Below are 72089 nucleotides of genomic sequence, written 5' to 3' on the forward strand. Positions count from 1 at the left end.
TAAAAGTGCAGGGGGATCTACCGGGAATCGAACCCGTAGTCCCAAAGTAAACAAACAAGGGGGGGAGCTACCGGAATCCCACATCCGTAGTCCCAATGTAAGTGCGCAATCACAACCAGAAGGCACACGGAAACGAAGTACAAAAGACAGGCAACAGGTAGTACTGGCCTAGCATGCTTCACGTAGTACAGTTAAGGCAACTTAAGCAATTAGGCAAGTTAAATCAACTAATCATGCTTTCCTAATCTAGCACAGGTTATAATTGCAAGTATAATAAAGCAAAATGAAAGGAACTAAATCTCAATATCTTAAGAAAAAAACCGGGTTTCCAACAATTAGCTCAAGTACACGCCCGTCACCTCGCGTACAAGGCACTCAAATCAACAAATAACAAATCCTAAGGGGAAAGGTCCCCCACACAAAGTTAGGCAAGCCACTTACCTCGAACCGGCTCAATATCAATAGAAACCACGCCTTTGCCACGAGTATCCGACTCCAAATGGCCCAAATCTATTCAATTCAATTACATATCGTAAATAATATTGCAAACAACTGATTCCACTATTAAATTTAGAGCTAGGGCGCGAAAATAGGTAAAATAACCAAAATGCCCCTCCAGTCATCGTCTCGGAATCGAATAATTTTTATGCTTTCAGAACCCTCGTACTCTCACGAGTCTAACCATATAAAAATCTCCCAAATCGGAGGTCAAATGACCCCACAAAACCCCATAGTTAGGTCTAAGAAGTTTACCCACTTCCCATTCAAAACACGAAATTAAAGGGTGAATTTACGATTAGATTAATGGATTTTAGTCATAGGAGAGTAGAGAATCGTTACCCGGTGATTGCCCTTGAAAAACCCTTGAAATTGCTCCCAAATCCGAGCTCCAAACCTTGAGTTTTGATAAAAATGGCTAACCCTCGGTTTTGAATTGTTTATAACTGCCCAGGTATTTGTTCATCGCGATCGCGGAACAATGGTCGCGATCGCGTAGAGGAAATTTGAGGCTGCCCAAAAATACACATCGCGATCGCGTGACAAGGGGTACGAACGCGAAGAATAGAGGGTGGGGCTTACGCGATCGCGGGAGGTGAAATGCGAACGCAATGAAGAATACGCTGAGCTTCGCGAACGCGATTCGACAGATGCGAACGCGAAGAAGGATTTCGAGGTGGTCTTCAACAATGCATTGCGATCGCGGGAGAATCTTCGCGATCGCGTAGAAGGATATCAGAAGCAGCAACAACAGCAGTTCAAAATAGGGGGAAAATGTCCCGTTGGGCATCCGAAACACACCCGAGGCCCCCGGGACCTCAACCAAACCTACGGACATATCCCATAACCTCATTCAAACTTGTACCAAACCTTAAACCACCTAAAACAACGCCGGAGCCACGAATTTATCAAGGCTTCAAGCCTAAGAACTTCAAATTCCAACAAAACACGCTTTCGATCAAAAACCTAACCAAACCTCGTCCGATTGACCTGAAATTTTGCACGTACGTCCCAAATGACATGACGGTGCTACAGAACTTCCGGAATTCCATTCCGACCCTCGGATCAAAAATTCACTATCGGACTGGAAACTTCAAAAACTCAAACTTCGGCATTTCAAGCCTAAATGAGCTACGAGGTTCCAAAATATATTCCGAACGCGCTCCCAACCCCGAAATCACCTAACGGAGCTAACGGAACCATCGAATTTCTATTCCGAGGTCGTCTTCACACTGTTCCGATTACGGACCATTTTTCAACACTTAAGCTCTCATTTAGGGACTAAGTGTCACAAAACTTTCCAAAACTCAACACCGAACGTCCCGGCAAACCAAACTAGCAGAAATGAACTTAGGGGAAGCAGTTAATGGGGGATCCGGGCATAAACTCCAAAAACGACCGGCCGGGTCGTTACACTTAATAATTAGGAAACATGATAAGTTTATAACCACATTCAACAACGAAATTCCACTTTAATTGCATCACTCATTATATGCCAAGTTTGTTAATGACTCAATATTTCTAATATTAGGAGATGTAGTTTAAAAAAAATAGAATAATAAAATAAATAAAAAATAAAATATAGTAAGCAATTACATGGAATCACGAGAAGTAAGATAGAGAAATAAAAAATAAAATGATGTACAAAGAAAAATATATTTTAAAATTTCAAAAGAAATTAAAAAGTAAAAATAAAATTAAAAAATTAAAATAATAGAAATAAAAAGTTATAAAGAAAATAAATTAAAATAAAAACAAAAAGGAAAGAAACTAAAAAAGCAACCATGTAATTACCACCAATTCTGACCTCCCCCTTGAGAATTGGAGAGTGTAATTACACCCCTCCAATTACATCCAATTCTATGCTGACCAAGTAATTACTTGGCCAAACAAACATGCCAAACTGTGTAATTACATCCAATTACACCTAATCTATTTCCAAGGTGGCTTTCCAAACAAGCTCTAAGTGTAGTAACAAATTTAATGCATCAGCCCTTTCTTTCTCCTCATAAAAGCTTTAAATAATTACACGATATATTTTTAGGCGTAAAGCAAAAGATTTAAAATGAAAAGAAGAAAAGGCTATTAAGTAGGGGCATTGCCAAATTTATTTTCCAAAAAGAAATAGAAGCATAAGTAAAATGAAGCTTTATTTCTTCAGATCGATTACCCCACGAGCAAGCTTTTCCATTTTTGGCAATTCATTCAGATAATAACAAGAAGCATGCAAACCAAGAAGATTTGGCCATCTTCTTAGAAAAAGATTTTAAACAAAGTTCATAATTGTAATTATTATTACGTCATTATTTTTCGAGTGTGTGAAAGGTTTTGCATTTAAAAAAGAAAAGTTTACCTTTTTTGATTAATTTATCAAGATAATGATCATAGAGATATTTACATTTTACAGCTAATTGGGGAAATCATTTAAAATTAGCAATTAAACCAACAACCTCCACTCTTTCAATCCTAGCTCTATATATTGTTTCGCTTTCTTAGAATCATTTCTTCCATACCCTTTTTTAAGTACTTTTAAATATGAAATCTCTTATACTTTTATAGATTTTTAAATATACAATTTTATTTTTAGACTTTTCTATTTTGCTTTAGCAGAAATTTAAATTGATAATCAATTGAAAAAATGATATTCAAGCGCGGAGGTTATAAATATAACGTATATTCACTTATATCAAACTATGAGCAACATAAATATTTTTAAAACAAGGATAAAAATCTTCTCTTCTATGACGCGTTACAAGGAATGTCAGTGTAATAAACATATTGTCAAAAAACCAATGATTGAAAATAGAAATAGAACACAAAATTAAATGAATACCTCATATATATGTGTTGGTTATTGTAAAGGCAAAATGTGGACAAATCCTCAAACCTAAATGGTTATGTCCGTAATGTACAATATGTGTTGGAGATAAACCCCGCAAAAATAATATTTACGGTAATAAAAACAGAATAATAACGTAGTACCGAGATACGATAATTAACAAGAATAAAAGAGTAACAACGACACCAAATTTTTACGTGGAAACCCCTTTTGAATATGGGAAAAAATCACGGCCCCGAGAGGAGCAACTGATATCACTATAGCAAGGAATTTTACACTTTGTAGGTCCGAGTAAAATACTCCAAAGACCACTAAAACACACAACAGAAATAACCCTCTGATTCCCACCTTACTACAATATCCCTCACTCTCTATTTTTCTCACACACTATTTTCTTATACCCTGTCTGTGATGCCTCACTCTTTCTTTATCTCTTTGTTGGTGTATAGAAATGAGAGTCGAAGCTCTTCTTTTATAGCCGAAGCCTCACTCTCTATAGTATATTTGACAATCTGCACACCATTTCCTTCTTTTTCTTCAATGTTAACAATTCAACAATGTTGGCTGCCAAACCAAAGAAATTCTCAATTCCTTAGGTACATGCCTATTACTTTGGCTTTTGAATGAGATGGACCCCATCAATCTCCCTATTCAGTCTCATTCATCTAAAGGAGGTAGCACTGCATTCTAGTTTGAGTGCAAGCCGACAAGTTCTTTGCATAGCTCGAACTTGTCTCTTGGTCAGCATATCCGAAGGATTCACACTTATATGGATCTTCTTGACCTGTATAGATCCATCCTCTATTCTTTCTGGAATCCAGTGATATCTCACGTCGATATGCTTCGTCCTTGAATAATACATGGTATTTTTCCTCAGGTCTATTGCACTTTGACAGTCACAATAAACGACATGCTCGTTTTGATGTAGTCCAAGCTCTCGAAGGAACCGTTTCAGCCAAACCATCTTCTTTCCAGCTTCAGTAGCGCCAATATACTCTGCTTCAGTTGTAGAGAGAGCAACACACTTCTGCAACTTCGACTGCCATGATATAGCTCCTCCTGAAAATGTGAACAGGTATCCTGTAGTAGATTTACGATTATCAAGATCACCTGCCATATCAGCATCCATGTAACCCTTCAATATTGGATCAGATCCTCCAAAACACAAGCAATCTCCTACAGTACCTCTTAACTACTTGAGTATCCACTTGACTGCTTCATAATGTTCCTTTTCGGGATTTTCAAGGAATTTGCTAACTGTGACGACCCAAAGGGTCATCACCTATTTTCTCACTCATTCTGTGTCTCCGAGGCCTTGAAAACCTCATTTAGGCTTGCCTCAATTTGCTTGCACAGTCCGGGCGCGTAGCCGGAAAGCTTAAATATAAATTCTATGTAAAAATTGATGAATTTTGATATTAATGTGAATAAAGTTGACTTTGGTCAACATTTTAGATAAACGGATCCGGACCCGTGATTGGACGGTCCCGGAGGGTTCGTAGAAAAATATGATACCCGGGCATATGCCCGGAGTCGAAATCCGAGGTCTAGAGCCCGAGAAATGAATTTTTCTGTGAAATTGTTTTTCAGAAATTAATATGGAAATTGGAAAAGGAAATTTGATTAAAACGTGTTGGTATCGGGCCCGTATTTTAGTTCCGGCGCCCGGTACAGGTCTTATATGTGGTTTAAGCGCTTTCTGTGAAATTTGGTTGAAATCGGACGTCAATTGACGTGTTTCGGACCTAAATATCAGAAAATAAAAGTTTATGAAGTTTGATGAAAAAGTGATGATTTTGAGGTTTAATTCATTGATTTTGATGTTAATTTGGTGATTTGATCCCACAGTTAAGTTCGTATGATGTTGTTGAGTTAGTTCATGTGTTTGGTTAGGAGCCCCGAGGGCTCGGGTATGAATCGGATGTGTTCCGGTGTTGTTTTAGCCTTAAGAAAAGTTGCAGAATCTGTTGTCTGCTGGTGTCCAGGTATTTTGTTCTACGCGATCGCATAGCTAAGTCCGCGATCGCATAGTGTAATCTTTAGGGATTCTATTTTGTGCTACGCGATCGCATACTTCCTTCGGCGATCGCGTAGAGTTAAACTTGAGAGGTCCATTTTTGTTCTACGCGATCGCACTGTCTCCTCTGCGATCGCAATGTGTTAGCCCCCCCAGCCTTCCTTTTCTTCTATGCGATCGCATGATATTGTACGCGATCGCAGTGCTCAGCCTCATTTACTCTATGCGATCGCATCCCTTTGTCCGCGATCGCGTAGGCCAAATCCGCCCAGTTATTTTTAAAAGTCCAGAACAGTAGCTATGCGGGATTTTCATAAAATTTCATAACTTCTTCTTCTCCACACCTCTTGGGGCGATTTTTGAAGGGCTTCTTCACCATAATCTCTTAGGTAAGTAATCTTTAACTCATTCTCTTCAAATTCCGTTAACACCCATTAGATTTCTAGGCTTAAAACATGTAATTTAGGGTAGAAATTGGGGAAAATGGGTAGAGTTAGGGCTTTTTGATTTTTCTTGATTTAGACCTCGTTTTGGGGTCGAATTTGAAAAACAAATTATATATTTGGGCTCGTGAGTGAATGGGGGATTTGATTTTGGTCCGAACCTCGAGTTTTGACCAAGCAGGCCCGGGGTCGATTTTTGGAATTTTGGGAAGAAAGCTTAGAAAACCATATTTAGGCATTGGGTTTGATTTGTTTAGCTTATATTAATGTCGTAAAGTCATTATTTCATAGATTTGATTGAGTTGGAGCCGAATTCGATAGGGAAGGCGGTCGTTGTGGATTGATTTAGCTGTGGAAGTTGAGGTAAGTGTTTGCTTTAACCCTAGCTTGAGGGAATAGGAGTTGAGTCTTGTTTGCTATTTGCTAATTGATCGAGTACGATGTATAGGCATGGTGACGAGTATCTATACATTGGTGTCTAGCATGACCGTGAGTCCTTATTTGCGTATGGTTGGTTGTTGTTATGCCTTCCATGTTTAATTGATGATTTCTATATGTGGTAAAGGCTTTGTGATAGAAATTGTGATCTTGCTACTTCGCGGAGCATTGGCTCGGTTGAGAAATGTAGATTGTGACGGTATATGAGATAAGTAACTCCTTGGAGCTTGGCTCTAGTGTTAAAAGTGAATCATAAGGTAAGAAATGAAAGAAAGAGAAAGAGTTATTGGTTATTCCCTTGCCGGGACGTTTCGTTGATTTTGTTGGTTTTTCTCCCTTGCCGGGATATTGAGTTTATTGATGTTGTGCCCTTGCCGGGTTTTAATTGTTTGTTGTGTGCTCCCTTGCCGGTATTTTCATTTTGTTTATTTACTCCCTTGCCCTTATTTGTGACTGTTGTTTGGGTGAGGTAGATTAATATATATATAGATCGGGTTGCACGCCGCAACAATGATAAATGTGGATCGGGTTGCACGCCGCAACAATGCTAAATGATACGGACCGGTTTGCACGCTGCAACAATGCTAAATGATATGGGTCGGGTTGCACGCCGCAACAGTGATATTTGAGGATCGGGTTGCACGCCGCAACAGTGATATTTGAGGGTCGGGTTGCACACCGCAACAATGCTAAATGATACAGACCGGGTTGCAGGCCGCAACGGTAATGATATATATATATATTGGGATCGGGTTGCGCGCCGTAACAATTGCCGATTCAAGTGTGTTTATTTAGGATATTTGTTTCGTTGTTAGCTGTAGATTCTCTTGGCCGCTTCTATCTTTATATTGAGATTTCCGTTGTAACTGTTGTCTCCCCACTACATGTTTCCCCCTTCCTTTAATGACTGTTTACTTCCGATATTTCTTTCTACGGCATGTATATATCTGAATTGCACAGGTTTATGTGATAGTCTGGTCTAGCCTCATCACTACTTCGCCGGGGTTAGGCTAGACACTTGCCAGCACATGGGGTCAGTTGTGCTGATGCTACACTCTGTGCTATTTGCACAGGTCCAGGTTTCGAGCAGCAGCAACAGCATTAGCACGGGAGCAGGCTTTCATTCCATCGAGACACCGAGGTAGCCTTGCAGGCGTCCGCAGGACCGGCGTCTCCTCTATCCTTACATTAGACTGTCATCTCATTGTATTCGAGATAAACAGATTTACGTTTCTTTCAGACTTTGTATTTAGTACTCCTTAGATGTTCGTGAGTATGTGACTCCAGTTCTTGGGTAGAGATACATGTTGGGATTCCGTGTTTTATTCAGCTATCTAATTTGAGACTTCCGCTTATGATTTTTAATTCTGTTGTTTTTATTCTAATGCTGTTAATTATAAAAAGGAACATATGTTTAAATGAAAAGTAATTATGTTTGGCTTGCCTAGCTCCTATTAGTAGGCGCCATCACGACTCCAGAGGGTGGGAAATCCGGGTCGTGACACTAACAACACCAATTGCATGAGCAATATCAGGTCTAGTGCATACCATTGCATACATCAAGCTTCTGGCTGGTGAAGAATAAGGAACTCTAGCCATGTTCCCTTTCTCCTCCACTGTTATAGGACACATATTGTTGCTTAACTTTAGATGACCATCAAGAGGTGTGCTGGCTGGCTTAGCATTCTTCATGTTGAAACGTTCTAGTACACGTTCAATGTACTTTTCTTGAGACAACCACAACTTTCTACTTGTTCGCCCTCGGATATCTTCATACCCAAAATTTGTTGTGCTGGGACCAAGTCCTTCATATCATATGACTTGGACAAATCTCCCTTCAACTTTGTGATCAACTCCTTGTCTTTTCCTACAATTAACATGTTATCCACATACAACAACAAAATAATAAAATTGTTGTCAGAAAATCTTTTGAAGCATATACATGGATCAGAATATGTCTTTATGTAAGTTTGACTTTTCATGAATGTGTCAAACTTCATGTACCTGCCTTGGTGCCTGCTTCAATCCATAAAGACTCTTATTCAATTTGTACACCATGTGTAGATCAGTTACTCCACATCCTTCTAGCTGCTCCATATAAATCTCTTCCTCCAAATCTCCATGAAGAAATGTAGTTTTCACATCCAACTACTACACTTAAAGATCTAGGCTAGCTGTTAAGCTCAAAAAATTTCAAATAGAAGTCATTTTGACAACAGGTGTGAAAATTTCATCAAAATCAATACCTTTCTTCTGTTCTAAGCCTTTAACCACCAATCGAGCTTTGTATCTAACCAGCTTGCCATTTCCGTCTTTCTTGAGTTTAAAGACCCACTTACATTTGAGTGGTCTTTTACCCTTTGGAAGTTCCACCAGCTTGTACGTGCCATTTTTCTGCAGAGATTCCATATCTTCTTGCATGGCTTTCATCCACTGGTTCTTTTCTGTATGGGACAACACCTCCTTAAGACTTTCTGGCTCCTCCTCATCACTGATGAGGACATACTCTGTGGAAGGGTACTTGCATGACTCTACCCTTGGCCTTTCTGATCTCCTCAGTGGTTGAGGTTGTTCTTCTCCCAGAGTGGGGTGCTCCACTTGCTCGACACCATCATCAAGTTGCTCCTCCTACTCAATAACCTCATCAGGTTGCTCCCCCTGCTCGGAAACCTCGTCGGTCGTACTTTATGCACTTGTGGGATAGTTAGAAGAAGAAGGAATGGTAACAAGGTTAGGGATTATACCATTCTTTGTCTTCTCTGACTGATCATCTACAGCTTCAACTTTACTTTCTCGAAAGATTACATCTCTGCTTCTAATGACCTTCTTCTTTACAGGATCCCACAATCTGTACCCGAACTCTTCATCTCCATATCCGATGAATATGCAGGGAACATATTTATCATCCATCTTTGTTCTCTGCTTCTTTGGTACATGTGCAAAAGCTCTGCAATTGAACACCTTTAATGTGAGTAGGACACTTCCTTGGTGGTCCAAACTCTCTCTAGGATTTCAAACTCCAACAGAACTGACGGACTCCTATTGATTAGGTAACAGACTGTCTGAATGACTTAGGCCGTTTAGCCATTCTTAGCATGCTTCTCACTTTCTCGGCAATGGTGCGGTTCATCCTCTCGGCTACGTTATTATGTTGTGGGGTTCCAAGAACTGCTTTTTCATGTCTGCTCCCATGACTTGAACAGTACTCTTCAAATTCCCTTGAAGTGTACTCACCTCCATTGTCACTTCGAAGACGCTTTAGCTTTCGACCCGTCTTCCTTTCCACCTGAGCATGAAACTTCTGGAAAAAACTTGAAACACCTGATCTTTGGTTTTCAAAATATAAACCCATAATTTTCGTAAAGCATCATCAATAAAAGTAGTAAAATATTTGTTACCGCCCATCAATTCAATTTCCATTGGACCACAAACATCAGAATATACCAAATCAAGTATATTCAATTTTCTTTCAGACGATGTCTGAAATAAGACTCTATGTTGCTTACCAAATAAGCAGTAGTCACAAGGTTTTACCATTGTACCTTTGGCATAAGAATTTAGTGATTTTCTGGCAAGAATCTGCAATCCCTTCTCGCTCATATGACCTATTCTTTTGTGCCACAAATCTGCAGAAATATCATCTTGTGTCGCGTTCAATTTACCTTGGCATATTTCTGCATTTGCCCTGTACAACGTGTCATGAGCAACTCCCTTTGCAATCACCAATGATCCCTTGGTGAGTCTCCACTTTTGATTTGCAAAATAGTTCTCGTATCCATCTCGGTCTAAAGCAATTCCCGAGATCAAGTTCATCCGCAAACCAGGTACATGCCGTACGTCCTTTAGAACCAATGTGCATCCGACATTTGTCTTGATACAAATGTCACCGATCCCCGCAATATTTCAGTAACTCATGTTACCCATTCTCACAATTCCAAAATCACCTTCTACATATCTACAAAAAAATTCTCTTACCGGTGTGGCATGGTAAGATGCTGCTATATCAACCACCCATTCCGACTCTAGACCTAACAAGTGCATGCATTCCTCTTCCTCATTTATAAAGAGGACAACATTATTATTATTTTGTACTATGGCGGTTGTGTTGTCGTCATTCTTCTGGCCACTGCTTTCACCTTTGCCCTTCCTTGAATTTGGGCAATCTCTTTTGAAGTGACCTGATTGATCACAATTGTAGCAATTTCTGGCTCTTGATTTGGATCGGTTTTTAGACTTCCCACGAGCTCCGAATCAACCATAGTTGCTCGAACTCCTTTGATAACTCCTGCCCCTACCTTCTGTGACGAGAGCATGTCCTTGATTTTCAGTCTTCTTTCTCATTTTCTCATTGATTAGAGAGCCGACATCTTTCAACTCAATGGTAGTCTTATCGTACAGTATGGTATTTGCCAAATTATCGTACGAAGATGGCAACGAGTTCAATAGCAAGATGGCTTTATCTTCTTCCTCGATTTTCACTCCGAGATTGGCGAGCTGTGTAATTAGTCATCAAACACATTTAAATGTGACAAAAAATTCATACCTTCACCCATGTGTAGGGCGTATAGCTGCTTCTTCAGGTACAATTTATTTGTCAGCATTTTGGATATATATAGGCTTTCCAACCTTGTCCAAATGCCACATGTAGTGTTTTCACCAATGATGTTATTTACCACATCATCTGATAAGTGTCGAAGCCCCCTTTTTCTTTAAAAGGCGAAATCGGATTTACGACATTTGGGAGGACAACTCTCTTCCCTTTTGGGAATTGGGTTTTGGAGTTTGAAGAGTCGCCACCTAATGATTAAGTGCATTAGGACACTAAGAAGGGTTTGAGTTGAATAACCGGAGTTTGGGTAAGGGCTAGAAATTATCTCGAGGGGAAGGTGTTAGGCACCCCTCAAGATCCACTAGTGTGGTTCCCGGCAATGCTACAATTGTGACTTTAAAGCAAATAAGCATACAAGACAATTTCACATAAAGATTGCAAGTAGGTATGTATAACGGTTACTAAACATGCTGAAATTTGAATAGGTGACTTCCTAGTTATTGGCAAGAATGTCTAAATGCAGAAAAATAGGATCAAGTAATGAATACAAATTATCAAACAAGGAAGGGAATGAGCAGAAAATTTTAGAGGAAAGGACAGTGCGAAAATTAAAGGGGGAATTTTAGTGACTAAAACGAAATGCAGAATTCTAAAAATTGACAATCTAAAAATAATTACATAAAGGGAAAAGGGGGTCCTAGGTTTGTAAAATACATGGATCATCCACGCAACACCCGGTAACCAATCGTACACGTGGTGTTATCACGTGATCATCATCTCCATGTCTACCCTTTCCCACCCCGTTAAGGTATTAAAGCGCGGAATAGTATCGTTACTTATTGCATGCTATTATCCTGATCCTATCAGTTCCGGAGGCATTGGAACTACTAGTCCTAAAGGGAAGGGAATTGGGGCTTTTCAAAAGTTCAAGAAAGGATAAAAATCTAGGCGACAATCAAAACATATAGTCAAATAGGGGGAGACAAACAACAATTAGGGCTCAGACAGGCCTCCTCACTTAAATGCAAATACATAGCATGACTTCAGATACTGGTTAGGTCTTTAATTAAACTTAACGAAGGAAGGTTGGATGATATATCACATATTTTCAGATAAGAAGTCCAAATTAGACTTTCCTGCTGGCTGTAATTATTAAAGACTCGTGTAGTTAGTTAATTACCTAGTGGCTTGCCTAGGTGAGATCTGTAATCATGATATCTAACAATGCAGAAGGCGTACTGATTTTAAGGAGGATTATTGATTTTAGAAACAAACAAAAGTTCTGCAGATGTTAAAACGACTTTACCACTGATTCTAGACTTACAAGCGAGATGGACGATTCACATTCAGTTAGTTATTCCTATAGGCATGCTCTTTAAGCGTGATTGATTTTAAAACATTTGTAAGAGTGCAGGATTCCTATAGACAGTGCATTTTATTATTTGGGCCTACAAACCGTTTGCCTAGTGATAAATGATGTGCAGAAGTGCAGAAAACCCTATAGTCATGGTCTCTATATGCAGGCGTGAATAAACTTATGGACATGATTTCTAAATGCAGATGTGAATAAACTTACAGACATGATTTCCAAATGCAGATGTGACTAAACTTATAGACATGATTTCTAAATGTAGATGTGAATAAACTTATAGACATGATTTCTAAATGTATAATGAAATGACCTATAAGCAGGATATCTATATGCAGATACACAAACGAAGATGATGTGATTGCAGGAATAAAACCTAAAGCATGATATCTACCCCACATGCATAACATGAGAGACCCTCCCCATTTTACTATATGCCCCATAGTTATTACAAAGTTATTACAACTTGAATGAATCTAGAAAAAGTAAATTACATCAAAAATTAAAATTCCAACCAAGGAGAGCCTAATTCAGACTCCTGGTCTGATACATGAAATAGACCAACTTCCAAAGAGCAGATTTCCAAAGCCTTTCTCTTATTTGGGATGTGTCAAAGTTCCAAGGAGCTTCACGAACTCCAGGCAATGCTTGCACCCCAAATACCATTACAGAATCATAGTGCAGTGTGGAAGGGCCAGCCCTCAAATGTCCAAGTTCAGAGGGAGCTCAAGGTCCCAAAGCAAGGCTCATAGGAGGGGGCAGAACTTAGAGTCTAGGAGTAAGTGTAAGTGCAATAGGGGGAGATTAGGGAAGGCCATGTCAGGCTGGTGGTCATGCCCAGCAATTGGGATGCTGGCACACCCCTGACCAACCTGTCAGCTTTAAATTGGGGAGTTAAGACCTATTGAAGGTCGGGTTCAGCCCTGGACAGCAATTTGGTGCTGCCAGGTCATGAACTTTAACTCAGCATACATAGGGAATGGGGTACGGGGGTTCATAATAGAAACAGGGTACAAAGAAAGAGCAGGCAAAGGGCATACCCAGCAATGAGACATACTGGCACACTCTCCAGCCTAACTAGAGGCTAGGGGGTCAAAACTCAGTTCATGGACAACAATTCTTGTTGCCATGCCCTAAGTCCCCACTCACAAACACACAGGGGGTAATGGGATAGGGAACAAGTGTTCACAAGAAAGAGAATCAGGCAGTAGCATATAGGCATATTAAGTTAATTGCTAAACTTTACAGAGAAAAGAAAATAGACATGAATACTAGGACTATAAATAAAACACATTGGGATGATGCTGAAAAATTAATTTAGGACATACCAGTTTCACAGAGACAAGTAAAGAGAGAGCAGTAGTCTTGTAAAAAGCCAAGTGCAAACAAGAAGCAAGAATACTCTAAGTATGCCTTCAGAAGAGAATTGTGAAATTGTATAGTATGAAGTATGTTTTTAATCGTGTTCTCGTGTGTGTCTTGTGAAAGAGGGTCGTGTATTTATAGTGTGAAAGTCATGAGAAAATAAGGTAAGAAAATAATAGAAGCCTGATTGTCAATCAATTACATAAGACTCCCCTTAATTAAGGGATTCAGATTCAAACGGTACAAACTAATTAAGGAAAGAAATTAAACAAACCTGTGTGCAAAGTAGCAAATCAGAGGCAAGTACATGGAAGTTATTTAAGGACAGGGTCTTGACAGTACACGGTTTATGCAAATAAGGACAAGAGAATCATTGACAGCCAGTAAATCACAAAGGTCTGAAATTTGGTATGAGTGAACCAAGTCGCAAAAATAATGAAGGGTTTTACCTAAGCCAAATCATCTAGGGAATCAGTAAAAGATGGAAGGAAAATCAATCAAGCTATATTCAAAAGGAGGTTTACGCTAATTGCAAATTTAAAGACCAATTAGAGGGAAATTCATCATATATAAGGAGCATGTGAGTATGAAAGAAGACTGTCGTGTAAATCAGCATAAAAATCCAGTAGCAGAGTTTAGAAGAGTTTATCAAAATTCAGAATCATATGAAACTCCGAAATTATCCGAAAAGAGTTGGGGGTTTTGAAATAAGAATCCTAGTTCAGGCAAATCACAAAAAGAGAGCAAGCAATTGGATCAAAACATGTATAGCAAAGCAACATGCAATCACAGTAGAAGGATTCAAAGCACAAATGGAAAATACTGATAAGAACAACAGGAGAAACAGGCTTAGAAAGAACCCTAAACAAGGCTCAGTAGAAGGCAGACAAAGAACCATAAGAACTTAGCAAGTAGAAAAACAGAAGAATCGCCGGAAAAGATATAGCAGAAAAACATATAGGAAAATACAATATGACCAACATATAAAAATATGATAAAATACAGTAGAAAAATCTACAAGACAATAGTATAGAAACACAGTAAGGGAAGCATGCAAAAGATGATACGAGGACACAGCAGAAGCAAACACAAAGAAGAAAAATCATAAAAAAACTCTTAAACATTTTCCAGAAAATCCTAAATTGGAAAAGAAGGGTTTTGAAAGTAATTTTCAAAGGAAAATTTAGGAAAATCGTTTAAAAGTTCAAGTATAGCATAAATACACAACGGATCTAAAAAGAATCGGAGAAAACCTCGTAGGGTTAGGGTTTCAGAGGAACCCTAGGATGAGAAAGGCTTGGAAAAGGTCCGATCTAAGTCGGATAAGGTCGGAATCAGACTCAGGAGGCTAGGATATGCCGGAGCAAGGCCGGAGATGGTCGGAAACCTTGAATCGGCGGAAGTCTGGGTGAAGGCCTTCGAGGTCTGTCCTCAAACCTTCAAGTATCAAGCACATGAGGGTAATAGGAGGTGAGTATAGGTCGTCCATGGCCTGAGAGGCCATGGATTCCGGTGAGTCGGAGGTTGAAGAGGGTGGAGGCGATTAGGGTTTCAGGAACATTCGAGAGCGTTTGAGAGGGGGGAGGGTATTCAGAGGCGGCTGCCCGGTCGAAATGAGGGAGTTAGGTTAGGGTTGGGGGATTAAAAAAGGTAAGGAGTGATCGTGGCCGTTGATCAGGTTGATCAGGTTGGGGTTAAGTGGGATTGGGCTGGTAATCCGGTTAATTAGGGGGTTAATTTAGGCTATAATTGGAATACCAAATGGCTGTAATTGAAATGAAATGAGGCTAGCTTTTAAATAGCTAGTTTTACCCTTTTTTATTTTTTATAAATAGCAATAATGATTTTAAGATTAAATTAAAAGCACTGAACTACTTAATAATATATAAATATTAATCCAAAAATACTGGAAATAATTTCATAATTGCAAAATGCTGTTAATCGTAAAATAGGCTAAAGTTGCAATTACATGCAATTTTAGCTTTAAAAATACCAAATAAATTTGTAAAAATATGCAAAAATTAGCTTAATTATATTTTGGTGTAAATATGGGAATAAAATAGGTTAATCACAAAAAGGATAATTTTTGGGAATAACTACTGATTTTGTATAGCCAAAATGGGCAATAGATCGATTTTAAAATCTTTAAAAATTAGGAAAAAATACCAAAATTCTTGGGCATGCTTTTATATGCATACACATGCTATTTTGAAAGTATTTTGAGTATAAAAATACATAGAGAAAAATTGGGTATCAACAATAAGTGCAACTTGATTGCACTAGCAACCCTTTCATCCAATCAGCCTAATCCTCGGCTTTCATGGTATCAGGTTTTTTGGCATCAACATCTAGTACCTTGTGTAATCCTTGTTGGATGAGAAGATCCCTCGTCCTTCTTTGCCATGGTGAGAAATTGCTATCTCCGCTGAATTTTGATACCTCGTACTTTACTTCGGATATTTTTTATCGAGTATAGTACTACTGATAGCGAATAGTACTTCTGCGAATGAGCAGAACCTGTGCTCTAATACCAATTTTTGGGAATAAACTCCCACAGAAATAATATTTACGGTAATAAAAGCAGAATAATAACGTAGCACCGAGATACGGTAATTAACAAGAATAAAATGGTGACAACGACACCAAGATTTTTACGTGGAAAACCCTTTTGAATAAAGGAAAAAACCATGGTCCTGAGAGGAGCAACGATATCACTATAGCAAGGAATTTTATACTTTGTAGGTCCGAGTAAAATACTCCAAATACCACTACAACACTCAAAAGATATAACCTTCTTTTGATATTCCAACCTTACTACAATATCACTCACTCTCTATTTTTCTTATAGACTATTTTCTTATATCCTGTCTGTGATGCCTCACTTTTTCTTTCTCTCTTTGTTGGTGTATAGAAATGAGAGCCGAAGCTCTCCTTTTATAGCCGAAGCCTCACTCTATGAAGCCTACTATATTTGACAATTTGCACACACTTTTCCTTTTTTTCTTCAATGTTAACAATTCGACAATATTGACTGCCATACCAAAGAAATTTTCAGCCAAATATTAATCTTAGACACATGCCTATTACTTTGGCTTTTGAATGAGATGGACCCCATCAATATGATTCCATTTATTGAATAGTTGTATTTTTCCATAATAAAAGGCGTTAAGTAATCCAGTCAAAAATTAGTTGCTAACTCCAAGAGTCAGAGAATATGTAATGTGTACTTAGATTTGCCTTGTCTTTCTCTTTAGCTTTGGATCCTTCACTGTTCCTTGTGTTGGACGACAATAGCGATTACCTTATCAGAAATTGATGATCAATTATTGAAGGCTCCATTAGTAGTTAAAATTTAGGGAAAAGGTCCAAAATTATCCTTTTACTATGGTATATTGTTTACTTCTGTCACCCGTTATACTTTTCGTCCAATCTAGCCCCTACTGTTAATCAAGATTTTAAAATTACCTCTAACCCTAACGTCCCTCCAACGTGGCAGCTGACCCCCTCAACTTTTTCCAAGTTAGATGTCATGTCAGCAGGTCCCACTAATTAACCCACCCCTTTTCTTATTAAAATATTATCATCTTCTTCTCCCTCCCCCTCTCTCAGTAAGACATCGAAGAACAACAGTGAAACAGAAGAATTCTCATATCTTTTTGCCTTTGTATTTTTTCTATTATGTACACTTTTTGACGCTGCTACCTACGGCGACAAACGCCGAAGTAACTTCCGGCAAGATACTGGTGGTGGAGTTGCTTCTACCCTTTTTTCTTATTTTTGTACAGATCTATGTATGTGTGTGCGTGTTTTCCCCTGTTTGGTTGTGATAACAGGTGTGGTTAACTCAATTGGAGCAATATCTGCATCATGCCTATCCCTTAACCTAGTAGCAAACGAGTGTGTAACTGTTGGAGGAGGGGGGGGGGGGTTGGTTAGTCTGAGTTTTGGCTTTAGGATTTGAACTATTTGGGTGAGAAACAGTAATAGCCGTTGGGGGGAGTTGCAGAGTAGGTTGGGCTGGAGGTGTTGCATTTTTAACTGGGAGCTTTTGATTTTTCTTCAAATTGGTGTGTGTAATACCTGGGAGGGCTGGTGAGGTGCTGGGGAGGGCTGGCCACCATTGTCGACCACCTGAAGTTCTGGTGAAGAAGTCAAAACTTGATCATCAGATTTTTGAGCTGCTTCTTGTGAATTTGGACTACGATTCGCTTCCTTAGGATCAAGGGAAGCTTGTTAAATGATTTGCTCGCCCAATTGAGCATGGGAATTGACTTTGGCATTTTGTCGAGCACCTGGCATGGTTGACTCTGCAGAATTTGTTTTCTTCAGATTCAAGAAGATTGGACCGTTGTTGTTGTTGTTGTTTGAGGTGTTGGGAGCAATCTCCTCATCAGCAGAAATCATTTCGCATTGGTTTTGGTCGATTTGGACCGCCGGAACTCCATTTCCGGCCACCTAGTGCTCATCGGAGAGTTGCAGAGGTTTGGGGACGACGATTGGCACGGTTGAATGGCCTGAAATTTGGTGGGGAGCTGGTATTTGACTTGGAGAACAATCTCCACGACTTGGAATCTCACAATTTGTCCCAGAATTGCAGATGGTGGAGAATCAGAAACGCTCTCAAAAATATCTCTCTTCTTTGTTCTCTTCTTTTTCTTCTTAGTCTGATTGTACAATGAGGCAATAGTTGTGGCTAATTCCTTTGTACCACTCTTTCTCCGCTGAAGCTTTTGAGGCTTTTCCACCATAGGTGATGGCTACTCGGTTAACGGTGACGATGACGACAATGATGTCGGTGGCGAAGGTTCTTGTTTTTCGTTGAGCACAACTGAAATAGGGCCTGTGGGGTTTTAACTTGGTGGGGTCGAGTGACTTGGAAGCTGGCATGGAAAAATTGAGGGGGTCAGCTGCCACGGTGGAGGGACGTTAGGGTTAGGGGTAATTTTAAAAACTTGATTACGGTAGGGGCTAGATTGGACGAAAAGTATAACGGAGGGGGGGGGGGGAGGACAGAAGTAAACAATATACCATAGTAGAGGGGCAATTTTGGATCTTTTCCCTAAAATTATTGGCATGTCTGATGTTTACAACAAAAATATTAATTTAATACTCCTATAATGAGTGAGAATATATACAAACTAATCATAATTAAGTGAAAAAACATATTATGCATCCATTAGTATAGTTTCAATATTCAGTGCAAATAAGTCTTTACTGCTTTTGTATTGTCTTAATTTTGTCCTTCATCTTCTCGCTATGTCCAACATTTAAAAGGTACCTAAAACTCTTTATTCCCCCCGTTTGATAACTCAAGTTATATATTATTCTTATTTTTTTTAGCATATTTAATAAAAGTGAATACCGAACTTCCTTCGAAAAAATAAAGAAGGAAAATAAATGATTAAGTCACTCTCACATTTGTTACTGCTAACTACTCTTATTAAGTCAATAACTTCTTAGCTCAAATTTTATGTAGGTCAAAAGAAGATAAAATGTGACAAGAGCTATCCTACTTACTCTGAAATAATCTATATATATATATAAAATTGGGACAATAAGAGATGATTTGGCACCTCTCTTTGTCAAGTATTGCCATTTATCTTTTATCTCCTTTTTTTTGGATTTCTTTTGGGCAATTTCCTTCTATTCTTTTCTTTTTTCTCCCCTTAAACGTATTTGTTCCCATTATTCACAAATACTTAATATGTCATAACTAGAAAAACATCAATTTGTGATCGAATTTTCTGACCGAAAATGAAGTAATCACTAATGGGACTGCTTTTTGCGACCGCAGTGGTCGGGAAAAAATTGAATTTTTATTATTACTTATTTTTAGAAAGGAAAATCGACTATTATTCCGACAAAGGCAGTGGGAAAACAGCGCGCCAATTTCCCGCCTTCACTTTTGCGACCGATTCAGTCAGACATTAAAAAGTTAAAAATATCAGGCTACCCACTAAGCGACCGTTTCGGTCGCAAAACTAAAATAAAAATGATAAAAGAATATTAAGTGAATTTGAAACTAAGATGGTCAGTAATATTAATTTAATATTTCACAACAAAACCCTATTTATTACAGCAATGGCACAACTTAACACCTTTCGAACTGAATTCCTCCACCTTTTCTTCTTCTGCTGCATATCCACCAACCCCAATGCCAATAACTATAAGAACCTCTCTCTCTATAGTATATTGCTGTGGCTACTGATGAGGGTAAAGTTGCACTGTGTTATAATGAACGAATCTCACCATTTGAGGATGATTGGAGATGAAATGTAGAACATTTCTAACTGAAGAGAAAGAGAGAGAGAGAAACGTATTTCTTATTTTTTGTTCAATATCTCCTTTTTCTGTATACAAGTGCAGACTATATCAAAATTAATAAAAGAACAAAAAATACCCAATACTATTACAAACAAAATGTATCTAACTATATTTGGGCCTTGCTTAGTTGGGCCTCCGTCTGTGATTGGGCTGCCATAGTAGTGTCCATGTTTTCCACCCCCCCCGCCCCCAAGCTGGAGGTGGAACACTCCCAGCTTGGAGAGAATATTACGATGAGCAGTACCATATAATGCCTTTGTCATAAGATCAGCCAGCTGAGTATTAGAAGAAACAAAATGTAAAGAGATCAATCCATCAGTCAAACAATCACGCACAAAATGGCAATCGACCTCGATGTGTTTTGTGCGCTCGTGAAAAACAGGATTCCTAGCATACTAGGCTGGGATCCGAAATGCATGGCACGATCAATGGAATCAGCCTTTCCACTCAGATAAATCTTGTCCTTTTCTCTCCATTACCGCTCATTCATTTTCAGAGTTTTTCCATCCTCAACATCTTCGAGGTCATTGCATTTCATTCTGTTAAAATCTGTCTGTAAGACGTTTTAGTGTCAGCTGTTCAAAAATAAAAGAAGGATGTCAAAGCTAATTACCAGCTTCCCAGTTGGGTGGCACAACAAGTTGGAGACATGTCAAAGGAAGTAAAACATGAAGGATCAATAAAATCAGTGGAATAATCAGACATTTGCAAGGGAAAGGCGAGGTTCACAGGAAAGGAACAGGAACACCGAACAGTAACATGAAGTAAACATGGGGTCACCGAGATTTAAAGGTTGAAAGTCAAATTGGGGAATCGAGGCAAGTCAAGGTAAATCCANCAATGCCAATAACTATAAGAACCTCTCTCTCTATAGTATATTGCTGTGGCTACTGATGAGGGTAAAGTTGCACTGTGTTATAATGAACGAATCTCACCATTTGAGGATGATTGGAGATGAAATGTAGAACATTTCTAACTGAAGAGAAAGAGAGAGAGAGAAACGTATTTCTTATTTTTTGTTCAATATCTCCTTTTTCTGTATACAAGTGCAGACTATATCAAAATTAATAAAAGAACAAAAAATACCCAATACTATTACAAACAAAATGTATCTAACTATATTTGGGCCTTGCTTAGTTGGGCCTCCGTCTGTGATTGGGCTGCCATAGTAGTGTCCATGTTTTCACCCCCCCCCCCCCCCAAGCTGGAGGGTGGGAACACTCCCAGCTTGGAGAGAATATTACGATGAGCAGTACCATATAATGCCTTTGTCATAAGATCAGCCAGCTGAGTATTAGAAGAAACAAAATGTAAAGAGATCAATCCATCAGTCAAACAATCACGCACAAAATGGCAATCGACCTCGATGTGTTTTGTGCGCTCGTGAAAAACAGGATTCCTAGCAATGTGGAGAGCAGCTTGGCTGTCACAATAGATAGGAATAGGAGCAGCAACTGACAACCCAAGGTCACCCAAAAGTCTACGAAGCCAAGAAAGTTCAACAACTACCATACGAAGAGCCCTGTATTCTGCTTCAGCAGAAGAGAGAGAGATAGTGGGTTGTTTCTTACTTTTTCAAGAAATTGGACTACCACCAAGAGTGATAAAGAAACCAGTGACAGATTTGCGAGAATTAGCACAAGCAGCCCAATCGGAGTCGGAATAAGCCTTGAGAGAATAATCAGGTGACTGAGAAAGGAGAATACCTTGAGCAGGAGCATTCATGATGTATCGGAGGACATGGAGGCCAGCCAACATGTGTGGCACCTGAGGATGCTGTAGGAATTGACTGAGGTGTTGGACAGAAAATAAAATATCTGGCCTGGTATGCTGAAGAAAATTGAGCTTGCCAATGAGTCTCCTATATGTGCCAGCATCAGCAGGGGGTTGATTCATATCAACCAAAAGTTTGGAGGAAGGGTCAAGTGGAGTCACAACAGGACTAAAATGATCACACTTGAACTCAGCAAGGAGATCAAAAGCATACTTTTGTTGGCTCATAACATAACCAGCAGGTTGTTTGGATATTTCCATCCCCAAAATATAGTGGACAAGACCAAGTTCTTTAATTTTAAATTGGTTATCCAAAAACTTCTTCAAATCAGTCAATTCAGAAAGATCATCCCCAGCAAGAAGGATGTCATCAACATAAACAACAAGCACAATAAGGGAACCACCAGAGAACTTGGTGAAGAGGGAATAATCATTCTTGCTAGAGCAATAACCTCTGGACAGCAAAGCCTCAGACAATTTTGAAAACCATTGTCTAGAGGCTTGCTTAAAACCATATAAAGACTTTCTGAGTTTGCAAGCAAGAGAAGAGGTAGAAAAAGAAGAAGTAGAAGAAACAGAAGACACCTCTAGGCCAGGAGGAATCTTCATGTACACCTCTTCATGTAAATCACCATGTAAGAAGGCATTATTTACATCGAGTTGGAAAACTGTCCAATTTCTCTTGATGGCTAAAGATAGTAAACATTTGATGGTGGTCATCTTCACAACGGGAGAAAAGGTTTCAGTATAGTCAATACCCTCCTTTTGAGTGTCCCCCCTGATAACCAATCTTGCCTTATACCTCTCTATGGATCCATCAGACTTTTTTTTTTATTTTGTATACCCATTTACAAGGAATGGCCTTCTTATGTGGTGGAAGTGGGACTATGTCTCATGTGTGATTAGCCTCAAGAGCTTCAAACTCTTTCATCATGGCTTGTTGCCAAGCAGGATGTGAGACTGCTTGTTGATAGTACTGAGGTTCATGTAAAGATAGTGTAGAAGTAGATAAAAGAGGGGCATAATCAGAAGAAGAAGGTAGAGCAGTATTAGATGAGGTAACATAAGAACAAACATAGTCAGAAAGATAAGAATGTGGGTTAACATGTCTGGAGGATTTTCTTATGGGAGGAGAGGGTAAGGATTGGTTCAGGATAGAAGGATGAGGAGGTGAGGGAACATTAGGCATGAGAGGAGAAGTAGGTATAGGAGAATGATATAAAACAGGACTAGGAGGAGTATGACCAGTAGGTAGGGCTGCCTGTGAAGGAAAAGAAGGAGGAGGTGAAGGAGTACCAACAAATATGGGAGGAGTAGGTAGGGAGACTGTAGAAGGAGTAGGAGAATGATAAGGAAAAATTGTTTCATAAAAGTGAACATCTCTAGAGTAAAAGATAGAGTGATTAAGAAGACTTAGAAGTTTATATCCTTTCTTGCCACAAGGATAACCAATAAAAACAGCAGGAATTGATCTAATTTGGAACTTATCTCTTCCAAGTTTGGGTGAAGAAGTATGGCATAGGCATCCAAAAGACCTAAGATGGTCATAGGAAGGAGGATTGCCATGTAATTTTTCAAAGGGAGAAGTGTTTTGCAAAACAGAAGAAGGGAATCTGCTTATTAAGTAAGTGGCAGTCAGAACACATTCACCCCAGTATTTCAAAGGAAGTTTAGATTGGAAAAGTAATGTCACGACCCAAACCCCGATCGTGATGGCGCCCAACACATTGCTAGGCAAGCCCGACCATTTACACAACCTTAGCCAATAAATTTAGATAGATGAATAAATATTCACTATTAAAAATACCAATTTAGTGCGGAATTTCTGAAGTAATTTCTAACATTCGAAAACCCCAAAATGAAAACAAAATACTGATCAACCCACAGAATATGGTGTCACGAACATGAGCCTCTAAAACAGATTATCCACCTATTATAAGTCCGACTAGGAATAAAAATTACGAATAAAATAATAAAGATAGATGGGAGAGATCTGGGCTGCGAACGCCATGCAGCTACCTCGATACTCCCGGATAATGCTGCTCAGCTAACACGAGTCCTCACTCACCCTGTGGTGTACCTGAATCTGCACACAAGGTGCAGGGAGTATTGTGAGTACTTCCAACTCAGAAAGTAATAAATATAAATAAGGTCTGAGGATAAGAAATCCTAAATAAACACAAAGTAAAGCTAATAATACCCTTAAACAACAATACAGTTAGAATAAACATCACAACAGATGAAGAAATAAATAACAATTAAATATGCAATGCAACACATAAACCGGTACCTCCAGTACCCCGCTGCGGCCGTGCAGCCCGCTCAATTTATTTAACGTCGACGGCGCTCACTGGGGGTGTGCAGACTCCGGGAGGGGCCCCTTACGGCCCAAGCGCAATAACAAGCCATCTCGTGGCATCAAACAGGCCCTTGGCCTCATATCAATATCATTATAATACTGCTGCGGCGTGCAGCCCGATCCCATACTCAGTCCAAAAATCACACAATAGTATAAAAATATTCAGCCCAAACTTCATTTAAAAATATTAACTCAATTTCTAATTTAAGAAAAAGGCTGAGATTTCAAACACGGTATTAAGTACCAGGACTGAGTTTAATATTTATAAATATGGTAAGAAACCATTTAAAATAATCCCTGAAGGATTCAAGTAGTTGGCACGAAGCCCAATTATGACAATTAATCCATTTTTATAAGGATATTACAAATCTACAATCAAATAGGTACCAATTTTATTAAGCGGGACGGACCAAGTCACATTCCCTGACGGTGCTCTACCCCACGCCCGTTATCCGGCGTGCAAGTCACCTCACATAGCACTACGATGTGCAAATTCGGGGTTTCAAACCCTCAACACAGCATTTACATTTATTACTAACCTCAAGCCGGCCAAAGTCCTAGCTTGCTATGCCCTTGCCTTTCGAATTCACCTCTTCGCGCGTCGAATTTGACCAAAACCACAACGAATACGTCACAATATGCTAAGGGAATATAACTCAATCGAAAAGACTCGAAAAACATCGAAAATCACGAAGTTGGCAAAACCCGAGCCCCGGGCCCACTTCTCGAAAAATTATAAAATTCACATCACCGGATTCCTTATCTCGCCACGAGTCCATGCATATAAAGAACACCAAAATCGGAGTCCAAATGACCCCTCAAATTCCCATTTTTGTTCTCTTAGGTTTCAAGCCCTAAACCACCATTTTTGACCCTAATTTCTTGAGTTTTCAGTGAAATTTCATGTATTTGCATGATAAAATTGTGTTCTAAGTCCAAGAATGTTTACCTGATCGAAGTCCTTGAATTTCCTCTTCAAAATCGCTCAAGAACACCCCAAGTCCGAAGTCAAAATATGTGTTCTGTAAATATTTCGCGAAGGGAATTAAAACCCTTTCTGACCAGTTATTTCCGCACCTGCGGCTACATAGCCGCATCTGCGACTTCCGCTTTTGCGATGGGGAGCCGCTTCTGCGGTTACTAGACCGCTTCTGTGGTCTCGCATCTGCGATTCCTTTTACGTAGGTGCGGTTTCCTTTAGCCTTCCAAAATTCCGCATCTGCGGTCCTACTGTCGCATCCGCGACTCCGCAGATGCGGTCAGCATCTCCGCACCTGCGATGCCTGTCGCTTCTGTGGTTCTTGACTCGCTTCTGCGGTACCGCTTCTGCGGTCCCATTTTCGCAGGAGCAAAAATACCAGAAGCAGCACAGGTTCTGCAATCTCCTAAGTTCAAAACTTCCCGTTAGCCATCCGAAATCACCCCGAGGCCCTCGGGACCTCAACAAAAAATACAAACATGATGCAATACCTTATTCAAACTTGCTCCAATCATTAAAACACCTCAAACAATACTAAAACCATCATTTCTCATTGAATTCAAGCCTAAGTTCTTCTAAAACTTCCGAAACACGCATTCGATCAGAAACCCAACCAAAACACCTCCGAATGACCTGAAATTTTGCACACACATCCAAAATTACCTAACGAAGCTACAGCAACTCTCGGAATCTCATTCCGACCCCCGGATCAAAATCTCACCTACCAACCGGAATTCGCCAAAATACTAACTTCGCCAATTCAAGCCTAATTATACACCGAACCTCCAAAATAAATTTCGATCGCACTCCTAAGTCACAAATCATCCCCCGAAGCTAACCAAATCATCAGAATTCAAATCCGAACCCTCGAACACAAAAGTCAACATCCGGTTGACTTTTCCAACTTAAGCCTTCTTAAAAGAGACTAAGTGTCTCATTTCTTATCAAAACCATTCCAAACCAACTCTAACACATCAAATACTGATAATGAAACATGAAGAAGCATAACATGGGGGAAACGGGGCGGTAACTCACGTGACGACGGGTTGGGTCGTCACATCCTCCCTAACTTAAACAAACGCTCGTCCTCGAGCGGGTCAAGAAACATACCTGAAGTCTCAAATAGGTGAGGATATCTGCTCCGCATCTCCTGCTCGGTCTCCCAGGTAGCCTCCTCCACGGGCCGACCTCTCCATTGCACTTTCACTGATGCAACGTCCTTTGATCTCAACTTCCGAACCTGGCGATCCAAAATGGTTGCTGGCTCTACCTCATAAGTCAAGTCACCCTCCAGCTGAACTGTACTGAAATCTAAAACGTGGGACGGGTCCCCAATGTACTTCCGGAGCATAGACACATGAAAAACTGGATGCACGCCCGACAAGCTAGGTGGCAAGGCAAGCTCATAAGCCACCTCCCCGATCCTCCTAAGTACCTCAAAAGGCCCAATGAACCGCGGACTCAGCTTCCCTTTCTTCCAAATCTCATAACACCCTTTGTGGGTGAAACCTTCAGCAAGACCTTCTCACCAATCATAAAAGATACATCTCGAACCTTCTTGTCTGCATAGCTCTTCAGTCTCGACTGTGCTGTACGGAGTCTCTCCTGAATCACCTTCACCTTCTCCAATGCATCCTGAACCAAATCTGTCCCCAACAACCTAGCCTCCCCGGGCTCGAACCAACCAACTGGAGATCTACACCGCCTCCCATACAAGGCCTCATACGGTGCCATCTGAATGCAGACTGATAGCTATTGTTGTAGGCAAACTCTGCAAGCGGTAGAAACCGATCCCATGACCCTCCAAAATCAATAAAACAGGCACGTAACATATCCTCCAATATCTGAATGGTGCGCTCGGACTTCCCGTCCGTATGAGGGCGAAAAGCTGTGCTCAACTGCACCTGAGTATCCAACTCTCGCTGAACCGCCTGCCAAAACTGAGAGGTGAACTGAGTGCCCCGATCTGATATGATGGAAACTGGGACACCGTGCAATCGAACTATCTCCCGAATATAAATCTCTGCCAGCCGCTCTGAAGAATAAGTAGTACAAACCGGAATGAAGTGCGCGGACTTGGTCAGCCTGTCTACAATCACCCAAATAGCATCAAATTTCTTCAGAGTACGTGGGAGTCCGGTAACAAAATCCATAGTGATCCTCTCCTACTTCCACTCAGGAATAACCATCTGCTGATGTAAGCCACCCGGTCTCTGATGCTCATATTTCACTTGCTGACAATTAAGACACCAGGCTACATACTCCACAATATCTCTCTTCATCCTCCGCCACCAATAGTGCTGTCTAAGATCCTGATACATCTTCGCGGCACCCGGATGAATGGAATACCGCGAGCTATGGGCCTCCTCCAATATCAACTCCCGAAGCCCATCCACGTTTGGCACGCAAACTCCGGCCCTGCATCCNGATACTCCCGGATAACGCTGCTCAGCTAACACGAGTCCTCACTCACCCTGTGGTGTACCAGAATCTGCACACAAGGTGCAGAGAGTATTGTGAGTACTTCCAACTCAGAAAGTAATAAATATAAATAAAGTCTGAGGATAAGAAATCCTAAATAAACACAAAGTAAAGCTATTAATACCATTAAACAACAATAAGTTGGAATATACATCACAACAGATGAAGAAATAAATAACAGTTAAATATGCAATGCAACACATAAACCGGTACCTCCAGTACCCCGCTGCGGCCGTGCAGCCCGCTCCATTTATTTAACGTCGACGGCGCTCACTGGGGGTGTGCAGACTCCGGGAGGGGCCCCTTATGGCCCAAGTGCAATAATAAGCCATCTCGTAGCATAGAACAGACCCTTGGCCTCATATCAATATCAGTATTAAACCACTGCGGCGCGCAGCCCGATCCCATACTCAGTCCAAAAATCACACAACAGTATAAAAATATTCAGCTTAAACTTCATTAAAAATATTGCTTAAGTTCCAAGTTTTGAGAAAAGGTGGCTGAGCTTGCAAAACAGTATTAAATACTAGGACTGAGTTTAATGTTTATGAATATGGTAAGAAATCATTAAAACAATCCCTGAAGGATTCAAGCAGTTGGCACAAGGCCCAATGATAACAATTTAATCCATTTTTATAAGGATATCACGAAACTACAAACAAATAGGTAGTAATTTTTATTAAGCGGGACGGACCAAGTCACAATCCCCGACGGTGCTCTACCCCACGCCCGTTATCCGGCGTGCAAGTCACCTCACATAGCACTACGTTGTGCAAATTCGGGGTTTCAAACCCTCAACACAACATTTACATTTATTACTAACCTCAAGCCGGCCAAAGTCCTAGCTTGCTATGCCCTTGCCTTTCGAATTCACCTCTTCGCGCGTCGAATCTGACCAAAACCACAACGAATACGTCACAATATGCTAAGGGAATATAACCCAATCGAAAAGACTCGAAAAACATCGAAAATCACGAAGTTGGCAAAACCCGAGCCCCGGGCCCACTTCTCGAAAAATTATAAATTTTACATCACCGGATTCCTTATCTCGCCGCGAGTCTATACATATAAAGAACACCAAAATCGGAGTCCAAATGACCCCTCAAATTCCCATTTTTGTTCTCTTAGGTTTCAAGCCCTAAACCACCATTTTTGACCTTAAATCCTTGAGTTTTCAGTCTAATTTCATGTGTTTGCACCATAAAATCGTGTTTTTGGTTTAGAAATTCTTACCTCAATGAAGTCCCTTGATTCCTCTCCTCCAACTCGCCCAAATTCTCCAAGTCCGAAGTGAAAATATGAAACCCTTTCAAAAATTCGCGAAGGGAAATAAAAACTATTCTGACCAGTTATTTCCGCATCTGCGGCTCCATGGCCGCATCTGCGGCTCCCGCTTTTGCGGTCAATGCACCGCTTCTGCGGACATATCCGCTTCTGCGGTTTAACATCCGCTCCTGCGCCTCCCGCTTCTGCGGACAAATTAACGCATCTGCGGATCCCCATAAGAGCTCAAATACCGCATCTGCGGTCCTCCTGTCGCATCTGCGACTCCGCAGATGCGGTCACCAATTCCGCACCTGCGGTCCCTGCCGCTTCTGCGTCTCTCCTCTCGCTTCTGCGGTACCGCTTCTGCGGTCCCAATTCCGCAGAAGCGAAAATACCAGAAGCAGCACAGGTTCTGCAATCTCTTAAGTTCAAAACTTCCCGTTAGCCATCCGAAATCACCCCGAGGCCCTCGGGACCTCAACCAAAAATACAAGCATGATCCAATACCTTATTCAAACTTGTTCCAATCATTAAAACACCTCAAACAACACTAAAACCATCATTTCTCATCGAATTCAAGCCTAAGTTCTTCTAAAACTTCCGAAACACGCATTCGATCAGAAACCCAACCAAAACACCTCCGAATGACCTAAAATTTTGCACACACATCCAACATCACCTAACGAAGCTACAGCAACTCTCGGAATCTCATTCCGACCCTCGGATCAAAATCTCATCTACCAACCGGAATTCGCCAAAATACTAACTTCGCCAATTCAAGCCTAATTATACACCGAACCTCCAAAATCAATTCCGATCGCACTCCTAAGTCACAAATCATCCCCCGAAGCTATCCAAATCATCGGAATTCAAATCCGAGCCCTATAACACAAAGTCAACATCCGGTTGACTTTTCCAACTTAAGCCTTCTTAAAAGAGACTAAGTGTCTTATTTCTTATCAAAACCATTCCAAACCAACTCTAACACATCAAATACTGATAATGAAACATGAAGAAGCATAACATGGGGGAAACGGGGCGGTAATTCACGTGACGACGGGTCGGGTCGTCACAAGTAATGCCCTTGATACTTCTAGAAGGTGTTTATGTTTCCTCTCAACCACTCCATTTTGTTGTGGAGTGTGAGGAATGGAGGTTTGGTGTAAAATGCCATTATCAGAGAAGAAAGTTTTACATTCAGAACTTCCTCCTAATTCAAAGCATTGTCAGACCGAAAAATTTGAACATTAAAATGGAAGTGAACTTTAACCATGGAAACAAAAGCCTTTAAGACAGGAAGGGCATTACTTTTGCAGGTTAGTAAATGAGTCCAAGTTACTCTAGAAAAATCATCAACTAGAGTAATGAAATATCTGAAACCATTGTAAGTTCTTGTGTGGTATGGCCCCCATATATCAATATGTACTAAATGAAAAGGAACAGTAGAATGAATAGAACTATCATAAAATGGCAACCTTTCTTGTCTAGCCATGGGACATACAGAACAAAGGAATGGTTGTGTAGATGAAAGTTTTCCAGATAAAAAAGAAATAGTTTTCATCTTATTGAAGGGCATGTGACCTAGTCGTTGATGCTAAAAGAGATCATTTTTATTTCCAACATTTGAACCATTACATGGTACAGCAAGTACAGTAGGATTTGTATAAGGATCATGATTAGCATGAGAAGATGTCACATGTTCAGAACAAAGAGAAGTACAAACATGAGCAACATTTGAAGTATGAGGAACATTTAGACTAAGGTAAGGAACAGTAGGACAGACTGAAGTAGATGAGTTTTCTGGGTGCAAGAAGTACAATCCTTTGGCAGCTTTACCAATTTCCAATGGCCTCTTCAGAGAAGGGGCCTGTAGAAAACAAGCAAATTGGTGAGAATTGCAAAACAATCAAGTTGGACAATCAATTTGTGAATAGATATCAAATTTAAATGAAATGAAGGTACAAGAAGTACATTGTGTAGAGTTATGTCATGTCTTAAGCGTAAAGATCCAGTAGATATAACCTTTACTTTGTAACCATTAGGGAGAGTAATCAGGAAAGGAACAGATAAAGGTTTGAGGTTGTGAAGAAAATGTTTGTGTGGTGTCATGTGATTAGTTGCCCCAGAGTCTAGAATCCAAGAATTTACATCTACTTTTGATATTCCACAAACATGAAAATCAGTACTACTAACAACAAAACAGAACACACCTGCAAAGCTAGCAAATGCAGCATTTTCACCAAGAGAAGCATCAGGAGTGAATTCAGGAGCAGAATACCCAGGTGTATGTTGAGGAGGTGTAACATGTGTCTTGTGGAGTAGGCTCAGAAGATGATCATATTGCTCTTTAGTGAAACCATGAGGAGCAGAACTTTGATCAGCATAATCTGGAGTAAATATAGAATTCTGAACACAAGAGGCTGAACCCTTTCTATTCTTGGTGAACTTAAATTCAGGAGGGAAACCATGAAGTTTGTAGCACTTGTCAATAGTGTGACCCTGCTTCTTACAGTACTTACAGAAAACAGAGGATGAGGGTTGCTTCTTTGAATCAAACTGAACCCTTTGAGAGAATGACCTGTTCTTGAAACTCTGTCCAGCAGAAGCAGAAAATGAAGCTGAATCATTTGAGAAATTTGGGATGTGATTTGTGCTTTCCTTCTGATGTCCATCATGCTGGAGCATGGAATATGCTTTGCTTATGGAAGGATAGGGAGACATCATCATAATGTTGGTTTTACATGAAGAATATGTGTCATTTAACCCACTAAGGAACTGAAACAATTGCTGATCTTCTAAGAGTTTAGGTAGAGCCCCACAGGTACATGTTGGACCCACATAAGCAGCATTGAGTTCATCCCATAACCCTTTCATCCTAGTATAGTATGTTGCTATGTTTGAAGATCCTTGGGTAGTAGCACTAATTTCTCTCTGAATCTGAATGTATTTTGACCCATTGGATTGACCAAACCTTTCATTTATGTCTTTCCAAATGTCTTTAGCAGTATTGAATCCTATAAGACTGATTGAAATCTCTCTAGTCAAAGAATTTTTCATCCACGCAATGAGCATGTCATTGCACCTCTCCCAAGCAGAATAATAAGAAGAATTTGGTTCTGGTTGGGGATTTCTTCCTGTTATTACCCCGAGTTTATTTTTGGCAGAAAGAGCAACTAGCATATTCTTTCGCCATACTACAAAACCACGACCATCGAATGGAGGATATACTAGGGGAGTATTAGGGTTATCTGATGGATGAACGTAAAAAGGATGTGAAGGATCAACGGAAAAAATGGTGAAACCTTCGGTGTTCTGAGTAATCGGAACACTAGTAGACGACAAACCAGTGACCGTGATTCAATTCTATAAAACTATGTCTAACTAATTTCACTTCGCACAAATTTCTGAAAAAATCAGAATAGATTCTAGAAACAATTAGAACAGAAGAAATTGTACCGTCCTTTTGCTAAACACATGAGGTCGATCTGGATTTGAATCGTCCTAAGCACACGTACAAGAAGAAGCAGCTTGGACGGAGATGAAATCGAAAAAGCCCTAATTTTCCGGCGAACGAGACATCGTGTAAATCCTCAGAGAAAACTGGTGAGGGTAACATCGATCGAAAGCTGAGATCATGAGGAAGCTAAATCCTTGCTATGATACCATGTTATAATGAACGAATCTCACCATTTGAGGATGATTGGAGATGAAATGTAGAACATTTCTAACTGAAGAGAGAGAGAGAGAGAGAGAGAGAGAGAAACGTATTTCTTATTTTTTGTTCAATATCTCCTTTTTCTGTATACAAGTGCAGACTATATCAAAATTAACAAAAGAACAAAAAATACCCAATACTATTACAAACAAAATGTATCTAACTATATTTGGGCCTTGCTTAGTTGGGCCTCCGTCTGTGATTGGGCTGCCATAGTAGTGTCCATGTTTTCACACTGGGAAGGAGGGATATTGTAATTGCTTGGCGAGGAAATATTCAGACACTGGAGTGGGTTAATGACCTTGAATTTCTACTTATCCCAGGACCTAAAGTATTTGGTGATGGGGGTTTACTTCCTTTGTTTAAGCCATTGGTGCATCATGGCTTCTACAATATTTATACAACAGAAAATCCACGTTCAAAGTTTAATCAGTATAGTGTCCGAGATCAGGTATATTTTGATTTTGTTAACTTAAAATATACGTCTAAGCCACAGTTAGATTGTTCTCATTAACCCTTGAACTGGTATTTTTACGGTACTAGTAGCATGTTACTTGCCTATTTTCTAAATTACTAATATGACTTCTTATGCACGAGTACTTATGTATAGCTATCTTTTCTGTAAGTTAGTGTAAGGATTTTTTTTTACTCTATCACCGTAGAAGTTTCAACTGTTTCTTTTTCATTGACACTTTAGATGATGCTATTTATAAAAAAGAAAAAAAGTCTGTCTCTTTGTTATTGTTTAGCTTACGCTCAACGTCCGACAACTAAATAATTTTTTTAAAGAAGAATAGATAGGTAAAAAAATACTCCATGTTGAAATCAAGAGTTATTCTTTTTTTATCTATAGAAGTTGAAGCCTATTAATTAATGTCAAGCCTAATAACATTTTCCGTGCTTCTTTCTATCTTAATATTGAGTCGGTGAAACTAAAGAGTTAAATTTAAATCTTGTTTATTTCAGGTTCTTGAAGAAGTGAAAAGACTGGTTGAGGAATATAAGAATGAAGAGGTGAGCATAACAGTAACCGGCCATAGCCTAGGTGCATCACTTGCAACCCTAAATGCAGTGGACATAGCTTTCAATGGAATCAACAAAACAAGCAGTGGCAAGGAGTTTCCAGTGACAGGTTTTGTATTCGCAAGTCCTAAAGTTGGGGATCTCAATTTTCATAAGGCCTTTTCCAAACTGAAAAACCTTCATATCTTGAGAATTCATAACTTATTGGATATTGTTCCAAAATACCAACCGCTTGGCTATATAGATGTAGGAGAGGAACTAATAATTGACACCACAAAATCCCCATATTTAAAGCTTCCTGGAGATGTGCTCACTTGGCATAATTTGGAGTGTTATATGCATGGAGTGTTGTATGCATGGAGTTGCAGGGTAAATATAGTATATTTTGTGGTATTGATATATGCTTCATCAGAAAACTGTGAAACATACATTTTAATTTCTTCAAGTATCGCTTTGACTCCATTTTAATTTCAGGAAGCCTATCAGCAACGTTTTGAGGAATGGCGTCAAAGTCAACCCGATTCCGAGGATGGTAGCTCAACCCAAGTGTCACTCAATGATGTAGCTTCAATATGGACGCAGGTGGTTGGTGGCGCAAAGAAAGGTAGAACCTACGGTCTTGGATCACAATATTCTGTAGGTCGTTCTACGACATTGTTGTCCGGTGATGCGAGTTATTCGCAATATCACGAAGAGGTGGAAGAATTACGAAAAGAAGTTGAAGAGTTGAAGGAGGAACGGAAAGAAGATCGCGCAAATTTTAACAAATTGCAGAGTCTAGTGGAGAAATTTATGAGCGGACGTCCATTTGGTCCTTCGAATGGCGAGGATGGCGGGGATAATGAGCTTTAGTTTGTTATGGTTATTGATGTTTGAGACATTATTATTTGTTGTAGTTGGATGTTTAGACTTGGTAATATTTACACTTGACTATGATTGTAATATTTTAGACTAGATTGAATGGTGCCACAATGTTTAACTCTTTTTGGATGTTTTAGTTACAAATATTTATGTTTTGCGTTTTATGGATTTGATTAGTTGCAATGGTGGATTTTTTTTTATGTAAAGTTCCCCAGACAGAGGTCTGGGTGTTGTATTGCAAAAAGAGATCAATAAGGGGGGTTGTACCTTACCTCAGAACCAAATACAACATGGTGATTCCTATCACCCAAAAAGGACAGTAGCTTATTTACGACTCTACTGCCATACCTATATATACATCATATTCAACTGACAAAAAAATTGTTCTTCTCATATTTTGTTCTAATACTAGGCATTTGCCACTTATCCATAATGAAGGCGCCTTTAGCTTCTTTTGGGAGTTGTTCGAAGGCTTGGCAGATCAAATTTGAGCCTGAGAAGGATGCTGTTTTCGCTAACGCATCACCAACCTGGTTGCTTTCTCTATAACAGTGTTGAACTGTTGCATTTGTATGTTGGAGCAGACTTGTAATTCTCTCCACCACTATCTTTAGCTTCATGTTCTTGCTTCCCTCTTGATTGACCATTGTTACAATGATATTTGAGTCAAGTTCGAGAACAAAATTAGTGAAACCTAACTGGTTACACCATTTTCCTCCGAACTCAGCAGCTCGTGCTTCAGCCATCTTATGACTGTCACAGTCAATTGACATTGCGAATGCCATGATACAATTTCCTTCCTCGTCTCTGATGATTCCTCCTATACCAGCTTTTCCGTTTTCCTTGATGTAACTTCCATCTGTGTTAATTTTGACCTTACCATGGGGCGGAGGATGCAACTGAACTTGCTTCCATGTTTGGACAGGTTTCAATCTTTCAATTTTGTAGCAAAGGGAAGGCCAGTGATGTGGGGTGTCTCCATTCGGCATGAACTTGGTTACCATGGATTTGAGATTCCATATCACCTGATGGTTCATGACATTGTGATGAAACTTCCTTTGTGTGCCATATCTACATGAGTTCCTTTGTTTCCAGATTTCCCAGCAAATAAGAGTTGGAGCAGCTTGTAGAACCAAGCCATGAATTTTATTCTTTGTTTTTGCGTCCCACCAATTCTTGAAGATTGCCGCAATAGGAGCATTTGGATGAATAATTCCCAAGGGGTTGCCAATATTCTTCCAAATGTACTTTGCAGCTTCACTTTCCACGAAGACATGTTGCATGGATTCTACCTGTGGGACACTACAGCAAGAACATCTCGAAGCAATATTAGTACAAACTTGCTAATCGTGTTGTCAAAAGGAAGTTTTCTTTTCATAATTCTCCAAGTTAAAAAGGACATTTTGAAAGGGATTGCCTGATGCCAAATATTGTTTAAAAAATTGTTTTTTGGTTTTTTTTGTCTAATTAATTGCCACGCTGACTTATTAGAGAAAATTCCATCCTCCGACAAGACCCAACTAGGGAAATCATCTTCTGCATCATTACTAATATCAATTTTACAAATAAAATCAGAGATGTGAGAAGGAAGAACCTGGTTTAACCTGTTGATGTCCCATTGCCCGTTTGTTACGAATTCCTTTACGTGAGTTTTGGCCGATTTCCTGATACCTTGGACCTGGTGAGCCAGTGGAACTTCTCCCATCCAATTATCCCACCAGAATCTTGAGGAGCCATTTTGAATGCTCCATTTGATGTGAGATTCCACCTTTTGCCTGGTCTTTAGCATGTTTTTCCAACTATGAGAGTCAGCCGAAATCATGGATTTACTTACCGGATGAGATCTTGCGCAGTATTTGGCCCTGAGAAAGGTGGCCCATAGAGAGTTCTGTGTTCTAAACCTCCACCATCTTTTAATATTAAAAGTATCAATAACATCTTGCATCTTCCTGATTCCAATGCCACCTTCATCTTTGGGAAGACACATATTATGCCAAGAACTCCAATGGTACTTGTTTGATCCATCTGTCGACCCCCAAAAGAAGTTTGCAAAATGTTTTTCCATGAGATTAATAGTGCCTTTGGGAGGACTCATGGCAGACAGTGTGTAAGTGGGGAGGGATTGTAGTATATGCTTGATAAGTGTGATTTTTCCCCAGGAGAAAGAATTTTGCTTTGCCATCCATTGATCCTTCTAACAATCTTTGCTAACATTTCATCAAATAGGACAGTATTTTTCCTTCCATGATAGATTGGACAACCCAGATAATTGAAAGGAAACTTTTTATCCATGAACCCTGAAGCTTGCCTAATTCTATTGATCCTGGAAGCCGGGTGTTTGGAGAGGTGATGAAATAACTCTTGTCATTATTGACTTTTTGCCCTGAAGCCTTTTCATACCTCCTAATTTATTTCTTGATAAGCTTGATGGATTTCTTGTTACCCCCGCCGAATATGACTATGTCATCGGCATATGCAAGGTGATTGATTTTTGGTCCCCTGTTATTCATGCTGAAAGGAGTAAAGTTATCACAACCGATGAGATTATTCAAGGACCTGGTTAGCACTTCAGCACTAATAATGAACAAAGAGGGAGACAGAGGATCTCCTTGTTTCAAGCCTTGAGAAGAGGTAAAGAAGCCTTTTCTATTGCCATTAATAATAATAGAGTACCAGACTTCATTAACCAGACCCCAAATGATGTCAATCCATTCCTCAAAGAAGCCAAATTTTCGCAAAACTGACATGATAAAGCTCCATGACATTCTATCATATGCTTTCTCCATGTCCAATTTGATAATAACATTTCCCCCGCAATTTTGATTCTTGATGTTATGATTGATCTCCTGAGCTAGCGAAATGTTTTCTGTAATGGATCTTCCTTTGACAAACCCACTTTGGTTCTCAAAAATGATTTTATGAAGCATAGGATTTAGCCTTCTCGAAAGAATTTTGGATATGATCTTGGCTGTGAAATTGCTTAGACTGATGGGTCTAAGTTCTGAGAAGTTGTTGGGAGATTCTACTTTGGGAAGTAGAACCAGGCAAGTGTGAGAGAAAAACTTGGTTAGTCTCTTTCCATTGAAAATTTCTTGCACAAAGTTAGTGATATCTTCTTTGATTATATCCCAACATTTCTGAAAGAAGGTGCCGTTAAAGCCATCTGGACCAGCTGCACTATTAGCTCCCATTTCGAAAACAACATCCTTGATTTCCTCTGTGTTAGGTATGGAAGTCAGGGCAATGTTGTCTTCTTCAGTAATGGTCCTAGGGATGCATTCTAGTATATCATTATCGATGAATTGATGCTTGATGTTGTATCTCTTGTGGAAGTGTCTAATGGCAGCCTTTGCAATATTATCTTCACCTTCCACCCATCTCTCTTTATGATCTTTGATCTTGTGAATTTGTAGCCTCCTTCTTCTTTCTCTGATTAGGCTATGGAAATACTTGGTATTTGAATCACCTTCTTCAAACCACTTGATATTTGCTTTCTGTTTAAGAATAGAGTCTTGCATGGTCATCCATTTGATGTATTCGGCTTGCCCTCGATTAAGCTCTTCCCTAGATAGGTTAGTATTATTTTGGAGATCAAGTTCCTCAAGGGCATTCATTTTGGCTTCCCAGTGATGAACATGCTCATATACATTTCTAATCTCCTCATTCGACTATTGTGTAAGCCTTTTGCTAAGCTTTTTAAGCTTCTGTTGAACTATCCACAAGGCATTTCCACTAATATAGGATTTCCACACATCTTCTACCAAGTTCATGAAGGAAGGGCTCTGTCCAGAAATCCAAGAATTTGAAGTACTTAATACTACTGTTGTTTGTGTTGTAGCATTTTAGAAGTAGAGGTCTATGATCAGAACCAGTTCTAGGAAGATGCTTGACAACATTGTTCTGCATAATTTGACACCACAAGTCATTAACAAAGACTCTATCAAGCCTCTTCCAGATTCTTCTTCTAGCTTCCCAATTATTGCACCAAGTGAATAGGCCCAACATAACCCAAACCCTTAACTTCACAATTGTCCATACACGAGCTGAAATCCAAACTCTTATACATTCTGTGAGGTCGACCACCTTGTTTCTCTGCCGGATCCATAATAACATTGAATTCACCTCCAATGCACCATGGGCCATCAATCATCATGTGTGTGTTTTCCAAGCTACACCAAAGGTCTTGTCTTTCATTAGCAGTACATTTTGCATATACAGCAGTTAGGAACATACTCTTGGCATCCACCCTATTCTGAATTTTGATAGTAATCTGTTGATCATCCACAGTAATCACACTTGACTGAAAGTTTTCAGACCACATGAGCCAAATTTGCCCATTGGTGTTAGATATACAGTGCTTGAGCCGAAGGAATTTCATGTATTTGTCGATTTTGTTCATACTAACAAAAGGTTCCATGAGAGCTATTAAATAAACTTTGTTGATATTAATAAGTTTTTTCAGTCTAGGCATTGCCTTTTTTGTGTTAACACCTCTAATGTTCCAAAAAATGACACTAATCATGGAATAAAGAGGTAAATTAGTTTGTTCTACCTCCGTGAGGAGGTGTATTGTTCTTTTGTTTTTTCTTCTGTTCCTTCTTTTTGTTCTACTTTTTGCGTCTGTTTACTGGAGAGAATTCTTCTCCATTGTCCTGGTCCTGATCATTTTGCAGTTGGTCTTCTGCTATCTGAATAGTCACAGTGTTTGGTGCGGTGATCTCAAAATGATGTTGTTTCTCTTTTCTCATTGAGACTGAGTCGTTGTTACTTTGTTGTTGTACAAGATTCAGGTCTAGTTCAAGACATATTCCAGGCAAATTTTTGATTTCAGAAGGGATGCTGACTGACTCATTGACATATTCTTGCCATTCCAATTCCTTGGATGTCTTAACCATCGCATTGCTGGTATTCAATCCACTTTTCTCATTGTCAAAAGGGCCTTCCTTCATGATGTCATTGGTGTACCTTTCCTTTCCGGTTTCATCGCTGTTCAGCCCCTCAGTAGATTTAATTTTGCTGCTGCTAACTTGGAGGATCTCTTCATTAGGCACCAAAACAGTCTTGTTCTTTGGGCTACTGAAATTTTTGACATGTTTGAAAGCAACTTTGGACCTCTTTTTCGGAATTTTCTTTTGTCTTCTAACCTTGTTCCACTTTGTAGTTCTACTCTTGATGCTTTGTTGCCTTGGAAATTCATCATCTGTGTCTTGATCTGTGTCTTGATTCTTGACAGTATCAACTAGCACTTGGGCAGTGTTTTGATCAGCCTTGGTGTTAGTATCAGGCTTATTAGGCACCTGTTCCTTCTGAATTCTGTTTTTCCCCTGTTTTATCTGGGACTGCTGTGGTTCAGTGGAACTACCAGCCACCCCTGTTGCACCCTCTTTTGTCTTAATTTCTGAATTCTGTTTTTCCCCTGTTTCAGTTTCTTCTCTTCTTTCTTTGTTCACTTCATCTGCTTGATCTTTCTTTTCCAGCTCTCTTTTCCTCTCTAAAACTCTGCAATTCATCATATTGTGACCAAGTTTTCGACAATGTTTACAATATTTAGGAACCCCTTCATATTCCAGTTTTTGTATGAAACCTTTTTGGGGAGCATTCTCGAATACCTGCCCGACATAAACAGCATCAGGTTGTTGTTCAAGTAAATCAATCTCAATTCGAACCTTCGCCATCCTAGGTCTAGTTTTACCACGCGTAGCTAGGTCCATTTCCAATGGCGTTCCAACGACGCTGACAACTTGCTTAACATATTGCCATGTGTGCATATGAAAGGGAAGACCGGGTAATAACACCCATACCGGTGCTAATGGGAGGTCCTCCTGTGGTTTAAAGTCCGGCGACCACCTCTGAAGCCACATTTGTTGTCCTTCTATTTCAATTACTCGTTTGAACCAGACCACATTAAAATCATCTTCATTTGTAAAATCCAGAAAAACATTAAAGTTGTCATAAACCCCAATTTTCACATTACCTTTGATGGAGATTATCTCTTTGAATTTTGACCTAATCCGGTCAATTTGGGGCCCAGGTTTAAGGAATCTACCAACAATTGTGTGTTTACATTCTTCAGCCATAATTCCATAGTAGTCTGACGCCTTGAATAAGACAGCCGGCATCCCATTGTGCGTCGAATGAGTTGTTGTTACAGAGTTCCTTGCTTGCTGATTTGGGGGTTGAAATTGTTTAGAGGCTGCGATTGTTTCAGCATATAAAATCTTCATGTCATCTGTATCAGTGGTTTGTTTTGTAGGTTGGTTTGTGGTGTTTTGTTCACCCAGACGCGCCGGAGGGGCACCGTCCGGTGGGTTCATTTCAGTGGCGTGTGGGCCAACCCGTTGGGGATTAGCCGTTATCAGACCGTTGCCTTAGAGAGAAGTGAGAGAGAAATTTTTAGAGAGAGACACCTAGGTTTAAATTTTTTTTGGTTTTATCCTCGTTGAGAATTATTTATAATTATTTGTTTGCTCTATTCATTTGTAACTCACTAATATANTGCTCATCAAAGTAATTGTCAAAACATTGATGAAGTAAATTGCAAGAAAATAGGTTTTGGAAAGCCGTTGTTGAATAGATTTAGGAAACAAAGATTTTATTTTTAAGTTTTCAGAAGCGCACCCTAATTAATTACTTGGCGAATAATTAACCCATTATGGAAACAAACAAAAATAAAGGCATAATCCATATATTAGTAGGATTCTAAATTACTTAGGGCATGCATTATATATACAAGTAAGAACGTCTCTAATGATCATATTAAGTAGCTAGAGAAGTTGTCGTCTACTTTTATTAATAGTGTTAAGGTTACGTACTAAAGATCAGAAAACACAATACTCAAAATTATAACCAACAATGAAAAATAAGGAGAGGAAGGGGAAAAACTTCGCTCTGTAAAAGTTGAACAGCCGCGCTGCAGGCTGCGCCGCACCACGCGGCGCGGTAGTGCATTTTAGCTGTAGCTTCATATTTTCAAGTCAGTCACCATTTTACACTGCTGCGCCGCGCCTTGCGGCGCCCCATGCGGCGCGGTAGTGTAATTTTCTCAGAGTGAACTTATTTCGTCCACTATTAACATCCAAACTTGGTACACGACCTCCGAGCACGATCCCGACTTAATGTATTGGGCTTTTACTCAGACTTCAAAGCTCCAAATTGATCAATTTAGCTCCAAATTAACTTTTGAGCTCAGGATCACTTCCTGCAAGGCATAAAACACGTACTAAGTGCAATTCACTATTATTTCAACTCAAATGCACGTAAAAATGCAGTCATTGGAATGTAATACTACGGCTAAAATACGGGTTTCTAGCCTAACATCAACACCCCACACTTAAACCATTGCTCGTCCTCGAGCAATCAAACTTCACTTTATATAGACACGACCTTTTTAAACAACTCTCCTAATTCATTATGCCAAGAACATTTAAAATAGATTAAGCACAAAAGCGTAACATCTTAACCTCAAGATTTGACTCACAAGTACCAAGCATTATCACTCGCCCACTTACTCTAACATAGAGGTCAATGACATTACCTTTCCTTCATGAATCAAGTGCCCGCACACAACCAATGAGAGTAGTCCCACACAATAAAATTTAAGAACATTTAGGAACACAAGATAGAAAGAGTTCACTCACTCTCAGAAATAACATTCATATGCCACAAAAGATGCACGATAGGCTTGCCCGTAGTGTACTACTCTACTAATCGAGCTCATTCAGTCTAGGATCAAGTAGGACTTTATTTGGTTGTAATGTAGGCTACGGGACGGGTATGATACATTTAGATACAAGAGTGACTACCCCTCCCTAAGCACTTTAATACATACACTTTAACATTTAAAATCCCATACTTATGTCAAACTATAACTCCACCTTCACATCAATATATATTAGCCGCCCACTTCTTTAAACACAATTATATCAAGAGTCACCACTATTACAGAATATTTTCACAGCAATACAATTATTATTTTTTTCTTTTCAATTCATGTGACAATTACTTTTTCAAAACAATGCACCTTTCTCCTTATTTCATTAGTTTCACTCAAAAGCTAAAGCAACCACCCCACACTTTAACTTTTACATAGTTCATAATAATTCAAGTGCTCATGAGAGGTTACAATGGTTTAAATAGATGGTTAATTCAAACAAATGGGTAAGGCTTGTATGGTTGCCAAAGAAACAGGATTACAGGCTCAAAGGTTTTTATTTCACGTTTTTTCCCTTTTTGGTTTCGGTTGTTTCCGAGTCATTCTTTGAGAAATCAGCAAAGTCAAAGGTAATTTCTGTACATAAACTCTTTGGTGTTTTTATGGCTAATTCTGGCAAAATATTGTGGCTGACACTTTGGTAGTTGTGCGACATCTTCATTGATGTGATTTCGTCCAAAATGATTTTTTAGTATTTACAGTATGGACCACCTTCTATTCTATAAAATGATTGATAACTGCTAATCTCATATCGAACAAATATATATTTAAAAGCTGGATAACCCTTAAGCCGAACTGTTAAGCGTAAATATCCAAACGTTAGTATAACGACTATTAAAATCGAGTAACTTCGAATAATAAAATAAGCAAATATAGACCTTTTTAAAAGTATGCTTTAGTTGATTGGTTTTGATAAATTTTGCCATAATAAAAAGAAGACAAGAATAACAAGTGACATAACAAAATACAAATATCTGTAGTTATTGGCCAAACACACCATAAAATCATACTTATTGGGAATCCGTAATAAAAAAGATGAAAGAAGCTAGCATTTCAATTTCCCATATATTATGTAAAATAGATTGACTCACGAGTGGTTTTATTCTCGTTGAGAATTATTTATACTTATTTGTTTGCTCTATTCATTTGTAACTCACTAAATATTCATGTTTCTTCGCTACACACACATATATTGACTTTTTTAATTACATAATTAACAATTGAAAATTTTCCCTAAATTATATGAAAAGAATACTCAGGTGCAACTTCTAAAAAATCATTTTGTTTGCAAAATATGCATATTCAAGAAGTTTAATAGGAGTATTTTTAAATTTAGAATTTCAATTTACTCATTTTCGAATTTAGACTGATTTTTATTTTTTAATTTCTAGTGGGGCACAACAGAAGTGTAGTTAGTTACCATGAGAAGTTACGTGCTCATCAAAGTAATTGTCAAAACTTTGATGAAGTAAATTGCAAGAAAATAGGTTTTGAATAGATTTGGGAAACAAAGGTTTTATTTTTAAGTTTTCATAAGTGCACCCTAATTAATTACTTGGCGAATAATTAACCCATTATGGAAACAGACTAAAATGAAGGCATAATCCATATATTATTAGGATTCTAAATTACTTAGGGCATGCATTATATATACAAGTAAGAACGTCTCTAATGATCATATTAAGTCGCTAGAGAAGCTGTCGTCTACTTTTATTAATAGTGTTAGGGTTACGTACTAAAGATCAGAAAGAACGTCTCTATGCATCATTCCTCCTTGATTTATTCTCATTGCTAGGGTTAAGAATAGGTTTATATAGCTAGGGTGAAAATAGACAGAGAAGGAAAAGTTATCAAGAATCAAGAATGTATTGGAAAAAGCTGAAAGCGTTGGGTGCTGGTTCTTATGGAACTGTGTTTCTTGCCGCACCAAAAGATGGTTCGTCTACTTTTGTGGCAGTGAAATCTGCAGAAGTGAAGGATTCGTCTTCGCTTTCAATGGAAGGAAGAATACTGGATGCGCTGAAAGGGTCGCCATACGTAGTTCAGTGCTTTGGAGAAGATGTAAGTGTCGAAAACGGTAAACATACTTATAACCTCTTGCTCGAATATGCCGTTGGTGGCACTTTGCACGATTTGATTAATATCTACTCTAAAGCTAACACGATGGTTGAAGAATCAGAGGTTGCATACTATGCTTTTCAGCTTTTGACTGGGATTTCTCATGTTCATCGTAAGGGTTTCATTCACTGCGATCTGAAACCGAGTAATATACTTGTTTTTCCTACTGTTGATGACGAATATGATAGTATTGTGGATGTGCGCCTGAAGTTGGCTGATTTTGGGGTGTCTTTGAGAACGGTAAAAAACGAAACACATACCTACTGGGATAGAGGCTCCAACAAGTGTTGTCATCATAGAGGGTCTCTGCTTTATGCTTCCCCAGAATCTGTAGCTCATGGGATTCATGGTAAAGCCGTTGATATTTGGGCGCTTGGTTGCATTGTTGTAGAGATGATCACAGGGAGACGGTTATGGTCGTGCCATAAAAATAGTGACGATTTGGACTTCAAGATTACACATGAAGAACCTGTGATTCCGAGTAACGTTTCTAATATATGCAGGGAGTTCCTGGTCAAGTGTTTTGAAAAAGATCATAATTGGAGATAGACTGCAGATATGCTGCTTAATTATCCATTCATTAAGAATGCTATGTCCGGTAAATATCATCCAGAAGATCATGAGCTGATCAGTAATAAAGTTATCATTAACCCTTTTAGTCATTGCGAAAGCTGGGTTTCTAAGCGGCATTTGTTTTCAACGTGCTTTCATTTGCCTTCAAGTGATAACTTGAGATCAAGATATGCTATTTTTCCAGCAGAGAATGCACAATGTCGAATTACAGAAGCTCCTAATTACTCTCTTCCTCTGTGTTAGAAGAAGACCAGCTTGAAGTTGGAATAATCTCAAATCCGTCATGTAGGGAGCTAATATGCAACAGTGTAATTTCTCTTTCATGTAGAAGAACTAAGTAGGACACTGAGCATATGGTACTTGGCTTTTCTATTTTGGCATAAAAATTTGTAAATGTAGTTTTGTTGTTGATCTCATTAAAGCAATTAATGAGAATTATTTTGACGCAGCGTGTAATCCTGTGTTATTTGAACCATCTGTATAATTCATAAACTTCTTCTAAATTTTTTTATTAGTACAAATAATATTAATATGTAANACTCAGTCATGTACCTCACTAGCGTTACCATCATCAACAAATAAGGGAACACATCTCACATCAAGTATCACAGCATATTAGCAAATAATAGAGACTGAGATAAACATGTAAAATAATTTCTATGACTGAGTACAAATATAGTGAGTATGAATAAAGCCTGAACATGATCTCTAACATGAAGGCAAACAAGTTCAACAACAAGTAAACACATAACTACAGATAATAGCCATTAGGCCTCACAGCCTCACGGGACGGACCAAGTCTCAATCCCTCACGTTGCACACCCAGACGCCCGTCACCTAGCGTGGGTATCACCACCAAACAATCACATGATATCAATTTCTCCGGGTTTATACCCTCAAAGCCAGAGTTAAAACTGTTACTTACCTCAACAGCGCAAAATTCTACTCCGTAATGCCCTCGTCCCTCGACTCGGTCTCCAAAAGCTTCGAATCTAACCATAATTAGAATACTACTATCAACATAGTCTAAAGAATTGAATTACACAATAAAAATAACAAAAACATGCCAAAAATCCGAAATCGGCCAAAACTCGGCCCCCGGGCCCATGTCTCGGAATCAGTCAAAAATGGCAGAATAATAATCCTCGTCCTCTCTCGAGTCTATCTATATAAAATTTGTCAAAATCGGACTCCGTTTGGTCCCTCAAATCCTCACTTAAAACTCTCCAATACTCAAACCCTAGCTCCCTCAATTTCACTTTGAAATCATCAATCAAATCCCAAAAACGAAGATGGATTCATAAATTATAATCAAAATCGAGTAGAGAACACTTACCCCAATCCATATGGTGAAAATCGCCTCCAAAATCGCCCAAATCCGAGCTCCCCAACTCAAAATATGACTGAATGAACAAACCCTAGTTTTGTATATTTTTCTACCAGCTATTCTGCCTCGTTTCTCGAGCCAAATCCCGAAACTCGTATTTTATTCCTCCAATGAATTCCTTGTGAAATTCCAGTCAAGTTAGGCTTTTGAATCACTCAATTTGACCTTTTAACGAATGAGATAGGTAGGTTTTAATATTTGCAAATAGTGCAGATTTTTAATTACGCTGCTAGTGGCAATTTCGTAATTAACCTGAAAAATCTGGCAACCTAAATCTTAGTAAAATGACCATAAAATCCTCATACGATGTCCAAATTCGATGATTCTTTTTGCTACAGGTCTGTAATTACAATACGGATCTAATTCTTCAATCAAAAAAGAAATCGGAGCTCATTTGTTCAATATGATATCATTTATGCTTGAAGAAACGGCGTCGAAACATAAGAAAAACGAGCGCAACACAACCCAAACCTATCCGAAACACACCCGAGGCCCTAGGGAGCTCAACCAATAATTCCAACAAGTCATATATCACTACCCGAACTTAGTCAAACCTCCGAAACACCCAAAACAACACCAAAATACCAAATCAACCTCGAATTCAAGCCTAAGAACTTCTAAACTTCCAACTTTCGCCAATTCAAGCCTAATTCTACCACGGACCTCCAAATTATATTCCGGACACACTCCTAAGTCTAAAATCACCCAACGAAGCTAATCGAATCATAAAAATCCAAATCCGAATTCTTTTACTCATAAATCAACTTCCGGTTGACTTTTCTAACTAAGAGACTAAGTGATCATTTCACTCCAAAACTACTCCGAACCCAAACCTACCAACTCGATACAACTCAACACAGCTGAAAAACATATAAATAAGCATAGATGGGGGAAATGTGGCTATAACTCTTAGAACGAAGGACCGGGTCGTTACATCCTCCCCCGCTTAAACAAACATTCGTCCTCGAACCAGTCTAACAACATACCTGGAGTCTCAAATAGGTGAAACCTTCAGCAATACCTTCTCGTCACATTCAAATCATATGAACTCATCTCGCGGTCACATCATACTCACCACATAGCCCTCAATCACGAATTCCACTAATAGGGACACCAACAGACATATAAACAAGTGCTCACACAATGGAAATTTTTGTACTCCAGCTACAGACAAAACCCGACCTCAAGTCCTCCAGACTGGCCCAACATCAACACACAAAATCAATCTCGCACCTCATCTAGGGAATCACAATCCGTCGATGCACAATTGATACCGAGCGCTCATGTGCGCATACGAATGCGTGGAAGGAATTCAAAGAGTTACACTTCAAGCTGAATCAATACCGCACGATAAGAATTCAAGAAGGTGAAGTTTTCCTAAAAGTTCTGCAGCCTCTCGAAGATAAGTACAGACGTCTCCGTACCGATCCGCAAGACTCTACTAAACCCGCTCATGACTCGTGAGACCTATGTAACCTAGGCTCTGATACCAACTTGTCACGACCCAAAATCTAACTGTGGTCGTGATGGCGCCTATCGTGTTATAAGGCAAGCCTATTCCCAAAATATTACTACTAGTTTGATTATAAGAATTTAATAAAATACTTCCAATAATTTAATTCCTGATGAACTAAACCAACTCTAAATATAAATAATATAAAATACGGAAAACGAGTCCCAAACATCGGGGTGTCACTAANTCTGAAACCGAGTAATATACTTGTTTTTCCTACTGTTGATGACGAATATGATAGTATTGTGGATGTGCGCCTGAAGTTGGCTGATTTTGGGGTGTCTTTGAGAACGGTAGAAAACGAAACACATACCTACTGGGATAGAGGCTCCAACAAGTATTGTCATCATAGAGGGACTCTGCTTTATGCTTCCCCAGAATCTGTAGCTCATGGGGTTCATGGTAAAGCCGTTGATATTTGGGCGCTTGGTTGCATTGTTGTAGAGATGATCACAGGGAGACGGTTATGGTCGTGCCATAAAAATAGTGACGATTTGGACTTCAAGATTACACATGAAGAACCTGTGATTCCGAGTAACGTTTCTAATATATGCAGGGAGTTCCTGGTCAAGTGTTTTGAAAAAGATCATAATTGGAGATAGACTGCAGATATGCTGCTTAATTATCCATTCATTAAGAATGCTATGTCCGGTAAATATCATCCAGAAGATCATGAGCTGATCAATAATAAAGTTATCATTAACCCTTTTAGTCATTGCGAAAGCTGGGTTTCTAAGCGGCATTTGTTTTCAACGTGCTTTCATTTGCCTTCAAGTGATAACTTCAGATCAAGATATGCTATTTTTCCAGCAGAGAATGCACAATGTCGAATGCACAATGTCGAACTACTGAGCATATGGTAGTTGGCTTTTCTATTTTAACATAAGAATTTGTAAACGTAGTTTTGTTGTTGATGCTCATTAAAGCAATTAATGTGAAACATTTTGATGTAGCAGTAATGTATTCCTGTGTTATTTGAACCACCTGTAGAAGCCATAAACTTCTTAGTTTTTTTATTTCTTCCGAGTCAGTTGTAATTCATATAATTAGTGCCAAAACTTATATTGTACAATGTTTTCTTCAGTTCTAGCTCTTCTTCTGTTCTCATTGTTTGAATTTCCCTAAGCTTGTTTGGATGGTTGTTAACTATTGTATTATATCATATTATGACTTTAAATACAATGTTTATTTTAATTGTTACTTAATTTTTATCGTATCGTATCGTTAAATCCGTCGTTACGCAATGATGAAAAGTATTACACTTTATGTAATGATATGATCTGTCACGACCCAACATCTAGCCATGGTCGTGATGGCGCCTATCGTGTTACAAGGAAAGCCTATTCCCAAAATTACTACTAATCTGATTATAAGAATTTAATAAAACATTTCCAATAATTTAATTCCTGATAAACTAAACCAGCTCTAAATATAAATAATATAAAATACGGAAACGAGTCTCAAACATCGGGGTGTCGCTAAGTCATGAGCGTCTAAAACTATGAACTAAGGGATATAACTGTCTAACCATCGATACAATCCAAAGAAGAAATACAGAAGGAGTAACAAGGTCCTGCGGACGCTGACAGCTACCTTGCAGTCTCCAATTAAAGCCGGTCTGAACTCAACGAATTCACCTGGATCTGCACATAAAGTGCAGGGTGTAATATGAGTACAACCACCTCAGTAGTAACAGAAATAACTAAGGAACTGAGCAGTAGTGACGAGCTGAGCAAAATAGTCCAATTATTTATTTTTCACAATTTTAAAAATAACAGGAATAAACAGGTAAATTCCATAACTCAGTAAATGCCACAAAGAAATTTAACAGATAAATGCAGCAACAGCAAAAGTAAATGCAACCTCACAACAATGTCACTCCATCACTCAGCACTTGCACTCAGCACTCAACACTCAACACTCAATACACTCAACACTCTGCGCTCACTGGGGTGTGTACAGACTCCGGAAGGGCTCCCAAAGCCCAAGCGCTAAGCACGGACAACTCACGTGCTACCATATCAATACCTGGATCCGCACGGTCAACTCACGTGCTAAGCGGACAACTCACGCGCTATGGTATCAACACCTGGACCCGCACGGTCAACTCACGTGCTACGCGGACAATTCACGCGCTATGGTATTAATATCCTCACAACCAGGCCCTCGGCCTCACTCAGTCATGTACCTCACTAGCCTCTCCATCATCAATAAATAAGGGAACACAACCCACATCAAGTATCACAGCATATTAGCAAATAATAGAGACTGAGGTAAACATGTACAATAATTTCTATGACTGAATACAAACTGAGCATGAATAAAACGTAAACATGATCTCTAACATGAAGGCAAACAAGTTAACAACAAGTAAACACATAACCACAGATAACAACCATTAGGCCTTACGGGACGGACCAAGTCTCAATCTCTCGCGGTGCACACCCACATGCCCGTCACCTAGCGTGGGTATCACCACCAAACAATCACATGATATCAACTTCTCCGGGTTTATACCCTCAAAGCCAGAGTTAAAACTGTTACTTACCTCAACAGCGTAAAATCCTACTCCGGGATGTCCTCGTCCCTGGACTCGGTCTCCAAAAGCTCCGAGTCTAACCAAAATCAGAATAATACTATCAACATAGTCTAAAGAATCGAATTCCACAATAAAAACTACATAAATATGCCAAAAATCCGAAATCGGCCAAAACTCGGCCCCCGGGCCCACGTCTCGGAATCAGTCAAAAATGGCAGAATAATAATCCTCGTCCTCTTCCGAGTCTACCCATATAAAATTCGTCAAAATCGGACTCCGTTTGGTCCCTCAAATCCTCACTTAAAACTCTCCAAAACTCAAACCCTAACTCCCTCAATTTCACTTTGAAATTATCAATCAAATCCCAAAAACGAAGATGGATTCATAAATTATAATCAAAATCAAGTAGAGAACACTTACCCCAATCCATATGGTGAAAATCGCCTGCAAAATCGTCCAAATCCGAGCTTCCCAGCTCAAAATATGACCGAATGAACAAACCCTAGTTTTGTATATTTTTCTACCAGCTATTCTGCCTCGTTTTTCGAGCCAAACGATCCCGAAACTCGTATTTTATTCCTCCAATGGATTCCTTGTGAAATTCTAGTCAAGTTAGGCTTTTGAATCACTCAATTTGATCTTATAACGAATGAGATAGGTAGGTTTTAATATTTGCAAATAGTGCAGATTTTTAATTACGCTGCTAGTGGCAATTTCGTAATTAACCTGAAAAATCTGGCAACCTAAATCTTAGTAAAATGACCATAAAATCCTCATACGATGGCCAAATTCGATGATTCTTTTTTCTACGGGTCCGTAATTACGATACGGATCTAATGCTTCAATCAAAAAAGAAATCGGAGCTCATTTGTTCAATATGATATCATTTATGCTTGAAGAAACGGCGTCGAAACATAAGAAAAACAAGCACAACACAACCCAAACCTATCTGAAACTCACCCGAGGCCCTCGGGACCTCAACCAATAATTCTAACAAGTCATATATCACTACGCAAACTTAGTCGAACCTCCGAAACACCCAAAACAACACCAAATCAACCTCGAATACAAGCCTAAGAACTTCGAAACTTCTAACTTTCGCCAATTCAAGCCTAATTCTACCACGGACCTCCAAATTATAATCTGGACACACTCCTAAGTCTAAAATCACCCGACAAAGCTAATCGAATCATAAAAATCCAAATCCAAATTCTTTTACTCATAAGTCAACTTCCGGTTGACTTTTCTAACTTAGCGTTCTAACTAAGAGACTAAGTGTTCATTTCACTTCAAAACTACTCCGAACCCAAACCTACCAACTCGATACAACTCAACACAGCTGAACAACATATAAATAAGCATAGATGGGGGAAATGTGGCTATAACTCTCAGAACGCACGATCGGGTCGTTACATCATCCCCCTCTTAAACAAACGTTCGTCCTCGAACGAGTCTAAAACATACCTGAAATCACATGATATACCACATAATTCAAACACTCACAACGATGATTTCTAATCATAGCAGCTGCCCAAAAGAACCAAAGGCTGCTAATAAACCTCTTATCAGACAGAGTCTGAACAAGCTATATCAAGTCACAAATCAAACACGCATTAGTCCTTGCTACATCTCAAGTAAACCCTTCTCATCACATTCGATCAATCCGAACACAATCTCACAGTCAAATCATACTCTCCACATAGCCAACAAATTACAAATCCCACTAATAGGGACACCAACGGACTTATAAACACGTGCTCACACAATCGAAATTTTCGTACTCCAGCTACCGACAAAACCCGGCCTCAAGTACCTCAGGCTGGCCCAACATCAACACACAGAAATTATATCTCTCACCTCATCCAGGGAATCATAATCCGTCGATGCACAACTGATACCGAGCGCTCATGTATGCATACGAATACGTGGAAGGAATTCAAACAGTTACACTTCAAGCTGAATCAATACCGCACGATAAGAATTAAAGAAGGTGGAGTTTTCCTAAAAGTTCTGCAGCCTCTCGAAGATAAGTACAGACATCTCCGTACCGATCCGCAAGACTCTACTAAACCCGCTCATGACTCGTGAGACCTATGTAACCTAGGCTCTGATACCAACTTGTCACGACCCAAAATCTAGCCATGGTCGTGATGGCGCCTATCGTGTTATAAGGCAAGCCTATTCCCAAAATTACTACTAATCTGATTATAAGAATTTAATAAAACATTTCCAATACTTTAATTCCTGATAAACTAAACCAGCTCTAAATATAAATAATATAAAATACGGAAACGAGTCCCAAACATCGGGGTGTCGCTAAGTCATGAGCGTCTAAAACTATGAACTAAGAGATATAACTGTCTAACCATCGATACAATCCAAAGAAGAAATACAGAAGGAGTAACAAGGTCCTGCGGACGCTGGCAGCTACCTTGCAGTCTCCAATTAAAGCCAGCTTGAACTCAACGAACTCACCTGGATCTGCACATAAAGTGCAGGGTGTAGTATGAGTACAACCACCTCAGTAGTAACAGAAATAACTAAGGAACTGAGCAGTAGTGATGAGCTGAGCAAAATAGTCCAATTATTTATTTTTCACAATTTTAAAAATAACAGGAATAAACAGGTAAATTCCATAACTCAGTAGATGCCACAAAGAAATTTAACAGATAAATGCAGCAATAGCAAAAGTAAATGCAACCTCACAACAATGTCACTCCATCACTCAGCACTTGCACTCAGCACTCAACACTCAACACGCAATACACTCAACACTCTGCGCTCACTGGGGGTGTGTACAGACTTCGGAGGGGCTCGCAAAGCCCAAGCGCTAAGCACGGACAACTCACGTGCTACCATATCAATACCTGGATCCGCACGGTCAACTCACGTGCTACACGGACAACTCACGCGCTATGGTATCAACACCTGGACCCGCACGGTCAACTCACGTGCTACGCGGACAACTCACACGCTATGGTATTAATATCCTCACAACCAGGCCCTTGGCCTCACTCAGTCATGTACCTCACTAGCCTCTCCATCATCAATAAATAAGGGAACACAGCCCACATGAAGTATCACATCATATTAGCAAATAATAGAGACTGAGGTAAAAATGTACAATAATTTCTATGACTGAGTACAAATAATGTGAGCATGAATAAAACGTAAACATGATCTCTAACATGAAGGCAAACAAGTTAACAACAAGTAAACACATAACCACAGATAACAACCATTAGGCCTTACGGGACGGACCAAGTCTCAATCCCTCGCGGTGCACACCCACACGCCCGTCACCTAGCATGGGTATCACCACCAAACAATCACATGATATCAACTTCTCCGGGTTTATACCCTCAAAGCCAGAGTTAAAACTGTTACTTACCTCAACAGCGTAAAATCCTACTCCGGGATGTCCTCGTCCCTGGACTCGGTCTCCAAAAGCTCCGAGTCTAACCAAAATCAGAATAATACTATCAACATAGTCTAAAGAATCGAATTCCACAATAAAAACTACATAAACATGCCAAAAAACCGAAATCGGCCAAAACTCGGCCCCGGGCCCACGTCTCGGAATCAGTCAAAAATGGCAGAATAATAATCCTCGTCCTCTCCCGAGTCTACCCATATAAAATTCGTCAAAATCGGACTCCGTTTGGTCCCTCAAATCTTCACTTAAAACTCTCCAAAACTCAAACCCTAACTCCCTCAATTTCACTTTGAAATCATCAATCCAATCCCAAAAACGAAGATGGATTCATAAATTATAATCAAAATCGAGTAGAGAACACTTACCCCAATCCATATGGTGAAAATTGCCTCCAAAATCGCCCAAATCCGAGCTTCCCAACTCAAAATATGACCGAATGAACAAACCCAAGTTTTGTATATTTTTCTACCATCTATTCTGCCTCGTTTCTCGAGCCAAACGATCCCGAAACTCGTATTTTATTCCTCCAATGGATTCCTTGTGAAATTCTAGTCAAGTTAGGCTTTTGAATCACTCAATTTGACCTTATAACGAATGAGATAGGTAGGTTTTAATATTTGCAAATAGTGCAGATTTTTAATTACACTGCTAGTGGCAATTTCGTAATTAACCTGAAAAATCTGGCAACCTAAATCTTAGTAAAATGACCATAAAATCCTCATACGATGTCCAAATTCGACGATTCTTTTGCTACGGGTCCGTAATTACGATACGGATCTAATGCTTCAATCAAAAAAGAAATCGGAGTTCATTTGTTCAATATGATATCATTTATGCTTGAAGAAACAACGTCGAAACATAAGAAAAACAAGCACAACACAACCCAAACCTATCTGAAACTCACCCGAGGCCCTCGGGACCTCAACCAATAATTCTAACAAGTCATATATCACTACGCAAACTTAGTCGAACCTCCGAAACACCCAAAACAACACCAAATCAACCTCGAATACAAGCCTAAGAACTTCTAAACTTCTAACTTTCGCCAATTCAAGCCTAATTCTACCACGGACCTCCAAATTATAATCTGGACACACTCCTAAGTCTAAATTCACCCGACAAAGCTAATCGAATCATAAAAATCCAAATCCAAATTCTTTTACTCATAAGTCAACTTCCGGTTGACTTTTCTAACTTAGCTTTCTAACTAAGAGACTAAGTGTTCATTTCACTCCAAAATTACTCCGAACCCAAACCTACCAACTTGATACAACTCACCTACCAACTCGATACAACTCAACACAGCTGAACAACATATAAATAAGCATAGATGGGGAAAATGTGGCTATAACTCTCAGAACGCACGATCGGTTCGTTACATGATCGATTTGGTATCATAATTTAATAACTCTATTATGTATCATAATTTCTCTTTATAATATTGCAAGTTTATTCTTCATATTGCTGGTGCTTGATATCATGAAACGACGGCAAGCGATACAATAACATTGTATTCATCAAATGATACAATATAATATAATGCAATACAATACTATATATTATGAAACGATTTGTAACAACCATCCAAATAAGTTGGATTGTACTAATTACTAGCTAGGAGACACATGTCCCATATCAAATCAATATTTAGAGATAATTAATTAAAGCTCGGCTTTTATCATGGTTACGATAATAAATATTTTTTTTACTCCAAAAGACTCGGTAATCCCACCATTCTAGCTACTAAATTTAATTTTTATTATATGACCACTTGCTTTGTTCAAACATTCATAGATATGATCTACCGTATCTATAATATATGCATGATTGAATAAACATTTAAGAGAAAATGCATAAAGACCCATTCAACTTGTCCTGGAAAATCATTTACACACCTGAACTTTACGGGTGTCCTAACACCCCACTATTATTTAATGTATTTATTTACTCCCTCCTAAGCCCCAACTATAATAACTTGAGTGGGAAACACGCGCGCTTTTATTATGAAGCCACGTAATTAAATTATTCAGTAAATAACATAACAACCTTCAAAGAATCTCGTTCACCCCGTTATCCCCGCTAGTAAAAAATTCCCAAATTGAAGAACCCTAATGCCCCACCTTCAAAGATTCGATTTGCCTCACCAAAATCGACTTGCCTGACCAAAATCGAAGGGACCTGTTGCAAAATCCTTCAATTTCGTTGTTCCTTAGGGTTCCATTTGTTCTCAATTGTCTCACTTGACGAGTTGGTGGAAGACCCGTTCTAAGTTGAAGGTCTTTGAAGATCAAGTTCAAACGTTATCTCTGTTTCAGTTTGGAGGTAAATACATCAACCCTAGACTTTTCTATCATCAACCCTAAATGTTATCTCTGTTTTAGTTTGTTTAATATAATCCGTAACTAGGGTTTTGAACGTGCTTCAAATTTCTTCACTGTAACGTTTTCTATGTAAAATTGAGTAATAGAATTACAATTTATAAGGTGTAACAATAACCAAATTTCAGTTTTTTCTTGTTGCATGTATTGTGACTTGCTATGTCGGGGTCTAATAGTAACTATTAATCCTTAATTAGTTTATTTTCTACTATATTCAGGTATTTAATTGTCTTTTGTACTTGTTACACTGAGATTTTTCCATGGTGGAAAAATCTCCATGGATAAGTTACATTCCTTTTCAGTGGAGGATTATGTTGGTAGGATGATTACTGATTGTGTTGATGTCGATGTTGATATGTTCTCCTATTTTGAGTTCTTAGGTTATGTGAAAGATTTTGGGTACAATAGTTCTTCTGTTGTTATTTATGTTAGACCACCTAATTGTCCTGGTTTGGTAGTAATTAAGGTTTATAGGGACCTTATGGGTATTTGTGAAGAGTTAAAAGTGGGGATATTTTGGAGGTATATGTATATCACATGGTTGAGGATGTTGTAGTGGTCGCCCCTCTATTAGAATATGTCATCCAAGTGGGAGGGGGGGGGGGGTGATAGTAATGTTTGTTACTTTTGAGAAGGAATCTGGTCAAGATTTGGGGGGCTGTGAGGGTTTGGGAACTTCTAAAAAGGCATCCAATACTGCTGAAAATAGTGCCAATAACAGTGTGCCTACAGTTGTTACTACTGATGATAGTTCAAACTCCTCATCTGAATCAAACTCATTTGAATCTAGTTGCAGCACTGATAATAGCTCAGATTCAGAGCATGGAGAGTTGTTTGAAGAAGGAGAAGCTGATTATGGCAGTGATACACATGAGGAATACATGGCATTTAGGGCAGAAAGAAGGACTGTAGAGAGGAGGAAGAGAAAAGAAAGTGCTCCTGAACAAGAACATGTTAAACTAGGTAAGAGAGGGCCAGATGTGGGGTATGATGAATATGAATCTAGGAAGAAGAAGAGTTTAGAAGGTAAGATAGGTGGTAATGAGCCTTATTACCACTCAGGTGAAGCTGCTAGTTTTGAGACAAATCTAGATGATGTTGATGATGAAGGTGAAAGAGAGGTTCAACAGAAATTTAAAGCTAGAAGAAGAAAGACTAAAAGAAGAGTAATCTTTGACAAAACTTGCAAGAAAATAGTTTGTGAAACTGGACTTGCATTTGCAAGTGGAGAAATAGCTGTAACTAAATATGATGTTCAACAAAAGGTTTCTATAGAAAAGTATGTAAATGAACCTACAAGGGTGAGGATTAAGTGCAAGAAGGCATCCTGTCCTTGGCTTCTAGTTGCTAGCTATGATTCTAGGATTAAGGATTTTGAAGTCAAGAACTACAATCCAGTTCACAAATGTGACCCTAGTAATAGAAACAAGCTATGTAATTCAAAGTTCTTGGCCAAAAGGTTCAATGAGAGGATAAAAGAACAACCTAACATTAGAATATTTAAGTTTCAGGAGTTGATTAGAAAGAAATTGGAATTATATGTTGGGAGGACAGTTTGTAAGAGGGCAAAAAATATTCTGTTGAATGAGATAATGGGTGATCATAAACTGGAGTATGGCAGAATATTAGATTACAGGGATGAGTTGCTTAGATCTAATCCAGGGAGTACATATGTAGTGAAGCTTAGTGAAGAAATATTTGAAGGTGGGAAGAAAATGTTTGTTGGGTTCTACATTTGTTTTGATGCAATGAAGAAGTCATACTTAGCTGGTTGTAGGTCATGCATTGGGTTGGATGGATGTTTTTTAAAGTGGGTATGTAGAGGCCAACTACTTGTAGCAGTTTGCAAAGACGGAAATAATCAGATGCTTCCACTTGCTTGGGCTGTTGGTGAGATTGAAAATATCACACTTGGAGGTGGTTTTTCAACTATTTAAAAGGTGATCTTTAGCTTAGAGATGGTACAAATCTGACCATTATAACAGACATGCAAAATGTAAGCACTTGTAGTTTATTGTTATTTTCCTACTGATGTTTCATTTAAAACTAACTACCATTGTTAATTTTGCAGGGGCTTGAGATTGCTATAACAGATCTATTTCCAAATTCTGAGCATAGGATGTGTGCAAGGCACATCCTAGCTAACTGGTCTAAGAAATGGAGGGGCATAGAGAGAAGGAACTACTTCTGGAGGTGCTAAAGGTCTACCTATGAGTGGGGTTGAAGAAAAATCTGGATGAAATGAAGAAATTGGGGAATAAGATAGTTGATGAACTGTTGTACTACAATATTGAAAGATGGAGCATGGTGTACACATTCTGCAAGTGTGATAGTGTTGACAATAATATGGCAGAATGTTTTAATGCTTAGATTTTGGCAGCAAGGCAGAAAAGACTATAATGACAATGCTTGAATAAATAAGGATGAAGATAATGAACATAATAGGTCAGCTCAGGCAGTTTGAAAACACTTGGATTACTGATTTTTCACCAATGGCCACGAAAGTCTTGGAAGAGAACACAGAAAGGTCAATGAAATGTAACATTTTCTGGAATTGTGAGTTTGGATTTAAAGTGAAGGAAGGATCAGGTGCAAGTGAAGTAAAGCATTTGGTGGACATCAACAGGAAAACATGCACCTACAGAGCTTGGATGTTAAAAGGCATACCATGTGCTCATGCAGTTGCTGCCCTGCATTATAAAAATCTGGAGCCTTTGAACTATATTTCTCACCAGTACAGTAATGCCACTTACATGAAAACATACAGTTACTTTCTTCAGCCTGTCTTGGGTATGAATATGCGGCCACAGTCACAAAACCCAACTCTTATACCACCTCATGTCAACAAGATGATGTCAGGGCCAAATAAGGTTAGAAGAAAAAGAGCCAGGTGAAAATAAGACAGGAAAATTGTCCAAAAGTGGAGTGGAAATGACATGTAGCAATTGTCATAACAAGATAGGGTGTCAAAAAGCTGCTGGAAGTAATACTGCTGCTACTTCACCAAGTTCTCTGCCTGCAAGTGTTGGTAGTTCAAAGCCACCAAAGCAAAGTACTGGGAGAGGAAGGGGTACGCCAAAAGGTTCTAAAGAAAAGGTGATGTTCTTCCCTTTAATGTCTTATTTTTCTTTTTTAAATAATTACAGATTCCTACTTTTGATTAGTTGATGTAGGATGTTGGTATTAGCACTAGTGTATGAACACAATATAACATGCCAAGAATGGTTTGTATGGGAGTTTTACACACTCAAAGTGGCTTCAAAACTCTTCTAACACAACCTCTCATATTTAGGTGAATTCATTGTCTGATTTTTTGTTGGATTTTGGCAGCCTAGAATGTCTTCTACAAAACTTTAAGAATGTGAGGTCTTCAACAGAAGTAACTGGAGATCTAGGCCATCAACCAACACGAGGTGTTAAATAGAAAGGTAAAGAAGCTATGACATCAAGACATCTTGAACAATTGAGAGGCAAGAAACTCATTCAAACAAGGTCTAGGGCTGCTAAGTTGAGCCAGGAAAGCACCACTCCATAAAAACCCAATTGATCAAGATATTGTTTTGTTGATGAATGTTTGCAATAAACTGCATTATGCTAAAATTTTAAGCAGCTATAGACTGCAATTCTATATTATGATAAGGATTTTTAGGTAGCTATATTTTGTTATCTTATGGTGTCTGTTTTGCTGCTGCTACAATGACAACAAACATATGTTTTGTTATCTCATTTTGTGACTGTTTATTAAGTCTATTTCTTTTATGTCAATGAGACCAAATATGTGTTTCAATACAGTTTATGCAGCTACCATATTAAGTCTTTTGTGTGTCTATTGTTGATTGCCATGTTCTGGGCATACAATGAAACAAACAGAACACACCTACAATACATCACAATGTAAAAACAGCGCTTCATTAGAAACAACAATTGATAAGTAACAACTATGTAGTGAGATGATAAAACTACATAACATTGTGATGACAAAACTACAAAAGGCTTACATTCAAATGAAAGGTCCATTGCAAACATACAAATAAAACCTACAAGCAACAACTACATACATATTGAGATGAAAAAACTAGATTCAAAATGGCAACCTCATTGCATCTTCTTTCAATGACATTCCTGGATACCTACAAGCAACAAGTATAATACACATCCCCAATATAATGAACCAAAGTACATTTTCCCTAGCCTTGGAATTAGCCAATTTACTCTTCCGCATCTTTTCCTTCTCTTTCATCTTCTCCACATCAACTTGCAATTTCACCAATTGAGCCTCAATCTTCTTCATCTTGTCCCCTTCTATGGTGTTTTCAACCTTTAAAGTTGCCCTCGGCTTGGAAAGATTTTCAAAGCCTTCTAATGCATTCTCAAGTTCACTCGTTTGGTCAAGCATTTTTGGAATAAAAAATTTGGACCTATGATCAGTTTCGGAATCCTTCCAAACCCAAAAATCACCAGATCGTGGACCCTAAGAGGAATAACAAAAGAAAATTAATCAATGATAATTTTTCACAACTCAATTATTGAAAGAATGTTCACTATCATTTACCCAATAGTATTGACAAATCCAATACCTTCTTCCTGAGTTCCGAGGGGTCCAAGCTGTTAACAAAGGCAGCACATAGCCATGGTTGCATCGAATTTCTCCACTTGACTCATTTTCTTCCCCTTCCGTGCAAAGCCTTGTCAAATTCAAGCTTTTTGAAGGCATTGCAACAACTACAACACAAACAGACAATATCAAAGTCATATAATTTGCATTTGCTTTCAAAGATCAGATAATTGGAGTTTAGGAGAAAGGCATAACAATAATAAAAGAAAGAAATTAGGGTTCTTAAGAAGGAGAAGATTAACCTTTACCTTCAAGATTAAAACTTAAAAGGGCAATTTGATGGAATTTTGGCAGAAACTAGAAGAAGAAGAAGAAGAAGAAGAAAAAGAAGAAGAAATTAGGGTTCTTCAATTGGGTTTGGTAAAATATTAGGGAAGAAGGGATTTTACCGTTGGTTGGGGGTTATATTACCCTTAAAAAAAATTCTTTTTTTATGGTGTTTTCAACGGTTAAAAGAGAGAAGGACGTGCTCAATTCGGTTGTCTAAGACGCGCGGCTGGCCAGGGCTTAGGAGGGAGTAAATAAATACAATTCTTTTAACAATAGTGGGGGCCACCTGTAATGTTTAGGTGTGTAAATGATTTTCCAGGACAAGTTGAATGGGGTCTTTATGCATTTTCAGAAGGATCCAAACTTATGTACTTCTCTTTAAAGGTTGGAATTCCTCTTTAAAGCATCCAATGAGCAAAGGAGGCTCAAGAAAAGTTGTGGCCTAAAGAGAAACTTTGTGAAAAGGCCTTAAGCTTTAAAAAAAATTATACTCCCTCTGTTTTAATTTATTTATCCTATTTTACCTGAGTCATTTTAAGAATTTACGCCCCGTTCAACGATTTATGGTCCCGAGAAACTTCGTAATATGTATTATGACTTGCGTGTATGGTCGAGTTTTTTTTTCGAATGATTCGAAATTTAATTGAAAGAACAACTCTCATTTTTTAAGCTTAAATGAAAAGAGTTGACCGGAGTTTGACTTTCGAGGAAATGACTCCAGAATGGAATTTTGATGATTCCAATAGCTTCGTATGATGATTTTGGACTTGAGAATATATTCGGATTTGAATTTAGAAGTCCGTAGGACAATTCGGTGCATCTTGGCAGAAGTTGGAAAATGGAAGATTTTTGAAAAGTTTGACCGGGAGGTGACTTTATTGATATCGATGTCGGAATTTGATTCTGAAAATTGGAATAGCTCCATTAAGTCACTTATGAATTGCAGGCAAAATTTGAAGTCATTCCGAATTTATCTGATATGTTTCGGCACAAGACATAGAATTTGGAAAATTTCACAAACTTATAAGTTCGATTCGAGGTGAGATTCGTTGTTCGGTGTTATTTGATATGATTTCAGGCCTCGATTATGTCTGTATTATGTTATGGACGTGTTGGTATATTCGGACAAGGTCCCGAGTGGCTCGGGTGAGTTTCGGAGTGGTTTTGAACCATTTCTAGGCCATTTTTAACTACTGGTTTTATTTGCTACAACAGTGAAATTTCAGATGCACATGGCTTATTTGGAGGTTGATTCGTTATAGGAATTTGATAAAATTTATATGGTTGGACTCGTATCGAAATGGGTGTTCGGATTTCATAAAAATCTATCGGGTTCCGAGGGGTGGGTCCCGCATTGACTTTTGGTTGACTTTTTAATGTGAAATTTTAAGTCGACGTTTTATTACCCGTATTATTTCTGATGAATTTAATGAAGTTATACAATTAATTTGGATAGATTTGAGTTGTCCGGAGTTCAATTCAAGCGAGAAGGCTATTTTGAAATATCGGCCTTACTCCGTAAAGGTAAGTATCTTGCCTAACCTTGAGCGGAGGAATTACCCCTTAGGAATTGAGTATCATGTGACATTTTGAAATGTGAAAAGCCGTGTACGTGAAGTGACAAGCACGTACTCGGGCTTATATGTGCAAACTTATTGGTTTAGAGTATTAAGCATTTTTACGTATTAAACTGAATAATAGTGGACATCTATTTAATCCTCTATTTGCCATGCCTCAAATTCTTATTTGTTGAGTTTGTTTTTTATATGATAAATTGGTGTGATTGCTACTTGAATTTTTATGTGAATTCTCTGTGTTGTTGATTCGATATCTCCGAAAATAATTATATTATGAATTTTATTGTCTGCAATAACTAAGTAAATAAATTTAAAATGAGGCATTGTATATCTATTGAAAAATTGGATATAAGAAGGCGTTGTTCTATGCTGTGTTACTTTTCCATCCTTGTCGTTGTTTTTGAGGTTTTATATACGTTATTTGGAGCCTTGGGCTAATTGCTGTGGAATTAATTGATTTTATCGTATCTTTGGAATTAGGCGGACATTCGGAGTTCCGAGGTAGCTGCCTGGCATCCGCAGTCCCGTGTTTCTCCTCCTTTATCACTTCTATCTATATTTATACATTTGTACTAGTGTATAGACTGAGCAGACTTGTATTATGACTTATAGATTCTCATGACTAGTGACACCCCTGTTAGGGCTGTATTTGGGTTGTACTTCCGCATTGTTATGATATTATCTGCTACTTAGTATTATTAAATCATGTTTTAGACTATTTTCTCGCCGTTTAGCTGTTTAACTTCGATTAGGAATAGTTGGCTGGCCTTGTCTTCATGAGAGGCGTCATCACGACCGGGTCGGGGTTAGGGTTATGACAGTTGGTATTAGAGCCTAGGTTACATAGGTCTCACAAGCCATGAGCAGGTTTAGTAGAGTCTCGTGGATAGGTACAGAGACATTTGTATTTATCTTCGAGAGGCTGCAGAACCTTTACGAAACTTCATATTCTTGAATTTTTGTCGTGCGAATTTGTGTATCCGAGTACTATCTTCTGTTATTCTCTTCTCTCACAGATGGTGAGGACGCACCCTATCGGACAGGGTGGACGACCTCCAGTACTACCAGCCGGGTTCACTAGAGGCCGAGGACGCGGCTGTGGCCGTGGTAGAGGTAGAGCAGCGAAGGCAGTACCTGTAGATCCACCAGCTGCCCCAGTTCAGGACCAGGTCCCAGCTGTGGACACTCCAGCAGCACCAGCTCAGGCACCAGCTGTGCCTATTGTGATTCCGGGTCTTCAGGAGGCCTTGGCTCAGATCTTGTCAGTTTGCACTAGCCTAGCTCAAACGGTTTCAGCCACTACAGTCGCAACTACTTCTCAGGTCGGGAGAGGCAGTGAGACTCCCACCGCTCGCACACCTGAGCAGGTCGTGCAGGGACTTCAGACGTTGGGGGCACATCCAGCCCGGCCGGTTGCAGCTGCTCAGGACTATGTAGTTCCCACTATGCCAGAGGATAAGCAGCGTATGTTGGAGAGATTTGGTAGATTTCAGCCTCCGACCTTCAGCGGAGCAGAGGGCAAGGATGCCCAGGGCTTTTTGGACAAGTGTCAGAGGATGCTTCGTACAGCCGGTATTCTGGAGACCAGCGGGGTCGCTTTCACTACTTATTAGTTTTCAGGAGCTGCTTTTACTTGGTGGGAGGATTTTGAGTGGCGTAGGCTCGTTGGTGCAACACCCCTTTCCTGGCAGCAGTTCTCCGTTCTCTTTCCGGAGAAGTATGTGCCGCAGTCTCACAGAGAGGAGCTGCGTAGGCAGTTTGAGTTGTTGCGTTAGGGGGAGATGACCGTGTCGCAGTATGAGTTGAGGTTCTCTGAGTTGGCTCGTCATGCCATATGGTTGGTCCCGACAGATAGAGAGGATCGGGAGGTTTTTCGATGGTCTTACTTATCAGCTCCGTATTCTCGACCAGGGAGAGGGTGACTGGTGCTACATTTGAGGAGGTTATGGATATTTCCTGGGAGATTGAGTCTGTTCGATTCCAGGAACGAGAGGAGAGGGAGGCCAAGAGTCCTCGAGGATCTGGTAGTTACAGTGGTTCTCCTTCGAGGGGCCAGTTTCAACACGGCAGAGGCCGACAATTCCAACATGGGCAGTCAGCTCGCCCAGGTTATAGTGGAGCGTCACTAGGCCATCATTCTCACGGTTCTCATCAGGGCCTGTCATCACTTAGTGCCCTTCAAGCTTAAAGCTCATCCCGCGCTCCATCTGTTCAGGGCTCTTCTATGCCGAGTGCTTCTGCTAGTCACTCCGGTGCGAGGGGTTCCCATCAGTCCCCTTCTCCAGCACCTGGGAGCTGTTACGAGTGTGGAGAGATGGGGCACATGTGGAGGCAGTCTCCTCGTCGTTTTGCTAGTTAATACAAGCAGAGGGGCCAGTCATCAGCTTCAGCGCCAGTTGCTTCACCACCACCTGCACAGTCAGCTAGGGGTGGAGGTTAGTCAGCCAGGGGTCGCCATAGGGGGGAGGGGTCGATCATGGGGCGATCAGGCCCGTTTCTATGCTCTTCCAGGCAGACCCGATGCTATTGCCTCAGATGCTGTTATTACAGGTATTGTTTCAGTCTACCACAGAGATGCCTCTGTATTATTTGATCCTAGTTCCACCTTTTCTTATGTGTCATCATACTTTGCTCGTTATTGGGTACGCCCCGTGAGTTTCTTGCTTTTCTTGTTCATGTATCTACCCCGGTGGGCGATACTGTTGTTATAGACCGTGTGTACCGGTCGTGTGTGGTGACTATTGGGGGTCTGGAGACCCGAGTGGACCTTTTATTATTGAGTATGGTGGATTTTGATGTCATTCTGGGCATGGATTGGCTATCTCCGTGTCGCGCTTTTCTGGACTGTCATGCTAAGACAGTCACATTGGCTATACCGGGTGTGCCACGGATCGAGTGGCGAGGTGTGACCGATTATGTTCCTAGTAGAGTGATCTCTTTCTTGAAGGCCCAGCGTATGGTTAGGAAGAGTTGTCTTTCGTATCTTGCCTTTGAGAGGGACGTCGGAGTTGAGACTCCCAATATTGATTCTGCCCCAGTCATGAGGGATTTCCCTGATGTATTTCCTGCAGACCTGCCGGGCATGCCACCGGATAGGGATATTGATTTTGGTATTGACCTGGTGCCGGGCACTCAGCCCATTTCTATTCCGCCGTATCATATGGCACCAACAGAGCTGAAGGAGTTAAAGAAGCAGCTTCAGGAACTTCTTGATAAGGGGTTCATTCGGCCTAGTGTGTCGCCTTGGGGTGCGCCGGTCCTGTTCCTGAAGAAAAAGGATGGCACTATGAGAATGTGCATTGATTATAGGCAATTGAACAAGGTAACAATTAAGAACAAGTATCATTTGCCTTGCATTGATGATTTATTCGACCACCTTCAGGGAGCGAGAGTGTTCTCCAAGATTGATCTCCGTTCGGGTTATCACCAGTTGAAGATCAGGGATTCAGATATTCATAAGACGGCCTTCAGGACCAGATATGGTCACTATGATTTCCTAGTTATGTCTTTTGGGATGACTAATGCCCCAGCAGCAATCATGCATTTGATGAACAACATGTTCCGGCCTTATCTTGACTCATTTGTCGTAGTCTTCATTGATGATATTTTGGTATATTCGCATAGTCAGGAGGAGCACGCAGAGCATTTGAGGGTTGTGTTGCAGAGATTGAGGGAGGAGAAACTATACGCAAAATTGTCCAAGTGTGAGTTTTGGCTCGGTTCAGTGGCATTCTTGGGACACGTGGTGTCCAATGAGGGTATTCTAGTTGATCCAAAGAAGATAGAGGCGGTTCAGAGTTTGCCCAGACCGTCCTCAACCACAAAGATTCGCAGCTTTCTTGGTTTGGCAGGCTATTATCGCCGGTTTGTTCAGGGATTCTTATCTATTGCATCGCCCTTGACCAAGTTGACTAAGAAGGGTGCTTCATTCGTATGGTCGGACGAGTGTAAGGAGAGCTTTCAGAAGCTCAAGACAGCCTTGACCACAACTCCAGTGTTGGTTTTGCCATAAGCTTCTGGTTCATATACCGTGTATTGTGATGCTTCGAGAGTAGGGATTAGTTGTGTGTTGGTGCCGGAGGGTAGAGTTATTGCTTATGCTTCTCGTCAGTTGAAGCCCCATGAGAAGAACTACCCCGTTCATGATTTGGAGTTGGCTGCCATAGTTCACGCGTTGAAGATTTGGAGGCATTATTTTTATGGCGTATCTTGTGAGGTATTCACTGATCATCGCAGTCTTCAGCATTTGTTCAAGCAAAAGGATCTTAATTTGAGGCAGCGGAGATGGTTGGAGTTGGTTAAGGATTATGACATCACTATATTGTACCATCCGGGAAAGGCCAATGTTGTGGCCGATGCTTTGAGCTGAAAAGCAGTGAGTATGGGGAGTTTGGCATATATTCCAGTTGGGGAGAGACCTCTTGCGGTTGATGTTCAGGCTTTGGCCAATCGTTTCGTGAGGTTGGATATTTCGGAGCCCAGTCGGGTATTGGCTTATGTGGTTTCTCGGTCTTCCTTATATGACCGCATCAGAGAGCGCCAATATGATGATCTACATTTGTTTGTCCTTAAGGAAGAGTTCAGCATGATTATGCCAGAGATGTGACTATTCGAGATGATGGGGTGTTGAGGATCAAGGCCAGATTTGGTGTGCCAATGTAGATGGGAGTTGATTTTGGAGGAGGCCCATAGCTCACGGTATTCTATTCATCCAGGAGCCGCGAAGATGTTATCAGGATCTGAGACAGCATTATTGGTGGAGGAGAATGAAGAAAGATATTGTGGAATTTGTAGCTCGGTGTCTCAATTGTCAGCAGGTGAAATATGAGCATCAGAGACCGGTGGCTTGCTTTAGCGGATGGATATTCCAGAGTGGAAGTGGGAGCGGATCACTAAGGATTTGTAGTTGGGGGCTCCCACAGACTTTGAAGAAGTTCGACGCTATTTGGGTGATTGTTGATCGGCTGACCAAGTCTGCGCATTTCATTCCTATTTGTACTACCTATTCTTCAGAGCGGTTAGTAGAGATATTTATCTAGGAGATTGTTCGGTTGCATGGTGTCCCAGTTTTCCATCATTAAGATCGGGCACTCGTTTATTTCCCAGTTTTGGAAGTATGTTCAGCGAGAGTTGGGTACTTAGGTGGAGTTGACCACAGCTTTTCACCCTCAGACGGACGGGCAGTCCGAGTGCACTATTCAGAAATTTGAGGATATGTTACGCGCTTGCGTTATTGATTTCAGAGGGTCATGGGATCAGTTTCTACCGCTTGTAGAGTTTTCTTATAACAACAACTACCAGTCGAGTATTCACATGGCTCCAATATGAGGCCTTGTACGGGAGGCAAAGTAGATCTCCAGTTGGTTGGTTCGAGCCGTGAGGCTAGGCTATTGGGGACAGATTTGGTGCAGGATGCTTTGGATAAGGTGAAGGTGATCCAGGAGAGACTTCCTACAACGCAGTCAAGGCAAAAGAGTTATGGTGACAGGAAGGTTCGAGATGTGTCCTACATGGTTGGTGAGAAGGTTCTGTTGAAGGTTTTGCCCATGAGGGTGTTATGAAGTTTGGAAAGAAAGGGAAGTTGACTACGCGGTTCATTGGACCTTTTGAGGTACTTCGGAGGATTGGGGAGGTGGCTTATGAGCTTGCTTTGCCACCCGCAGTTGTCGAGTGTGCATACCGGTATTCAATATTTCTATGCTTCGAAAGTATACTTGGAGATCCGTCTCATGTTCTGGATTTCAACACAGTTCAATTGGAGGTGTGATTTGACTTATGATATGTGAGCCAGCAGCTATTCTGGAGCGTCAAGTTCGAAAGTTGAGGTCAAAGGTATAGCTCCGGTGAAAGTGCAGTGGAGAGGTCGAACCGTGGAGGAGGCTACCTGGGAGACTGAGCGGGAGATACATAGCAGATATCTCTACCTGTTTTTTGGCTTCAGGTATGTTTCTTGACTCGTTTGAGGACGAACGTTTGTTTAAGTTGGGAGATTGCGATGACCCGGCCAGTTGTATCATGTAGTTACCGCTCCGTTTCCCCCATTCTGCTTCTTTATGTTTTTGTTTGTCGTGTTTTTTGTGGTATCGGGGTTGGGTCCGGATTGAATCCGGAATGATTTTGATAAAGTTTGAGACACTTAGTCTCCTTAAGAAGGCTTAAGTTGGAAAAGTCAACTGGATTGTTGACTTATGTGTTAGAGGGCTCGGATGTGAGTTCCGATGGTTTGGTTAGCTTCGGGAGGTGATTGAGACTTAGGAGTGTGAATCAGAATGGGTTTTGGAGGTTCGGAGAAGATTTAGGCTTGAATTGGCAAAGTTGATATTTTGGCGATTTCCGGTTGGTAGGCGAGATTTGATATAGGGGTCGGAATGGAACTCCGAAGTTGCAATAGCTTCGTTGCGTATTTGGGATGTGTGTGCAAAATTTCAGATTATTTGGAACGTGGTTTGGTGGGGTTTTGATCAAAAGAGGAATTTCGGAAGATTTTAGAACTTAGGCTTTGAATCCGATGTGTTTTGCCGATTTGATGTTTTTGAAGTGTTTTGATTGATTGGAACAAGTTTGAATAAGGTTTTTGGATATGTTTGTGCTTTTGGTTGAGGTCCCTGGGGGCCTCGGGGTGATTTCGGATGGTTAACGGAGAAGTTTGGATCTTGTTGCATCTGCTGAATTTGTTGCTTTTGGTATTTTCGCACCGGCAGATTGGGGACCGCAGGTGCGGCGCCGCATGCGCGGTTGATTAGCCGCAGAAGCGAAATGAGGCCTGAGGATCAGAGATCGCAGAGGCGGCTTAGTGGACCGCATCTGCGGAGTCGCAGATGCGGAAGGTTGATCACAGGCGCGGTTGTTGGTCCATTAAGTAATTTCCGCAGAAGCGGAGGAAAGACCGCATATGCGGTACCGCAGAATAAAAAGGGTGCTTCGCGAATTTTGGGTTATTTCACCATTTTTGACTTCGGCTTTGGAGCTTTTTGGACGATTTGGAAGAGGGATTTCAAGGGAACTTCATTGAGGTAAGGATTTTGGACCAAAAACTCGTTCCTATGCTATTATTTCATGGATGAGAGCTAGAATTTTTGGAAATTAAGGGTGAAAATTGGGGAAGCTAGGGTTTAGGATTGGAGACCTATGATTGAGGAATTGATAGACCATTTGAGGTGGGTTTTTTGAACTTTTGGTATGTCTGAACTCGTGGGAAGATAAGGAATCTATTGGTGTAAAAATTATCGAATTTCGAGACGTGGGCCCGAGGGTTGGGTTTTGGAAATTTCAGGATTTGTGTTAATTACTGATTGTTTTCGCTTGGGCTTCGTTCCCTTAGCCTATTTTGACGTCCTTGTTCTGATTTTGGATAGATTGGACACGTGTGGAGGCCGATTCGAGGGGCAAAGGCATCGCGAGCTAGAGATTTCGCCGGTTCGAGGTGAGTAATGATTGTAAATGATGGTCTGAGGGTTTGAAACCCCTGATTGCACATCGTAGTGCTATATTAAGGTGAGGCATACGCTTGATAACGAACGTGGGGTCGTACACTATTGGGGATTGTGACTTAGTCCGTCCCAGTTGATGATTTTACCGCGTATTTAACTGAAATCTATTTGCTGTCATCCTTATTTGGGCTAAATGCCATATTTGGGCTTCGTGCCAACTATTTGAACCCTTCGGGGATTTTTATCGAATTTTCCTCACTGTTTTCACTTTATACTTGAACTCAGTCATGTTATTTTCCACTGTTTTTATGCTCAGCCATGTTTACTCCATTTTTATACTTAAATGATATTTTTAAATGATGTTTGGGCTGATAAACACTATTTTACTATTGCACGAGTGGCTTGTGAGGATTTTTTGACTGAGTAAGGCCGAGGGCCTATGTTTTGAGGAAACACTGATATTGATTTGAGGACGAGGGCTTGAGATATGTACGCCACAAGATGGCTTGATTGATATCAGGCCGAGGGCCTGGTGATGACGCCACGAGATGGCTTGATATTGCGCTTGGGCCGTAAGGGGCCCCTCCAGGAGTCTGCACACCCCCAGTGAGCGCAGGTACCCATTGTGATTCGAGATTGAGCCCGAGGGGCTGGTATTGTTCTGCGATGTTGCTCGGGGGACGGTTTTGTTGATACAGTGCCCGAGGGGCGAACCTTTACGTGTTTATTTTCCTTAATTGCCTGTCAATTATATGCTTACTTATTGAAAAAGGATTTCTACTTATCTCTTGACTGGTTTACTGTTTTCAAATGATTTTACTACTGCATTATTGAATGCCTTGTCCTTACGTGATTTATCGCTTTTAGTCTTTATTTACATTTGTTACTCACTTTACTCCCTGCACCCTGTGTGCAGATTCAGGCGTATCTGGTTCCGCTCCCGAGTGTTGATCCTTCCAGCTTCAGGCGGACATTCGGAGTTCACGAGGTAGCTGCCTGGCATCCGTAGTCCCGTGTTTCTCCTCCTTTATCACTTCTATCTATATTTAGACATTTTTACTAGCGCATAGACTCGGCGTACTTGTATTATGACTTATAGATGCTCATGACTAGTGACACCCCGGTTAGGGTTGTATTTGGGCTGTTCTTCCACATTGTTATGATATTATCTGCTACTTAGTATTATTAAATCATATTTTAGACTGTTTTCTCGCTATTTAGTTGTTTAACTTCGAATTGTGAATAGTTGGCTGGCCTTGTCTTCATGGGAGGCGCCATCACGACCGGGTCCGGGTTAGGGTCGTGACATTTTCATTAGTATAACCCTTGAGTTTGCACACATCACATTCTAAGTTGTAGTTCTTCTTGGACTTATAGGTCTAATTACCACCACCATTTCTAGTGAACATAGCACCCTCATAGTTTCCTCGAAAAACTGCAGGATTGGAACCTAGAATACCAGTCACATTGTTGACTGACTTTTGGCTTTATATCACTTAAAACCATAGAGTACGCTTGGTTTACAGAAGGCATAGGACTCATGAGCAAGATTTGGCTTTTAGCCTGGGCATACGAATCATTAAGCCCTATCAAAAATTGAAACAGCTTCAGCTTCTGCAAATGCAGTCTAAAATCTTTGGATTTCTCACAGTTGCAACTAGGGGCGGGAACTAACGTCTCAAATTGTTCCCATGGATCTTTCAGTTTTCAAAAAATAGTTAGACACAGTAGCAATTCCTTGAGTTAAAGTAGCAATTTCTTTATGAACATTGAAGGTTCTTGAACCATCAATTTTGTTAAATCTTTCATGAACAGTTTGTGCATTAGTAGCATACATAATGCCTCCTAGAAGTCCTTTTGCTACTGAACTCATTATCCATGAAAGACCTATAGCATTATCCCTTTCCCAGTGGTTCCTCATAGCTTCAGGGATATCTTCATTTTTACATGAACCATCAACAAGTTCTAGTTTATTTCTTCCTAACAGAGAAAGCCTCATAGATCGAAACCAGATATAGTAGTTTTCAATACTTATGAGTTGGAATGTGATAATCTGAATACCACTCACATCTGATGGATGCAGAAATAGAGGATTATTGTAGTCGATTCCAAGAGAAGCTTGATGGCTTCCTCCGCCAGATGCAACAACATTCGTGATACCTTCGTGATTTCCATTGATGCTCATCCTTGTTTCTTTGAACTGAATGAACTTTTTCAGAAGTTTGTGCGGAATTGATTTGATC

General features: G+C 39.8%; 2 protein-coding genes across 2 annotated transcripts; both read left to right on the forward strand.

Annotated features, from left to right (window-relative positions):
* Positions 1 to 31951: 31951 nt before the first annotated feature.
* Positions 31952 to 34290, forward strand: LOC109237647 (phospholipase A1-II 4-like). The gene is made up of 4 exons (XM_019403973.1): positions 31952 to 31995; positions 32632 to 32866; positions 33382 to 33807; positions 33913 to 34290. Exons 1-4 carry the CDS (start codon positions 31952 to 31954, stop codon positions 34288 to 34290), a joined length of 1083 nt encoding a protein of 360 aa, XP_019259518.1.
* Positions 34291 to 43873: 9583 nt separating this feature from the next.
* Positions 43874 to 44677, forward strand: LOC109237648 (protein kinase byr2-like). The gene has a single exon (XM_019403974.1). The coding sequence runs from the start codon at positions 43874 to 43876 to the stop codon at positions 44675 to 44677; it is 804 nt and encodes a 267-aa protein (XP_019259519.1).
* The last annotated feature ends 27412 nt before the right edge of the window (positions 44678 to 72089 follow it).

Source organism: Nicotiana attenuata, unplaced genomic scaffold (genome assembly GCF_001879085.1).
Source record: "Nicotiana attenuata strain UT unplaced genomic scaffold, NIATTr2, whole genome shotgun sequence".
NCBI lineage: Eukaryota > Viridiplantae > Streptophyta > Magnoliopsida > Solanales > Solanaceae > Nicotiana > Nicotiana attenuata.

What these genes read in the sequence shown, in the direction of transcription:
- LOC109237647 (XM_019403973.1), top strand. Translation starts at nt 31,952, where the DNA reads ATGGATGAACGTAAAAAGGATGTGAAGGATCAACGGAAAAAATG. An exon ending in AAGGATCAACGGAAAAAATG is followed by an intron (nt 31,996 to 32,631) that starts GTGAAACCTTCG and finishes GGGCTGCCATAG; the next exon opens with TAGTGTCCATGTTTTCACAC. An exon ending in AGTATAGTGTCCGAGATCAG is followed by an intron (nt 32,867 to 33,381) that starts GTATATTTTGAT and finishes TGTTTATTTCAG; the next exon opens with GTTCTTGAAGAAGTGAAAAG.
- LOC109237648 (XM_019403974.1), top strand. Translation starts at nt 43,874, where the DNA reads ATGTATTGGAAAAAGCTGAAAGCGTTGGGTGCTGGTTCTTATGGAACT.